Below are 67,694 nucleotides of genomic sequence, written 5' to 3'. Positions count from 1 at the left end.
GTGGGGAGCCCAGGGTTGGGACAGCAGGGGGCTGCGGGTCGGGATTGAGGAGCGTTGGCGGAGCTGTGTGTGGGGAGCCCAGGGTTGGGACAGCAGGGGGCTGCGGGTCGGGATTGAGGGGCGTTGGCGGAGCTGTGTGTGGGGAGCCCAGGGTTGGGACAGCAGGGCGCTGTGGGTCGGGACTGAGGGGCGTTGGCAGAGCTGTGTGTGGGGAGCCCAGGGTTGGGATAGCAGGGGGCTGCGGGTCGGGATTGAGGGGCGTTGGCGGAGCTGTGTGTGGGGAGCCCAGGGTTAGGACAGCAGGGGGATGCAGGTCGGGATTGAGGGGCGTTGGCGGAGCAGGTGGAGGAGCATGTTTTGCTACTCCCTGTGCTACGTCTCATACAAACCCAACCCATCAGTTCCTCGCTTTGGTGAGCACAAACCAAATTCACTTTGAAATCAGAGGGCCCGAGCAGGGCAGCAGCCCCCTGTGTCGCTGTGGGATTTGGAGTGGGGTGGAGGTACCAGGAGGGCGTGGCTGAGTCTAGACAGATTAGGGTGACCAGATGTCCCGATTTTATAGGGACAGTCCTGATTTTTGGATCTTTTTCTTATATAGGCTCCTATTACCCCCCCCCCCCCGTCCCGATTTTTCACACTTGCTGTCTGGTCACCCTAAGACAGAGCCCTAGGGTGAGGCTGTGGGGTGGGCCCTGGCTGGCGCAGAGACAGACTGGGAAGGAGTTTGTGCCCTAGGGCCATGTGGGGTTATGGGTCGGGCATTAGGTGTCACCCCGGAGCAGTGGGAAGCACGGCTGACAGCCAGATCTCTGTCTCAGGTCTGCAAGGCCTGTTTGCCTCTAGGCATTTGTGACCCAGAGCGTGAGTCCTCACCTGGGGGTCACAACGAGGTGTCGGTGGGGCGTAACCCTCGATGAGGGAGGAGGTGCCGATGTGTCATGGAAAAGCCAGGGACCTGCTAGTGCATCAAGCTAAGAGACGTGGGTTCTATCCCTGCCTTCACCCCTGGCCTTTCCCCTCTCTAGGCCTTGGTGTCCCCAAACAAGGGTCGTGACTTGTGCTTTGAGATCTGTGATGGACAAGTGTCAGATGGGACCTGTATGGGAGAGGGAGGCATCCCTCATGTTGCTATTGTCTCATTGCTGTCTTGTGCACCATTGTCCATCTGTGGTCTCCACCTGCCCCTTCTCTTTCCCTTGGTTCGCTCTTCGGAGACCGGGGCTGTCTTTTCACTCTGTGTCTGCACAGCACCTCGCACAGTGCAGCCGAGGCCTTCGTGCAGCACAAAGAGATCCCAACTGCAGCCCAGAGGCAGACGGGGCAGGCTGGGCTGACGTGCATCTTCCCCTTTGAATGGTTTTATTGGAAAAATTCAACCCTCCCCAATAAGAAATAACCGAATCCTCCAGCCCAGACAGGTGGTGCCAGCCCCCACGGCAGCAGCTAATCCCTGGCTAGGAACCTGCGAGGAGATGGTCCGGAAAGGCCTCGGGGGCTCCATCTTCCCCCTGCACCTGGAATCGCTCCTCAGAACACAGGAGCAGGGAGGGGAACCGGATAGCTGGGAATGAGTTTCTCTCCTTGCAACAAAGAAAACAATTCCCATCATTCCTTTCCCTTCCAACACCCCCAGCCCACTCTCCATGTACACACCCACCCGCCCCGCCCCCTCGCCAGGCTGTAAACTGATCCCCCCCCCCACGCCCCAAAGGCAATAGAAGTGGAAGCCAAGCGCTGCTCTTGGTGATAATTATTGAAAAGTTCAGAGCAGAGATAGACAGAGCGAGGGGCGGGGGGAAGATATTAAAATGCATGTGCACAGCTTGGCTTTGCAGCAGATGTTGGCATAATTAGAGAGGAAAAAATTATGAAATTAATTTGTGGTTGAATGTAAATTTCAGCGATGGGGGAAAGCGCTGCTCCAATCACCTCGTGCGCACGGCGAGGAGCGCGCACACACACACGCCAGCTGCCAGGGAAGTGGTAATTGTCAGGAGGTATCCAGGGGGAGAGACTGGCATGAACAACAAGGAAATGGGATGTATAATTCATCATCTTAAAGGTACAGGCCTTGGTATTTTTGTGCTTCACTTTCTTCCCTTGGTTTTGCCACCCCTGACTTAGTGCCGGGGGGCAGAAGGGGATCTGGGGGTCTCCAGGATGGGGTCAGAGATCCAAGCGGCTCCCAGGAGATGAAGTGCAGCAAGAATTGAATAAGGAGGTTGGCACCTCCCTGGCAGCTGTCCTGCCCGGCGCTGGGGTGCAGGGGAACATTGGGGAATGGCGTGCTCTGACTACCACAGGGAGGTGTCAGCTGCTGCTGGGAGCAGTCACTGTTGTGGGGAGCTCTTTAAATCAAGGAGCAGAGCTCAGCGGTGAGGTGCAGAACCGAGCTTCGTGGGCCATGGGCATCTGACTAGTGACCTGCTCCAAAGCCCACTGAAGTCAAGGGAAGTCTTTCCACTGGCTATGTGGGGATTTGATCAGGCCTTGAAGCTCCCAAAGACCTTTCCCAGGTTGCAATGGGCTCAGTGTGAATCCTGAGAAGGACTCATGGGGTCTTGTGTCATTCTGCTCCGGCCCAGGCCAGTAATCTGGAGGGGACATCCCCGGAATGTCACCGATCCCATGGATGGACCAGTCGCTCTAGGCTGCTCTCCAGTTAGATGTTCCTGCACCCACTCCAGAGCCTCTGGGGACCTCCTTTGCACAGCCCTGTTGTCTCCAGTCCAGCTCATCCCCTCGCCGAGCTGTGGTTTCCATGGGGCTTCACCATCTGGGCAAGGGGTTTTCACTGTTGGCAAGAAATAAGGAAATCACAACAGCGCCACACTTGCCCTGCAATGCACCTGGGGGCGAAATTCCAGTGTTGCTCACAGCCAGAGCACTCTGCCTGGGGGAGAGGGGGTCTGTAGGAAGCTGTGGGGTTTTCAAGAGCATACAGCATGGCCAGACTCAGCTGCCATGGGAACCGATGGGGATTTGGCCTCAATGGGAGCGGTTACGCCGAGTGCCTTTGGCATCCCCACCCCAAATCGCTTGCTGCTTGCCAGTGTGGAATTCAGGGCTGTCTCCCGTTCAGCCAGGCAGGCTCTGGCCAGAGGGAAGCTGTCAGTCTCTCTCCCGCCTTCTGTCCTGGGCTGCAGCTGGAAGGTCGGTTACGGAGAATCCCCTCAACAATCCCAGTCTCCTCCTCGGTACTAGTATTATTATTCGGATGGCAGTAGCACCGGCAGGTTCCGATCGCAGAGTGCCAGGCGCTGTCCGCACATAGCCAGCGACTACCACAGGCCCGTTCCCTTCGGTGCTCTCCCGCAATGGAAACCCAGACCCCAGAGCACAGGCATCTTTGCAAGACTTCAGACAAGGAGTCGCTGTCCAAAGTGGCCTGGTGCTGAAATGAAGAGATTCAGGCGGTGTGCATGGCACCTAGCAGATAACTCGGCTCCAGTGCTGTCCGTGACTGTGCCAGAGCCCAGAGAGGAAGTAGATTTGGGCCTGATCAGTATATGGCTGGGAGACTTCCAAGGAAAAACCGAGGATGCTGCAGGATGTGGATTTGGTAATTCAGGGATTGGCGCTTTTCTCTCTAAACCAATGCCCGGTGTGGCGTTAGGAGGGCACTGTGCCACGTAAAGTGTTGTGTCTCAGATAAGCTGTAAAGCCAAGGGTCTTGACCATTGGCAGTCCCTACAGGTCTCCTAGCACCTTACACAAGAGCAGAATGAGCCGGGGGTGGGACTAGATACCTCCTGAGGTCTCTTCCAACCCTAATCTTCTATGATTCTGTGACTGGTTGGATGGTCAAATTCCAGCTAGCGTCATTCCATTGGGCCTGCTCCAGACTCCTTCCTGCATGCTTGGGCAGCATGGCAGTGCCCTGTTCAGAGTTAATTGTGATCACTTTTCAACCCAGAGCTGGCTGCATTTTGGTTTTGGCACGTGATGGGATTGATATGTAAGGAAACCTGTGCTATCAGTCACCAGCTAACCACAGTCAGTTGTTCTAATGACAAGTAAATTCTTAGTGGCAGCAAGAGCTCTTAATAATTGCATTGCCTTGTGCATCTTCCTGTCAGAAAAAGAGCAGGCCCTTGGCCATTATTACCAGGTTTCATAGCATATCTATCTATCTCTTTGGGGTCCTTCTAGGTGAGAGGTGCTCTGTTTTACTGTTGCTTGCTGTCAGTTCAGATTGGTAGAAACTGCATGAGTAAGTGCACTGTCAGTGGCGGAATAATTTGAGGGGATTTTTCTATTTCTTTATTTATTCGTAATAGTTTTTCCGACTGGAGGCGTTAATGTGACATAAGCTGCTCTGCAGCACAATATGACAGAAGAGGTCGCAGCCTGGAAAAGCAGGACCGGAAAATACTCTGTGAACCACCGTCCTTGGCTGTCTGCATTTTCTAAGGACATGAGACCAGCCAGGCCGGGTCAGACCAATGGTCCATCTAGCCCAGTATCCTGTCTTCTGATGGTGGCCAGTATTATGCTTATAAGAAGCACATGAGATCTTTTTCAGGGGAAAAGGCAATACATCGCATTTATTGAAGATACCATAATTGGTGCTTCAGAGGGCATGAACAGAACAGGGCCATCGTCAAGTGATCCAGTCCCAACTTCTGGCAAACAGGCTAGGGGCACCATCCCTGCCCATCTTGGCTAGTAGCCATTGATGGACTCCGCACTGCATCATTCTAGCTAAGGATGTAGCCAGCCCACATGCATGCAGTGCAATTCCATTCCCCACCTGCTCTCGCTGGAGAGACCTTGAGTGACTCCCCATCCCCTGACTGTACAGATACCAGCCCCGCACCTCTCACTTGCAGAACAAGCGTTGGAGCACGTTGCTGGGTGAGCAGCTTTCTCCTCAGATTGGCTAGGGATTGAATTTGGACCGCAACACATTGCGGGCTGAATTCAAACAACTAGCGCCCCAGGGGAATTCTCACCTGCTCAGCATCTCCCCTTCCCTTGTATCCGTGTAAAAGGAAAAGCAGCGCGCACTAACAAATGACTTCAGCGGAAGAAGCAGGCGGGGCTGACTTTGTGATCAGGGCGTGGGCGGTGCTTTACAAGCCAGGACTCGTGGTCTCTGCCTCGATGATTTTATAGTCCCTGGATGGATCGTGGCCTGGTCCCCAGACAGATTCTGGGCAGGAGGGGATGAGGAAGCGACTGCGTTCTCATTGGGCACATCACGCTTGTTGCACGTGCTTGTGTTCTGGAGTGATTGGCCGTGGAGGGGGTTCAGCACTGGAGAGCTAGTTGGAAGAAGTGGGGGAGGAGGTCGTGTGGTGAACAGGATCGAGAGGACGGAGCAGAATGGCAGAAAGGGATGGGGGGACTTACAGAGTTTCATGTTCTTCTCCCAGCCTGTGTCTGTGAGCTCTTGGAGGCAGGGCCTGCTTCTCACTAGGTGTGTGTACAGCACCTACCATGGTGGGGCCCCATGCTCAGATCGGCCCCGCGAGGCGCTACTGCAAGAGAAATAAGAAGAATGTCATAAACGGTGGCTCTTCATTTCTCCCCCAAGGTCCCCATTCAGCCAGGTACTTCAGCAGGGCCCTGGAGCCGTGCACGGCCTCACTGACGTCAGCGAAATGACGTCACATGCTGGACGTTAGGCATGTGGTTCGTGCCTGGCTGAGTCAGGGCCCAAGCACTCTACGTTCGCTGGGTTCCACGCGCTCCGGCAGGACAGTCATGGCTCTAGGGTCTAGAACCAACCGAGAACCAATCACCAATCGGGGCTGGACTATCAAAGAGCCAGTAAAATCCTTTAAAACAACCGGAGAGGGACCGTCTGCCCTGATGCCAGGAAACCAGCTCCGTCTGGAAGGAAGGAGAGGCCTTGGGGTTAGAGCGGATTTGGGGGCTGCACGTCCACTCTGTTCCCCGCTGGGCTCGGATTGCTTCATGCCGACAAGGAGTTATTTTTTCCTGACTCTTTGGGTGAAGGATTTCTTGTCATCCCCATTATGCTGACAAGCGGTTTTGTTTCTAGAAGAAGAAATGAAGAGCCAGGGGAGGCCTCGGCGTCACCTGCATCCAATAGATTGGACGTGATTCTCTTGTCCGTATTGACTGGAATTTTAGGGGTATTTTGATAGCTGAGGCAAAGGCTGGGACCTTGCTAACTATCGTTTCCTTTTAATTCTTTCCCTTCACTCCTCCTCTCTTTATTTTTATTCCTGGGAGATGGAAAGGAATTAATAACTGCTACCTTCTGTACGCTTTGCATTCACCTGCGGGCTCTTGGGAGTGTTTAGCACACGTTCCCGTTAATGCACGTATTGATCGGCTGTATCAGCTGTTTACGTTTGCTCTTTGCTGGTGAGACACCATTCCTTGGGTTGTCATTTCTGCGCCAAACTTTCGAATGAAAGGCCCAGATATTGGAAGAGATCAGCACGCCTACCTGGGACAAGCTCAGCGTGTCGGGGGCATGTTGGTGCAGGGCTCTTCTGAACATTGAACCTTCAGTGTCACAATGGGAGCTGCTGGGAGCGGGAGCTGCTGGGAGCCGCTGAGCCCCACGGGATCTGGCCCCTGCGCTGGGTGCTGAGCCCCGCAGGATCCGGCCCCTGCGCTGGGTGCTGAGCCCCGCGGGATCCGGCCCCTGCGCTGGGTGCTGAGCCCCGCGGGATCCGGCCCCGGCGCTGGGTGCTGAGCCCCGCGGGATCCGGCCCCTGCGCTGGGTGCTGAGCCCCGCAGGATCTGGCCCCTGCGCTGGGTGCTGAGCCCCGCAGGATCCAGCCCTGGCGCTGGGTGCTGAGCCCCGCGGGATCCGGCCCCGGCACTGGGTGCTGAGCTCCGCGGGATCCAATCTCAACACTGGGAGCTGAGCCCAGGGCAGTCGGATCGCGGCGCTGGGCGCTGAGGCCTGTGGATTCTGGACCTGAGCTCTTTGGAAAATCTGGGCCAACATAACAGCTCAAAACAAAAAGAGGGAAAGTGGATTTGAAATTCCCAACCCAAAGGCCCCAGCCAAGCTCCCCCACTCACTGCGAGGACGTAACCTGTGCTGGAACACTGCCTCTGGGAGATCCGGCGCACCGTTAGCCCGCTGTCTGTGCCTCGTACTCTGGCGCCACTCCAGCTCGGTCTGCATTCGGCTCCGTTTGCTGGCAGCAAAGCCAAGAAACCAAAATGGCAGTTTGAGCCGAGCTGACGTCCCTCAATCCCTGGGAAGCTCCTATAGCCATGTATAAACGTTCCATGTGCCAATACCTGGAGGAGGACGGGGTGATCGTCAGCAGCCAGCGTGGATTTACTAAGAACAAATCCTGCCATACCAGCTTGATTTCCAACTGGTTTGGTGGATGAGGGAATGTGGCGGACATCATATACCTGGACTTCAGCAAGGCTTTTGACACAGTCCCACGTGACATTCTGATAGGAAAGCTGGAGAAATACTGGCTCAGTTGAACTACCATTAAGTGGATACAGAACTGGTTAAACAACCGCAAACAAAGAGTAACTATTAGTGGAATGATGTCAGAGTGGAGGCAGGTCTCAAGTGGGATTCCACAGGGATCTGTTCTGGGTCTGGTGTTTAACATCTTTAGTAATGACCTGGATGTAGGAATACAGAGCGCACTGATCAAGTTTGCATATGACACAAAGCTAGGGGGGCTGCCAACACTTTGGAGGATGGAGCTAAAATTCAGAGGGATCTTGGAGAACTGGGCTGTAGACAACAAAATGAAATTCAACAAAGACAAATATGAGGTGCTGCACGTAGGGAAGAAAAGGCAAATGCACAAATACAGAATGGGGAGAAACTGGGCTGGCAGCAGCACTGCTGAGAAGGATCTGGGAGTTGTGGTGGATCCCAACCTCAACATGAGTTAACATTGTGATGCTGTTGCAAAAAAAGCAAATGCAATTTTGGGTTGCAGGAACAGAGGCAGAGCATGCAAGTCACGGGAGGTGATAGTATCGCTCTGCTAAGCGCTGGTTACGCCTCAGCTGGAGAACGGTGTCCAATGTTGGTCATCGCTGTACAGAAGGGATATAGAGAAACTGGAAAGAACCCAGAGGCGAGCAACAAAGATGATCACAGGGATGGAACACAAGCCATATGAGCAAAGGCTGAAGGAACTGGGTATGTTTAGTTTGGAAAAGAGGAGATTAAGGGGGGATACGATAGTGGTCTTCAAATACTTGAAAGTCTCCCATAAAAAAGCTGGAGAAAAGTTGTTCTCTCTTGCCACACAGGCAGGACAAGGGGCAATGGGTTCAAACTCCAGCAGAGCAGATTTAGATTAAATCTCAGGAAGAACTTCCTCACTGTCAGAACAGTCGGTCAATGGAAGAGACGCTTCAGGAGGTCGTGGAAGCGCCTTTGCTGGAGGTTTTCCAAAGGAGGCTGGAGCCATCTGCCTTGGATGGTTTAGACACAACAAATCCTGCATCCTGGCAGGGGGGTTAGACCAGATGACCCTAGGGGTCCCTTCTAACCTATGGCTCCATGATTCTATGACTTCAGAGCTGAGTTGGGCTGGGCGACTGATGATTTCAGAGCTGAGCTGGGCTGGGCAGAAAACAACAGTTCTGTTTGAGAATTGGTTTTCGTTCCCATGTGGAATGGCCTGGAGCCCTTTCCAAATACTTTGTGAAGAAACTCGAGAGCCAGGGCTTGTCTACACTTAAAACACTGCAGCTGCGTCGCTGCAGCACTTCAGTGAAGATGCTACCTATGCTCCTAGACTCATAGACTTGAAGGCCAGCAGGGAACATCTTGATCATCTAGTCTGATCTACTGCACATCGCAGGCCACAGGACCTCACCCACCCTCTCCTGTAATTGACCCCTGACCTCTGGCTGAGTCACTGAAGTCCTCCAAGCTCGATCTAAAGACTTCAAGTCACAGAGAATTCACCATTTACACTGGTTTAAATCAGTCGGTGACCCGTGCCCCATGCTGCAGAGGAAGGCAAAGAAACCCCAGGGGAATCCTCTGCCAATCTGACCCAGGGGAAAATTTGTTCCTGACCACAAATAGGGTGATTGGTTAGACCCTGAGCATGTGGGCAAGGCCCACCAGGCAGATACCAGGGCTTCTCCCATTGGCGTCGGTATTCCGCCTCCCCGAGAGGTGGTAGCTAGATTGACGGGAGAATTCTCCCATTGCTCTTGCACTGTCTACGCTGGGGGTTAAGCGGTGGGGTTATACCGAACTAATTTCCTAGTGTAGACCAGGTCTGAGACCCACCCCTGAATAATCCAGTGGGTAGAGCTCTCCCCTGCCATATGGGAGACGAGGTTCCAGTCCCTGGTCTGACTGGCACCAGCGAGTCAGTCTCTCCTGCTGGAGCTGTTCCTGTCTAAATAAGTCGACATTCCATGAGCCACAGGGAGAGACCGGCCCTGTAGGCCCTGCTGGCCACTCACCCATTGGCGGTGCTGGGGTGGGCTTCCTCTCTGGCATTGATCTGAAATTCCCTCCTGCCCCTGAGAAACCTTCCCGACAAGCCCTGTGTGACCCAGCACGTTTCCAGCTAATGTTCTGCTTTCACAGCAGCGGCATTTTTCTACAGAGAAAGTCTAACTGAAAATGCTTCAGCTGGCTCCAGAGCTGAGCCAGGGAGCAGGAAAGCACCGTGCTCAGGGCCCATATACAGCGAGGTCTGGCCCCTGTGCCTTCCCGCGAGGTGGGATTACGCACTGATGCCAAACCTGCGGCAGGAGGGAGCGTTCAAGACGTTCCTCGCCGAGCCACCTTGCCAAGTGCCTCTCGTTCCAGACCTGGCTGTGCAATCCAGGAGTAATTATCACGTCCTAATTAACAAGCGGAATGCACAGAGATACAGTTTTATTACTTGATGGATCAACTTCGTCAATATTTAAAGGCACTGTGGTTTGTGTAATTGAAACCTTTCTCCCTGGCCCTGGGGCTGGTGGCACCCTGGCTGTCAACTCCTCGCCGTTAACAGCCACGTGGTGAGCGCTGCTGGGCTGCCGATTGCAGAGCAAAACCCCTGCACCCAGGCACTAGCTCTGCCGTTCCTGCCCGCCCCGCCCCGCCCCTCTGAGCCCCCAAGGTTCAGCAGGTTCCCAGGGATCACGGCGGTAGCTTGCTTGGGGGAGTTTGCACCCTGTTTTTCTGCTGCTCCAGGTGGTGGCAGTCCCGTGGAGGAGCTGCAAGAGCACGTGGGGCAGGGAGCAGCGAAGGGCATGTGGAGTGGGTGGCCACTGGCCTTGCAATGTTTGTAGCTGAGGATTGAGTGTCTGACTTCCGGCTCCTGAGTTAGAAGATGTTGGTCTGTGCACAGACTTGCCCAGCCGGTGACTCCAAAGCGTATCATCTTCTGGGGTAGCTGGGTTAACAATTGACGTGGACGATTCCAGCCCAACTGGAATGGCCTTGGGATTCTCGAAGGGGACGAGCATCTGGCTCTAGTGCATGGGTGAGGCGCCAGGGAGACGGCTCTGGCTCTGGCACCATCCCAGGGCCCTCAGCACAACCTCAGCGATCGCGTTCGAGACTTTCTCTTTCAGCCCTCCGGGCTGGGCCGTGGCTTCATCTGCTGCCGTGCCGGCAGGCCTGGCTCTGTGACATGGCACAAACGAAACCGAAAGAACAGCAGCAACACACACCCGTCGGTTCGAAATCCAGGTGGCAGAGGTTTCCAGTAATTTCCTGGATGAACTGTGCAAAAGCAAATCTGCTGAGACAGCGTCGCCATCCTTGAGCCGAACTGGGACTAAGAGATCTCGCCGAGGCATCAAACCGATCGCTCAGCATGCCATGTACCTGAGTCCAGCCGCACCGGATCAGCCGCAGGGCCTCGGCCCCTCGACAGCCCCTGTTTAAATATGGGTCACAGTTAACACCAGCGTCACAGCCGCAGTGTATCTGGACAGCCTCTGATCCTCCCCCCGTGGCTGCAGACTGGCTCCCCTGCGCCTCTCCACAGGACAGGATTACCCAGCTGCTATCAGAGCCGGCACAGGGGCTGTCTCCTTGGAAGGGTTCCCTTCCAGGGGATTATGGCTAATGCATCTGGAACACCACTCGCTCATCCAGGTTTGTGATTTATCTGAAAATCAAATTCCAGTAATCTCGCCTGCCATCTGGCCCTGCGTCGCCAGCCGTCAGGCGCGCTGCCGCCATCACAGACCCAGCGCCCACGGACGGGGAGGACAGACATCAGCCACGCGGCAGCAAGGTGTGGGCCCGTTCCACAGCATCCCAACCCTGCCCCAGTGCCTCTCCCCCCAAAGCTACCACAGGAGGTGTTGCTTCCCTGCACACCTGGGGAGGGGGTGGAGCTTTCTGTCTCCCCGTCTCTTCCCATGACAGCCCACCCTGGGGTGGAGGCAGGAGAACTGACTGGCTAATGACATCCCCTCCCCACCTGTTAGGCCATGAATGGAACGGCTGTGGAGCGTGACGTGGTACCATCGGGGATGCCTGCCTGTGCAGAAAAGGCAGGAGGGCTAGGAAGCGTCCCGAGGAGAGGCTGAGGGGAAATCGGAAGCTGTCGGTCCAGGGAAGGGCTGAGGGAGAAGCAGGGAGATTCCAAAGGCAAAGCCTTCATTTCAGTAAGAGCCACCAGCCGCCACTGACCTCGGAGACTGCGCCTCGTTTCAGTAAACCCATCAAAGGCCGAAGGCAAGAGTTCCCGGACAGCTCTGTAGGTTTAGAAATACTCGAGAGAGGGGGGTTGGTTCGGGTTCTAATCCCTGCTCTGTGGGACCTTGGGCAAGTGACTTAGCCTCTCTGTGCCTCAGTTTCCCATCCATACAAGGGGGATCTTAGCACTGCCCTCCACACAGCGGGTGTAAGAATCCATTACGGACCGTGCAGCGCCCAGATACTCTGGTAATGGGGCTCTTCCGACAGGTGGGGTCTGTTTCTCAGCAGTTCCCTCTTTCCATTGCTCTTGGGATTGAGGATTTCCGCAGCAGCGGGTCCGTGCAGACCACGCAGGCGCTGGAGCCATGGTGTCCGGCTTGCCTGCATGTTTGGGAAGAGGGTGGAGATTTGGGGTCTGCCGCGGCACCTAGTGCTGTGGAGAGGCCCCCTCTCAAATAGGAAGAAAAATAGAAAAGCAAACGGCAGGGAAAAGACGAGGTGATCAAGCTTTGTTGTGACATGCCCTGAGCATCTGATGCCCGCTGGCTGTGCAGGAGAGGCTGGTGTTCCCTGCCTGTCTGGGACAGGCCGCTGGTGTCTTGCCATGGGAGGACCCTGGTCAGACATCCCAGAGGCTAATTCAGATGGACTGGCCCATTGGAAGTGGGTCTCAATAGGGTTGTTCCTTGTTTCACCGCTCTCTCAGAAGCACCTAACGGGCCGCTGGTGCGTTAGTGACAGCTCCCTCTCATCCCCACCTGACTCCCCCTTCCTTCCCAGCCTTGCTCCTTGCCCAGGGTGCGGTACGTTCTGGGGGTGCCCACAGGGATGGTTCTGGAAGTCCAGGATACTCATTCCTTCATGTGGTGTATCTGTTCATGCAGTGTGCTCCTCCCACCCGTCCTCTGGCTCTACTGAGCAACATCAGGTTCCCCTGCGGAACTCTCTGCTACAGCATATTAAGGGAGGTGAGTAGGTGGGGCAGATTCAAAATAGGCATAAGAATAGCAATTGCAGGGCCACCAGCAGGGAGGAACGTTCTGAGTGTTCTCAATCTTTATGTTTCATGGCATAAGGGGTCAGGAAGAGTATTTCTCTCCATGCACAATTAGATGCACTAGGGCCTGGGGATTTCCCTGATGCATTCAGCATTGGTCATAGCAGGGCTGCCTAGAGGATTCAGGGGGTCTGGGGCAAAGCAATTTCGGGGGCCCCTTCCATAAAAAAAAGAGTTGCAAAACTATAGAATATTATATTCTTTTGGGGCCCCTGTGGGGCCCAGGGCCTGGGGCAAATTGCCCCACTTGCCCCCCCCCTCTGGGCGGCCCTGAGTCATAGTCAGAGGCGGGGCAGCAGAGTAGCAGAACGACTGACCAATTACTCCATAGTCTCATGTATTAGAGGAAAGGGAGGGGCTTTGCGAGTGAGAAGAAGGGGGCAGGGAGCAGTGTCTGCCCTGGCCCTCTTGTTCCAGTCTGTGTGTCCCAGTGCCCTTGCCTCACCCTTCCTACTGCAGTTTGCTGTCTCCCCCCTCCCCTGCCCCGGTTTGTCCTTTGTTCCGTGGTAGCCGGGCTTGTAAGTCTCTCTAATGTTCATGTAAAGGGCGGAGACTGATGCTGTAGGTGCGGAGTTGGCAGTAGGCTCCTGCCGCGGCTCTGCTGCAGGGGCTGGCAGCCCAGGAGACCCAGGGAGAGAGGTGGCTGGGGTGTCCCCCGACTGGGAGAAATACCACGCTAGTGAGAGTGGAAAGGCAGCTGGCCTGCGGGTTGACAGGGAGCTCCCTTTCCTCTTGCACTGGGCGAGGCCGAATGCTGGGGCCTGGGTGTCACGCAGGCCCAGGTACAGAGTGAGCGGCCTGCACACACTCAGGGCCCCAGGCCCCTCGCCCGGCTCGGCAGGGGATGGAGACTCTGCCCTCCCTGAGTTCCTGGGCTTTTTATTCCATTTGTTTCCATTCCTTTACACGGCGGAGGCAGGGGCGGGGGGTATTTTTCCCCCAGCAACATCCCCCCCCCTCCAGTTCCCAGCTCATTAAGGCTCGCCCATTATTCTGACATTTGTGCGCGTCACGTACCGGGAAGAAGTAATTTACTTAGAAGAAATTAAAAGTTCATTTTAATTGAGCGCACACTGCAGTATGCAAATGAGGAGCGCATTATGTACACTGATGCAGAGACAAAGGCTGTAATCAGCTGTTAACCCTCGGCGGGCTGGGCCCCTCCACGCAGTGCAGCAAGGAGCTCAGGCCTGCTCCTATGAGAGGTTCCTGGGTTCTCTGGCGGCCGCTGTTTGGTCTGTCAGGTGTCAGTGGTGCTGGCCACGGCTGGGGCCACGGAAGGCGTTGCAATGAACAGGCGAGACAGCCACGCGGGCTCCTCGTTTGCCCAACACTTTCATTTTTACTTCTGTGCAACGGGACTTATTTTCAGCTCCCTGCTACTGAAGTCTGGCCACCCGGTCTGTCCTGGCAAATCACAAGTGCCTAGACGGAGTTTCAGCAGTGCAAATGAGACCAAAGGGGATGTCCCTGGAGCATGCACTGTGCATTATATTACACCTCTAAGGCTTCCTCTGTTCACATACATCTGCCCGCCTACTTAGCAAGGTAGGAATAAAGGGTCAGTTTTCAGAATGGAGAGAGGTAAACAGTGGTGTCCCCCAGGGGTCTGTACTGGGCCCAATCCTAGTCAACATATTCATAAATGATCTGGAAAAAGGGGTAAACAGAGAGGTGGCAAAATTTGCAGATGATACAAAACTACTCAAGATAGTTAAGTCCAAAGCAGACAGTAAAGATCTACAAAAGGATCTCTCAAAACTGGGTGACGGGGCAACAAAATGGCAGAATTCAGTATTGATAAATGCAAAGTAATGCACATTGGAAAACACAATCCCAACTATACATATAAAATGATGGGGTCTAAATTAGCTGTTACCACTCAAGAAAGAGATTTTTGAGTCATTGTGGATAGTTCTCTGAAAACATCCACTCAATGTGCAGCGGCGTTCAAAAAATCAAACAGACTGTTGGGAATCATTAAGAAAGGGATAGATAATAAGACCGAAAATACCATATTGCCTCTATATAAATCTGTGGTATTCCCACTTCTTGAATACTGTGTGCAGATGTGGTCACCCAATCTCAAAAAAGATATATTGGAATTGGAAAAGGTTCAGAAAAGGACAACAAAAATGATTAGGGGTATGGAACAGCTGCCATATGAGGGGAGATTAATAAAACTGGGACTTTTCAACTTGGAAAAGAAATGACTAAGTGGGGATATGATAGAGGTCTATAAAATCATGAATGGTGTGGAGAAAGGAAGTGTTATTTACTCCTTCTCATAATGCAAGAACTAGGGGCCACCAAATGAAATTAATAGGCAGCAGGTTTAAAACAAACAAAAGGAAGTATTTCTTCACACAGCGCACAGTCAACCTGTGGAACTCTTTGCCAGAGGATGTTGTGAAGGCCAAGACTATAACAGGGTTCAAAAAAGAACTAGATAAGTTCATGGAGGATTGGTCCATCAATGGCTATTAGCCAGGATGGACAGGGATGGTGTCCCTAGCCTCTGTTTGCCAGAAGCTGGGAATGGGCGACAGGGGATGGATCACTTGATGATTCCCTGTTCTGTTCATTCCCTCTGGGGCACCTGGCATTGGCCACTGTCGGAAGACAGGATACTGGGCTAGATGGACCTTTGGTCTGACCCAGTCTGGCCGTTCTTATGCATTCCTGCAGGGGTGCGTGCAAACCTCACTTGGGCATCCCCACAGCTATGGCAACGGGGCTGCGCTGGGGTCAGTGAGAGTAGGATGGGGCCCAGTACTTCATGTCGATGGAGCAAGAGGTCACATCTGTTTTATAATATTACAATATTAGAAATATGTCCAGTTCCGTAGAATCTAACAGGATGCTCGTGTTACAATGGCTTTTGAATGGAATGACAGTGGAGCAGTTTCAGTGAGTTTTTAATAACTTCCTGTGTTTTGAAATCACATACACTTAACTGTGTAATTGTATCAAATGTACAGCTAATGTCCAAACCAGCGGTTCTCAACCTATTTGCCACTGTGGGCCGCATATGCAGCTCTGCGTGTGTTATGTGGGCCGCATCCGCACAATAGATATACTATCTGTATGGCCCTGAGGATGTCACATGGGTCGCAGCTGTGTGCTGATTGGGCCGCGGGATGAGACCCACTGGTCCAAACCATTTCTCGCCTCCCTTCACTATGGGAGGACAAGCCCAGCGTGCAGCAGGAGAGAGATCGCCTCTATTGCAGCTCAGGGAGAATTAGCTGCTCCTCACGGGCTGGTAGTGCTGGGGGCTGGACCAGACGGAGCATAGAGAGGTGCTGGGGATGAAAGCATGTCAGAAAACGCCTGTTTGTCCGCAAAGTTACCTAGCATGACATCGTGGCCAGCTCCACCATAGTCTGTGATGTCATAAAACAGAGGAGAATGACGTTTCTAATAGTAGTTTTCACACTTGTGAGTCCTGGTACTAAGTGACTCTATGTGCCACTGAGCTGGAAATCAGTGACTGTGTAGACACAATATCCGCTGTACCCATGTTCTCTGCATAGTCTGACATCCTAACCACATGCTCTATGGTCTCTGGTTTCACGCCGGGGAGCTTCATGTTCCCTTGACTTCACCCAGCCCCTTCCATGGCAAGGGGGAACACCTCCCAGTCCCTCTTTCTGTGCACCTGGAACAAGACGTCTCATGTTTTCCGCTTTGAGACCCCAAAACAAATCACTCGTGCCCTGCAGGCCATTTCTAGCTCCCGGTGCAGGCCTGGCACCTGCTAGAGAAGGGTCAGTCCCCGCATTCCTCTCTAGAGCGGCTCCGCGCTTCTCACAAATCCAGCATTTTCACACCAAAATTTCCAAAGCTTTCCCACCACCATTTGCCCACGTCCTTCGCCCTGCTGTCCTTCTGGGGCTGAGCTCTCCTCCCAGCCCAGCACTCAGCAGTCCACACAATAGCTTGTGCGCTTCCCCTCTGCTCTCTCCAGACAGTATCGGGTTGCAGCCCAGGCCGCTCACAGGCCCAGCACAACCGTGCGATATACCGTCGTATGGGACCAGCAGTGATTCTGACGTCTGTGCCCCCGTTGCCCCAACAGCGTCTCCTCTCGTCCCCCAGCACTGGAGAGCCCTCCCAGGCTCCCAGCCGCTTGCTTTGCTCAAGACAAGTGGTTTGTGGGTTACCGGTTGGGATTTTTTTTAACTACCTGTCAGACCTGGGATTTTTTAATGATAGTGAAAATGAAACTGGTGCACAGATGTGAAGTGACAGCCAGCTGCAGGAGACAGACAAATTACCCCCCAACCCGTTCAAGACACCTACAGATTCCAAACAAACTGAGTCATCTTGGCTCACTCCGATGAGCAGGAGCCAGTGGGGGGCTTTGCATCAAGCTGATCCGCTTCCTCCCCCAGTGCTGCCGAGATGCTGCTCCCTCAAACCAGCCACACGCTGTGCCGGCAGCTCTGCCTCCAGCGCCACCGGCAAGAGCCTCTCCGAGGCGTTTGGCCCCCTGCCCTACGAGGAAAACACCCCCCTCCCGTCCGCCTGCAGGCGGCTCTGGCCAAGCCCCAGGGTGCCCTGCCCCCCAGTCCGTCTGACTGCACTTCCCCGGCAGAGAGGCCTCCCCCAATGGCCTGGGATGGGAGAGAAGGAGTGTGACGAACTGGGACTGTTCTTACTGTGGTCTGTGAGTGCTGACAGGGGAGTGTGGCTAGGATAGTCTGCATTGGGTGATGGGAGACTGGCCGAGGGAGAATACCTGAGCATGTAACATGAGAACCCAGGAAGGGGTTAGAGGCCAGGTGACACCTTTGCCCGGGAAACTGAACAAAGGCTAAAGAGAGAGTTCAGAGCTGGCTGGTGACCTGACTGGGAGGCAGACGGGGCTCTGACCTCCCAAGGGGGCTGGGATGCCCTGGGACCCCGAGATGGACCTAACTGAGGGGGTCCTGTTGTCTGTGCCTGCAAGACCTGTCTTGGACTGTGTTCCTGTCGTCTAAATAAACCTTCTGCTTTACTGGCTGGCTGAGAGTCATGGTGAATCGCAGGAAGCCGGGGGTGCAGGGCCTTGTGTCCCCCCACACTCCGTGACAAGGAGAACTGAGGTTTCTCATCTGAATCAGCTGGGGATGAGCCCAGGGTCTGGAGCCGACCTGCACCAAGATGTGGAGCTGTTCAGGATCAGGCCTTGAGCGAGAGTGAGGGGAGACTGGAGAGCCACTGGGAGGACTTCATCTTGCAGCCCCTCCTTCAACAGACCTTCCAGCCCATCCTATTAGCCCTCCAGGAGCACTGAGCGCTCTGGCCTGCCCCCTCACCAGCACAGCCCTGGAGCTACTTGTCAATGCACCCTGCCTCCTGCAGGTCAGGGGCACGCACCCCCCCGGCTTCTCCTCACCCCGCACCAGCGCCCTTCCACCTGCACGCCCGGGACTCCCTGCCACTCGCTCAGGAGAGCAGCAGCCCTGAACACGGAACGGAGAGAGCCTGTCCTCTCGTACCGGAGGAGTACGGGCAGGAAATTTCTCCCCCATCCTTCTTGTGCGGCTCAGTTACATTCACAGCAGCCTTTCTGCCTTTTAAATGTGCTAAATGGAAACAAATGTAAATGTGGAGACACTTGGAACCTGTTAAAACAACATCCACCCTGACATCGTCAGGGTCTGTCCCCACTCCTCTAGGGGAAACCGTAAGGAGAAGGGGCAGACAGGGGGGCGTAGGGGCTTGGCACAGGGTACAGAGCCTTTCCTCACTGGACTGCCAGTTTGGACCCCGTCCATGCTGGTGGTTCTGGGGTTGGGGTGGGGGTGGGGGCGTCTTCTCCTTCACTGCTGTTCTCCAGCTCCCGAGGAGACCCCTGCCAAGCAGCCAGAGCAGGGTCGGTGGATCTGAACGTCAGAACAGTCACAGTGGGTCAGAGCAATGGTCCACCCAGCCCGGTGTCCTGTCTTCCAACAGCGGCCGGCGCCAGACGCTTCAGAGGGAACGACCAGAACAGGGCAATTATTGAGTGATCCATCCTCTGTCGTCCAGTCCCGACTTCTGGCAGGTAGCGTTTTAGGAACACCCAGAGCATGGGGTTGCGTCCCTGACCGCCTTGGCCAATAGCCATCGATGGATCTGTCCTCCATGCACTCAGCTAGTTCTTGTTTGAACCCAGTTATACTTTTGGCCTTCACAACACAATCTGGCCCCCTATTTGCACAGTAGCTGGCACTGCTGGAGGAGCCCACGCGTTTTCTCTGCTGCTCCCCTTAACTCCCGCTCTCCGGTCCCAGGCCACGTGCTGCACACCGCACTTCATTCACTTTGGGGTCATTCCGTCGGGAGGCGCTCGTTTATCAGTGATGAGCGTGGGATGAATGGAGGGATGGTTAGATAGATAGATCTGCATCTTCATCTCCTGGCCTCCTCTCGGTATTGGATACCAATAGGTAGCAGGATCCCTGGGAGTTGGAGGTTAGCTTAAGCCCTGAAGCAGGAGATTTTATATTCCTTCCCAACCTCTTTTGGTTGACATACGTACGATGATAACTCTGGTGGGTCAGGGCCGGCTCCAACTTTTTTGCTGCCCCAAGCGGTGAAGAAAAACAACAACACCCGATTGAGCTGCCGCCGAAGTGCCGCCGAAGAGGAAGAGAGGGTAGTGAGGGACCCGCCGCCAAATTGCCGCCAAAGACCCGGACGTGCCGCCCCAATAACGGACGGAGTGCCACCCCTTTCTATTGGCCATCCCAGGCATCTGCTTCCTTCGCTAGTGCCGGCCCTGTGGAGAGTCTTGTTATCTGTATAAATGTCCAGTCCCTCTAATACTTGTGAAGTTCTTGGCTTCACCGACATCCAGTGGCAGTGAGTTCCACAAGCTAATTAAACATGGGGCAAAAAGACTTTTGTTTTGCTCAGTTTGGACTTTCCACCCTTCGTGCTGATCATCTGTCCTTGTGCCAGGAAACGAGCAGAACACCTGTGCTCAGCCCAGGAATCTCCAGTGCAGCTAGACTCTGGTCTCCTGGAGCTGCAGCCTTTCCTACAAATGCCCCTCTGTTGGGACTGGCCAGGAGGCAGCTCAGGCCTTCGGTTCCTACACCCCATTTCCCCCCTCCCCCAAATACAGCTGGGCCTGAGCTCCTGGTAGGGACTGACTCTGCTGCCCTCTGTGCCTCCCCAAGTCACACCAGTTTGCTCGCAGTGTGTCACGTAGCTGACACCACCTTGGCCAGGCCTTGGTAACGAAGGAGTCACCGCATGCCGGGTGATTGCAGATACCATGTTGGGCTGCAGGGTAGATTTAATTGATACCACGTAACCTTTGCATCCTGTCCCTCGTGCCGTTCGGAGCGCCTCGCCCGCTGCTCCAGATGGCACCTGCGAAAGAGTTAAGTCCGCTGTGATCAACAGCAAGAAGCAAGTGGTAAACAATTTTCCTCTCCCTCTGCTAAATTAATATGCAAATTCCAACCCTCTCCCCCCCCCCCCCCTCTCTCTTCCCCTGCTTCGAAATTAGCGAGGTAGAATGCTTGGACTAATTATGCATTCAAACGAGCAGGCTTCGTTAATGTGGCACTAAGAGGAGGCTGAAAATGATTGTGAGACGATGAAATTGAAATTCGAGCACGGCACTTCTAGTGCATCTGGAATCGCTCTTGCATGCCCCAGCAGATGTAACCTGACAGTGACCGCCAGCTCCTACATACATACCTTTGCTCCGTGGGGTTTAGAGGGAAGGAAAGTAAATCCCGCGCTCCCCTGCCCCCCGCGACACACACTCTCTGTTTCGCTCTCTCTCACCTTCCTCTCCAAAAATAAAAACACATTGTTCAAAAAAGCCCCTAACCCCGTGTTTGGGCTTTGGAAGATTAGCCAAGGTTGGCAGGGCGCCGTAAGCCCATGGAAAGCGTTTCCATGGAAATGGATGCGATAGCGAACGAAAGCCCGGGAGGTCACTTGATTTGGGCATAGATTTGGGGTGTCTGTCGGTCTGTCTGTCCCGGCTACTGCTGTGTTTGGAGGAGCCCTGCTCTGTCTGACGTGTCTCAGAGCCGGGGCTGATGGGGGGTGCAGCAGAGGGCTGAGAACTGAAAGCACAGGGGTATCTGCATGGCCACCGCAGTGCTGTGGACGGTGGAATTGGATCTGGCAACATGGGGTGGAGGTGGGAGCAGCTCTTTGTATGCATGGCTCAGGAATCGGAGTTGAGTCTGTGGGAGGCAGCGTGGTCTAGTGGATAGGGCTTTGGACTGGGGCTCAGGAGATGTGGGTTCTCTGCCACTGACCTGCTGTGTCACCTAGGGTGCCTGTGCCTCAGTGTCCCCTCTCCTTTATCTGTCTTATGTAAGCTCTTAGAGACCGGGACTGGAACTGAGACTTGCTGTGCAGCCCCTAGCACGACGGGGCCCCAATCTCAGTTTGGGGTCTCCAGACATTATTGAGATGCAAATAACAAAGGATGATGATCGTCCCGGGTTCTGTGACCCTCCTTTCAGATCCCAGCTGTGAGCCCACTTCTCCTCATGGCTGGCCATCCCCGCCCGGCGTGCTGTCAGTCCGACTGTGAGTGCCTTGCGGGCAGGCCCTTGTGGTGTCGGGGTTTTGTAAAGCTCCGTGTATACGTATGGTGCCATATAAATAACGAATCACCATTGCTTTCCCCTTCCCTGGACGCGCCCTGACTTATTCTCACCAGTTGCCTGTGCCGGCCTGAGCCATGACCCACTGCCAAAGGAGCCGTTTGTGAAATTCCAGGAGGCCTTCATGCTCATTCCCACATCCCAGCAGGCTGTCCGAAGTGTCCCGGGCAATAGCTGAGCAACGATGGGTGTATCCCTGCAAGCCATAACCCGCCCTTCTCCCAGCACACTGCTAACTCCCTGGCCCGGTGCCGTGTGCTCACCACGTGTGCACCGTTGCACCCAGCTGGTGATGTGCGGAGAGAGACACTGCGCACTGCCGACTGGCTGTTGTAAGACATCCTCTGCTGGGGCCTCGGAGGTTCCTCCTACACCTCCCAGTGGGAGAGCCGAAATCCAGGAATATTCCTACGAGGAGGGGACGGCGCCTGGCCTGGCCTCTCAAGGGCAGTGTTTGCGAGCTCCCAAAGCCAGCGGATGCTGATGCAGTTCAGCGTGCGCAGTGGGAGTGGGCGCACGGGGAGGAGGGCGGAGGCTCCCACCGGACTGCTGCGTGGCTATCCTACAAGCAGAGCGCTGTACTCTCTCGGCGGGAGAAATGGAATCCTCAGTGTGATGGACCCAGTGAGAGCCAGCGATGAACAGGGATCCCTTTGGGGCCAGACTGCGGGCTGCATCTGCAGGGGATACCAAAACCATAGAGAACAATCAGTAACGAGAGCCGGGGGCTGAGAGACATAAGACACAAGTTGTTACCGGTGAGGATAATTAACCATCCGGCAACTTACCAAGGGCTGCGGGGGGTTCCCCGCCACGGGAAAGGTCTAAAGCAAGGTCGGATGCTTTTCTAAAAGATCTGCTCTTATTCAAACAGGAAGGAATTCAGAGATGTCCCTGGCCTGAGTTATGCGGGAAGTCAGCCTAGAAGATGATCACAATGATCCCTTCTTGGCCGTATAATTGATGACTCAGTGAGCTTGTTTGGTCTTAAATAACTTAGGCATTGATGGACTTTAGCCCATTACCTCCCATTTTCACCCCTAGAGTGCTTTACAAACTTTATAGACAAAGAAATAATCCAATACCACCAAAATGCAGCAGCCTCTGGGGTGGGACACATCAGCAGTTCAACCGCTCATGACAATGTTACTTAACACCCTAGGACAGGAAGCAAAGAAGACTCCGGTAGCCATTTGGAAATGACAGGATCACGACCCCGCTCTACCCCGAGCTCCAGTGCAGGGCAGGATGTAAGAAAGGGTGAAAGAAGGAAAGGGAAAACCAAGCTGAAAACACACATCCGCCATCAGAGACTGATGGGCTGTGTTAAATATTCATCAGACGCGAGGCTTTTACTGGAATCGTCCATTAAGATGTAATGTACACTTTGCAGCATGCTCCTAGCACCCAGGGCCTGGTGGTGTCAGACAGACAGACGGAAGCCAAGGGTGGAAGATGGATGGCCTAGAAGAGGCTGGAGATCCGTAAGCCGGCTGCATTGTTAGTAATCAATGAGGATCTACAGACTTTAGGTGGCTCAAGAGTCAGTAATAAATAGAGGAATAAATAGACAGGCAGATTAATAGCCCCCCAATACAGAGAGCCAGCGAGGTGACCAGGCAAGGACGTGAGCCCCAGAGGAGGGAGAAATGGACCTGGGAAGAGCACTGTTCGGTCAGGCCGTGGGCAATCAGAGAGGGGCAGGGTGACTAGCTGTGTGCCATTAGAGCACTGGGCAGGCTCACTTCTCCTGGGACGTGGTGGGAGCAGCAGGAAAGCCTCCCGGGAGGCGCTCACCCCCAGACAGACAGATAGGCACTTGGATACATGTGGGGCTGTGGACAGACACACGACATGCGGACACAAGCCCCCTGCGGGATCCAGCCCCAGAAGGGCAGTCTCCTCCTGCTCTGGCCCTGCCCCGCCCGACTGTCAGGGTTGGTAGTGGTGGTTCGTTTCCCCCTCTCGCTGGTATTTTTCCCCCTCTGACTATGATGCATGGCAGTGCTAATTCGGCATGCTGCCATGAATTCCAGCACAGCTGCTGCTCTCTCCCTCAAGGCATTTCGCTAATACTCAGCTTCAGAGCCTCTCAGCAAATTAACATCATTTGTTCTGCAGAACATGTTTTATTTCTACACTACATGCATAGCTTATTACTCCACCAGCAACTCAGGGAGGGCACCGGGGGCGGCAGCACCATGGGGCTGCAGCCCTTAGAGGCAAATCCCATGCCTGGGACATAAACCCCCCTCCCCTACTCCATCCTCCTGCTCCCCAGTCTGGAGTGTGCAAGAGGAAATGAGTGAGATGCACAGGCATGGTCCCCATTGGGCTGTCTCTCATTTGCATACCTCTTCAAAGCTGGAAGCTGCAGGTATTTTCTCTATGCACTGGGATGCTCCTTTGCGATTGGTAGAGCCCAGGACAGGACTGCAAGGAGCGGAGGCGCGGTGTGATCCAGATGCTATCTGAGGCGAGGCTGGGGGTCAGTGCAGAAGACAGGCTGGTGTGACGGAGATGACTCTCCCCCTGGTGTTTGGACTGGACCAGATCTGGGGCCCAACTGCTCTTGACCCTGGCGTAGGCCTGGGGTGGGAGGAAAGCCTATGACAGAGCAAGAAGAGCAGATGAAGTTAAATGAGCCCTTGACTTCCTGCCTTGCCAGCAGCACTAAGGCGGGTTTTGGTGTGTGCTGTTTTGCAGACCTGCTGGCATCTAATTTCCTTTTCATGCTACCAGCGGATTGGAAAAAAAATCCCCGCTCTGTGGCATATGTTTTGATTAGCCGGCCGTTCCTTGCAATCCCCCACGGCCCCGGCCAGGCACGGCTATTTATTCATGTACAGGGTGGGATTCCAGACAGCCACTGTCCCGCAGAGCGCCGCAGCGGGGCCCAGCACCGTCTCTTCTGGGACTCAGCCGCAGGGGGTGGATTCCAGCCCCCGCCGGCCACTTGGGGGAGGTGGGCTTAGGAATCTGATGGGAGCCAGCGCTGTTGCCACGGACCTAGATGAGGAGCATGAAAACTGAGTTCTCTGCGAGGGGAAGAACCAGGGAGCTCAGGACAGTCCCTGCAGGAGGGGGCTGTGGCTCTGAACTGGGGCAGGAGGGGGCTGGGTTACATAGAATGGGGCAGGAGGGGGCCGGGAGCTATGGAACCTGAGGCAGGGGGTGGAACAAGTGGGACTGGAGAGAAATGGTGGGCCACAAAGAACCAGAACTAGCAGGGGCCCAGTCCAGGGGCAGGGGAAGCCCCCTTCCCTTCTGTCCTGCCCTCTCGCCGGGTGTATAAAGCACGTCTCTTGTCCTGAGGGGGACCGTGCACCCCTTCACTGGAGACCCGATCACCCTGAAGAGTGCCCTGTCCCATCTTGGCTTGGCTGGAGCTTGCAGAACGGACGACTCTAGTGGCTACAGCAGCGGTCTGGGAATTAGGAGATCTGGATTGTTCTGTTCGCAGTCCTGCCTGAGTAAGGACCGTGGCGTCCGGCTCTACATCTGTGAGAACATGACCCAGTCTCTCTGCTCCTGTCCGCGCCATAGGCTACAGCCCACGTGCTGCCCCGCCAGCGGGTGTCTGTAGTCCACACCGCGACGCTGAGGACTGTCAGGCAGAGGGATGCGTGGGCAGAGCACTCTGCCTGGCTCTAGCTATCCCGGTGTTCCTAGCCAGCCAGCCAGCCAGTTAGTCCTGTGGCCGGACAGCAGCGCGGTCTCTGCAGCGTGGGGAGAGTCTGTGGGGAATTCAGGAGCATTGCAAAGGAGATGGGATTTTAGATTTCGAGTAGAGTCCTGGGGCCTGATCCTGATCTGACCCGGTGTAAATCTGGAGTAACTCGGCTGGGATCAGAGGAGGAACCCAGCGTGAAGCCAGGGCTGGTGAGATCCAAATCAGGGCTATGGCAAAGACCCCCAGGATTAGGGGATCTGCATCTACGCAGAGCTGCGTGAATAATAGATATCTCGGTTCACTGGCCAAACCAAAACACTGGGGAAAAATTGCTTCAGCTCAACCCAAAACAAAGACAAACGGGGCATTGTCAGAGGAACAAGACGCCTCCTCCGCGCCCCTGGTTTGATTGACTCCTCTTGTCAATCTAGCCTGAAAAAACCAGGGGCTTTGGCTGAAACTATTCAGCCATTTTATGTCGACTTCGCAGATCATTGTGGTCGATTCAAAATGGCATTTCTGGGTGAATAAACCATTGATCCAAAGGCGTTAGCCCAGCAGCATGTCTGAGCCCTGTTGGACCTGCCTGGGCAGGTTTGCTCCCTACTGCCCGTTCGCTGGGGCTGGGGTTTGAACTGTGCTGGGAGAGCTGGCTGCCCCCACGGGCCGGGAGATTTGCCAGGTGGATTTTGCTGACAATCAGCCCCTAGTTTCGCTCCCAGCTTCATCCCATGATTCCTGGGCACCCCCCCCCCGCCCCCGCCCATTGGGTTGGGCTGGTGATGCCTCTCGGTGCAGACACTGATCCCATTGCCCGCTCGGCCGTCACGCAGCAGCCAGGGACGGAGCTCACTCTTCAGCCAGCCCTCCAGCCTCGGGGTCCTTCTCCTTGTCCTCTCTGAACCCCCTTCTGGATGCCAGGAGCTTTCCAGGGGAAAGCAGGTGTCCAGAACCAAGCACAGTGTTTCTGGGGGGGCAGATGCTGGGGCTCCACCCCAGAACTGCCTGGTGCCCGCTGGGATTGGCGGAGGAGCCTGCCCACTGCCCTACCTCTGAGATGGGAGGAGGAGCACCAGTGATGGGGACTGACTTCCTTGGGGGTGGGGTGGGGAGCAGGGCTCGGGGTGTGGGGAGGCCATAGCTGCGCTGGAATGAAGAGCCTGGGGAGACCCAGGGTCTTGTCTCAAAGGGGTCACTAACGACGCTGCCCTGCATGGTGCCGCAGTGGCTGCAGCAGAATTAGTGCCGGGTCATTGTCTAGCTAATCAATGTCATCGCATGTGTTTTTAATGTGCCCATCACCATAGGATCTAGCCCCCGTTTAGGTTTCACGCTCCCCCTCGCTCTCCGCACCTGCCAAAGCACTGCAGCGCTGTCCCATCAGCCCCCAAGTTCCTCTCCCGATCGCTCTCCCAGGGGCGTGCCCCGGTGCTGGGCCTGATCCTGCGACGTGCTGAGTGCCCTCGGCTGCAGTTGGCTGCAGTGGGCGAGGAGGGCGCTCAACACCTCGGGGCTCGTTGTGGGCAGGGTGGAGCTCTAGTGGGTGAGGAGCTCTGGATCTGCTGGGCACAGGGGCAGCCCAGTTCCCCACCGCCTCTGCCAGGCCTGGCTCCCTCGCTGCCCCCAAGTCCTTTCCTTCCCCTGATCTAATTATTATTCCTGGCCTATGAGACCGGGAGATTGGCGCAGCAATTACAGGGCCATTAACAGCCATCTCTCCGTGGTGACAGGTATGAGGGAGAGCTTCAGAGCTGAGCTCTGGTGCTGCCGTCACCTGATCAGAGGCTGATTAATGCCTTCTGAATTGAAGTTAATTATCTCCGAGCATGGAGAGCGGCAGAGGCACCAAGCCTTGGCCAGCCCGCCCGCTACTCAGTCACTAGCAGAGAGCAGGCCGGCCGCTAACCCCTCGTCCCTAGCACAAGGGGCCCTGCCTGCCGCCCTGGGCCATAGAAAAGCCACGATGCTCGAAAGCAACTTTCAGAGTAGAAGCCGTGTTAGTCTGTATCCGCAAAAAGAACAGGAGTACTTGTGGCACCTTAGAGACTAACAGCTCTCTCTGTACTCCTGTTCTTTTTGCGAAAGCAACTTTGTGATTTTGGGGCCTACATTTCTGAGGTGCCCAATTGAGACTGTGCTGGGGTGTCTACCCCACCCAGGACTGGAAGGGGTTAAGGTGGCCAGCGAGGCCCATGAACGCCACAGGCTGCACCTGGAGGGAGTGTCAGGGAACAGGGAATTGACTACAAGCAGGTTCAGCTGGGCAGGAACAGGCGAGGCCTGTAACAGAACCACAGACAGGGCTGCTGCAGTGGGAAAGGGCAGCCACACCCCGGGAAGAAGGAGTAGGAGCTGGTACTCCCAGAGAAAGAGGGGAACCAGGAGAGTAGGCAGCAGTCCAGGGAAGGAACAGTGAGGGCTGGGAGAGTAAAAGCCCAGAGCTGCTGGGTTGAGGGTCCCGGCACTGGAACCCGGAGTAGAGGGCAGGCCCGGGTTCCCCGACCCCTCACTGGGGAAGTGGCACCAGCAGGGCAGTGAACTGTGGGAGTGACAGAGACTGTGAAGGACAGTACCCCAGAAGGGGGGGGATGCTGAGCGACCGGGCCCCAGGGCAGAGTCACAAAGAGGACGCTGCATTCCCTGGCGTGAGAGGGGGCTGCAGACCAGGGAGAGGGACGGAATGACGGCGTGCAAACCGCGGATGGGGACGTCAGCCTCAAGAGCTAATCCCCACAGTGACCAGCAGGAGGCGCCAGGGCACCGGTGAGTGGAGGGGTCTGATTTACAGCCAGGGCTGAGTCCCCACCCTGCCAAAGCAGGGCCCTGGAAGGTCTCACCTCTGAAAACTTGGGCAATCAAATGTAAAGTTCTACAGAAACATTCCCTTGGCCAGCAGCCAGGGTCCTTCCGGGGGTCTTCATCCAGCCTGTCATGCAGACACTGCTAGGTCCTGTCTAGCAACCTGGGCTGTGTTAGAGCCGGACTCTAAGACCTTCGCTCGCGTAGCCTGAACTATCCAGGTGTCCCCGCTGACTGCGGGGGGCTACTCCTGGAGGAAAGGACTCTTCCGTGTGAGTCCGTGTGTCACAGCCTGGCCCTTGTGCCAGTGTGACAAACACCCGGTGTAATAACTGGACCCATGTGCTTTGGAGAGAGTCTGGTGGGATGAGCAGAGGGCAGTGTGCCAGCCTGGGTGGGTACGGACACACTTTACATCTCCCCCAACTCGTCCAACCAAACCACGTAGGTTTGTGTTAAAAAAATAAGATGCAAGACTGGGTAGAAATACAAGGGGGCTGTTGTCATTTCCGTAGAACAAGCCGGCGCTGCTCACGGGAGTTACCTTCCCAGCAGGCACTGGGGAGAATTCTGGGACGTTTACCTGGAACTATCCACATTTCTCTGAATCGTTGTGTGGACTTGCCATAGCCCATTGTCCTGCGCCGGGGAGCAGATAAAGCAGCCAGCCACTGACACCCACAGCCCAGTTTCAGACTCTCTGTGTTCGGGTGGGTCAAAGCAAAGACAGGAAATCGCTGCAGTGGGAGGAAAAAGGCACCACAGTGAACTTCTGGGAAAGTACGTCTGGTTCCCAGCCACTGCTCTGTGGTTCTCCCACTGGTACGCCCGGCTCCTAGGATGCCCTTTGCTCAGTATCTACCCAGGGTGTAAGGACTGTAGGGTTTGGTCTGCGGTGCAGGTGAGGGAACCAAGTGAGGTCAGGCAGGGGACTGCCAGGAGCCAGGAGAGGCCCAGCGGAAGTGGACGAAAGTAGCGGGTGATGTTGGGAGCCGGACGAGAAGGGGACTCCCTCGCACAGGGCAGAGCTGTGGGGCAGTGAGGGGACAATCACTGGCGTTTTGTGCCTCGCACCTTGGCCGGCCTCTCTCTGTTTAATGAGAAGCTGCTGCGCTGGGGCCCGGTGTGCCGCTGACCATCGTGTTCTGCGTGAGCTGACCCACTGGAGCACTTCTGAGGCTGCAGGTGGTTCTGAGGGTTGGGAGCCGGCGGAGAGGGCATGTCCAGCCTTGGTAGCTGCCAGGCTCAGGTGCACACAGCTGGCGAGGACATGGGCACTCGCAGCTGGTGTCACTGAGATCTTAGCCTGGTAAGCTGGGGAAGTACTGGCTGGGGAAATGGGGAGGGGGAGGCAGGCGAGCGCACAGAGCATTGTATAGCTGCGTGGCCATCTAGCTTCCAGCCGCAGGTAAACCCAGCCACCAGAGAAGGCCTTGACAGCAATGCAGTCTGGGTCTGACAATCACCGGGCGTGGCTTTGAAATAACGGAAACTGCAGGTGGGAATACACCGTCTCCCTGTGCTAATCAGTCAGACTCTACCTGTTCTGGCAAGGGTCAGAAATAGTTTGTAATCCAGATCCATGAAGACACCTGGTACCAATCCCATGAAGAATCTAATGGAAAGGAGAGTGGCTCCCCCTGTGCCTCAGTTTCCCCGCCCACTCTTTGTTCTGTTTTGTCTATTTAGATGATAAGACTCCCTCTAGGTGTTTGGCATCCCCATGCACGAGGTGCTGTACAATCTCAGGGCACCGCTGTACTACAAATAATAACCAAAAGACGTTCACTTTAGAAGAACTTTTCTCCAAAACCCCTAAAATCAGCTCAGGCCAGTAAAGTTCCGCCCATGGGGCGATCCAAGCCGTTGCTCTCCTCCAGCGAAAGAGACGGGCCCCTAAGAACGGTCTCCCCCGCCGCCCCAGTTCTGGCTGTCGTTTTGTCTGACCCAGTGGGCGGTTCTGCCCGGCTCCTGGCCGGCCGGGTGAAAGCCTGTTCGGTCGGGCGCTGCGTTACAGCCATATGGCCATTTTGCAGCCATGCTGATTTCACCTGGTGAAAGCATCAGAAACGGAAACTGTCTTTTGGGGGCTTTGGAAGTTGAGCCCAAGGCCTCGGTTACCCTGCCAGTGGAGGTGCTGACGGAGGTAGCTCTGACATTTGCTCGACCAGCTCGTGGGAGGAGGGCAGAGCTTCCCGGCCCTCCTTCCTGCCCATTTTGGATGGTCAGTGTCCACAGACAGCTGCTGTAGTATCCCTGGTTGCAGAGAAAAAGCTGCAACTCTTGAACAGCCGGGAAGCTATGTAACACAGCCTAGGTCTGACAGTCAGACATTGCCCAGGTGCCAGGCTTACGTGCGGAAGCCGATATTCCAGTTTGGTTTCAGATTGTCTTGTATTTTTGGTCCAGACATTGGAGACTAAGGCAGAAATAGGCGTCCTCCCTCGAACCCCAGCTTCCAGCTGGGAAACCTTGGCCCTGCCAGATCTGGTAGGCGCATCAGATGCTTGCAACAGCAGTGGCTGAGGCGATGGGGGCACGGCTGCAGGAACCCGCCGCGTAGTACACACTGAGCACCAGCCACATTCATTCTGTGGCCCCCACTGCTAAGCGCTGGTCCCATGAACAGCATCTCCCTGCCTCCGTGGCATTCGATACAGGTGCTGCCGCTGCCGGAGACAGAAACTGCACTAGATGGACCAATGGTGTGATGACACCGGGCAGATCCTGCGTAACTACAGCGTGTCCATGGCCATGAGGCAGGTACCATGTATTGCCAGCCTTGGCAAGCTGACTGGCAGGCTGGCACAGACATTCCCTGCCCCACTCACTGAGCGGCCACTTTCCCTCTGGCCCGTCTCTGCTAAGGCAGCCATTGGATGTCTGATGTGTTGGTTCAAACGCTCCCTCGGGTGGCAGAAAAGGAAGAGGAGGGCTGTCAGACAGCTGACCGCCCTCGCCAGGAGGAGATGAGCATCCGTGTCCTAGCACAGAGGGCGGGAGCATTGGCGAAGGGCAGCAGCGTGCTGCCAGTTTGCCTGAGCCCAGGAGAAAGGCGACCGCTCCCTGCTGGTTTGGGAGCCGGCTCGCACCGTGGGGCTGGTGGCTTTGTGGGAATGCGGTGCCCACGGGGCTGCGCTCCACGGGGTGGGAAGCTGCAGAAGGCTTTCATGTCAAAAGGCAGAGAGTCGCTCTGAATATTTCATTAGCAGAGCAATGTGGTGTGCTGCAGAGAACATCTGGCTGGAGTCTCTGGAGAGTGCAGGAAGCAGGAACTGTGAAATATGGAAGGAAAAAGGAGAGAGAAGGAGGAGGGGGAGGGGGAAGGGGGAAAGACCCTGGGGCCCCCTCAGCGCTGCTGCCGGGATCCCCTTCCATTCCTTTTACCTAGTGCAGCTCTGCTCCCCAGGTACTTCCCATGGAGATCTGCGGGAAGGAGCTGCAGCTTGTTGTGGTTTTCCCTGAAAAATGGATGACTCTGGAAGCCCCCCGCGTGATCGCTGCATGAGGGCAACCGCTGTCTGACACCTCCGCAGCGGGGCTCAGACCATGGGGGGTGCGGCCTCCCCCAGGGGATCAGCTCATTAGTCCAGCGTGGGGGGTGCAAGAAGAGGACAGGAGGGAGATGTGGCAGCTCTCCGTGTTTGGGGCGTCGTAGGTGCTCCCAGCTGGAGTGAAGACTTTTCTCAGCCAGCTCCAGGGGACCTGGTCCGGGGCAGGGGTCCCTGTCAGACCATCCGCCTGTTCTGAGGTGCTCATTGCTCATCTAGGAAATGCCTGAAAGGGGGCACTGGAGACACCAGCCGTGTGTGCGCGCGGGGGTCAGGCACTGCCCTGGGTGGGAAGCCGACACGTATGGGAGTCCTGCGGGGCCAGCAGTGGGAGGGGGCAGGTGAGGAGAGGCCAAGGAAAGTGTGTGTGGGGGTATAATGGGATCCTGGCTGGCCACGGGGCTGGCCAGTTCAGCACGGCCCCTGAGCTGGACGTTGGACTCCAGGGGGACAGAGTCTGATGGGCCTGGTCTCACCAGAGACTTGTCTCTGGGAGATTGCTGGGGGAACGGGTAGGGCAGAGAAGGGGGAGGGGACGCATTCCTGCTTCGCAGGGTGCCTGCTCTCTGTACGTGGCTCCCACCCAGACCTGAGCGCAGGCTGGAGCATGGTTCCCTGGCTCTCTGTGCTGGGACGCCCCAGGGGCTGAGCGCTGGGAGCTGTATGGCCTCTGGCCCTGAGCACTGGAAGGCTCTGTCCCCACTGAGTGCGGGGGACGGCGACGTGCCTGTCTCCCCACAGCATCGCTGGGCGCATGTGAACACCCCAGGGAACCTCTTCCCGCTCCACTGCCTCCCTCTGGAGCGCTCCCATGCCCGAGCGCTGCACTTGGCCCAGGGCAGCGCGGGGAGGGCCGTGGATGCCACACAGCTTTCTCCCACCAGACGTAAGCCCGCAACAGGAAGGGTCGCTCCTATTAGCTACACTTCTCTGCCTACCCGGGGGGGGGGCTTTTAAATAGTCCCCCGTCAGCCCTCATGTCTCTTCCTGTGTCTTGCTCCTTGTGGCGTCTTGTCCTTGTATTAGCAAGAGTGCTCGTCGGGCCTGTCTCTGGTGGTGCGTACGTACAGCGCCTGGCGCAACGGGGCCTCGCCTCCGACGGGGCATTTAAGCCAGATCCTCCACTGTGTTTAGGCACCAACCACCCACTGAAATCAATGGGACCCGGCCTGCTGCTTGAAAGCAATGGGAGTTTGAGGAGCTGGCCCTTAGATGCTAGCACAACCCCAGGATTAAATAAGAGAAATAGATTTGTATGATGCATCGACGCTCGCTGGGCCTGGGAGAGGCTGTGCTTAGCAGCGTGTCCCTCTCCCTTCCCCGCAGAACTGGGGATGCCCCCGGGGGCTGCGTCTCTCTTCCCCCAGAATAAGCGCTTAGCATCCTAGGTCTGGGCCCGTGTTTCGAACCGGTCTCTCTGCAAAGCTCCGAGTCCCCGGCTGGTCCTGGACCATTCTGGCTGGTGGGGGTGGCGCCCGAAGACGGTTGGCTCTGGGAGACTGGTCGTGTAGGAAAAGTGAATGAATCCTTAGGCACAAAGAAAGACAAAAGTGTGGACCATGCACACATAATCACTATTCCCCTAGCAGGTGTCCAACACGTGCTACATCAGACAGGCGTTTGCTGTCCCACCGGGGAGAACAGAGTCATTGAAATCTCTTCGGTGAGCAGGTCAGGTTTTGTTACTCGGTTCTCCCGTTAGTTGCCCTTGAAGCTTATTCTCACAGGACCTGATCCCAAGTCCCTGGAAGTCAAACCAAGCCTTTTCCATGGCTGTGAGTGGGCTTTGGACAGGGCTATTTCGGTATCCGGCATTTGACTCTACAGTATCCTTGGCTTGTTACTGGCCCACGATGCCGTACTGAAGAAGACCCCACCACTGCTGCAAACCCACTAAACAATGCGCTCCATTAGGGACTCTCCTTCCCACTGAGAACAATGGGAGCTGCTCGGACGACTGGTTGCCCCCGCCCCCCCTCAGATTCCATGTCAAGAAAGAAACCCACTCCTGGTATGTTCAGTGGTGGGGAGAACATTTATTTGACACCCTGGTTAGTTGTCGTCAATGTCTCCGTAATCCCCTCTCTGCTTCCCACAAGTCCGCTCGGCCAGAGCAGAGCTAGAGAATTGGCCAAAACTAATCACCTGGCACATGAACCAATTTCCTTTACAAAAACCTTATCAAATCAGCAACCCCCTGGGGCGTGGTTTTAGCCCCTGCTCAGCAACACCAGAAATGTGTCTTTGGCCCGAGAAGTCGTATGCTGTCGTTGAGTCAAAGACTCGAGGGAGTAGTGTGGATGGACTGGTGTAATACTGGAGTCGCTCCGGTGATGTGACTCCGGATGTACATGGGCACTGCTAGCAGCAGAACTTGGCTCAGTGCCTCCCATCGTTTAACAGATTTCCCTGCAATTCAGCTCCAGTTTTTCCCTATCCTCTGAAAACCCAAGTGCTCAGATGGGCCGAATGGGTTTCTCTTCTGCCCGACTCCCCGCTTGTGAACAGCCCAGAGCCCAGTCTCCCTCCAGCTTCCGGGACACTGCGTTTTTCCTGTGGAGCGGGATCACTACAGCCAACCCAGGCCAGGCTGGGGGCCGTGTGCCCTCCCCACACCCAGCGTTAGTTGTGCGGGACTTGGCACCTGGCGCTTGCCTCAGCCTCACGCGGGGTGTAAAGCCGACCTCCATGGAATAGGTTCCAAGCATTTTATTGACAGAGTCCTGTTTCCATGCCCTCCGCACTTGGCTGCGGGTCTGATTTTACGAATGCAGGGAAAGTCTTGTAACCGAGAGGGGGGTGGTTTTCCTCTTGCCCCCAGCGCCCCCTCACTCTGCCTGCCCCGCCAGTTAGAGCCGTCGCGCGCCAAGGCAAGGAAAAAGAAACTGTTCTCCCCCAAAAACCTTGGGAGTGTTTCTGAGCCACACAAGAAGCAGAGGAAGAAAACCCCGGTTGGAGCTGTTCACGCGGTGATCAGCTGGGCTGGCACTTCCAGGCCAGCGTGTTGTGCTGCATATGAAACAGCTCTCCTTAACGTGAACAGGGCACCACTATCTCTGTAACCCCACCACCACCACCACCTGCTGCAAAGCCGGGCGAGAACCCCACCCCAGGCTGTAGTTTAAAACAAATGCCTTGGCCCCCCAATACCAGGCTGGCCTGTGCAGTGAGGCACCTGCCTTCCAAGCCCCTCAGACAGACAATGCCTGTTTCTAGACCCCCGCCCGCTCAGCGCAAAGCGGCTGTGAAATGCATCTCCCCGAGAAACCCCGGCCGGAGAAGCAGGCCCCACACCGGCAAGTTCTCCAAGGGCTCATCGCACAACCCAGGCTTCGTCAAAGCCAGAGCAGGGCAGCAAACACCAGCGTGGGGTGAGGGGCATCACGGGGCTAGAGCCCAATCTAGTGAGATGAGACACACCGCTGTGTGAGCGCACACCCCGACATGCCCACACACACGGACGCAGGCTAACATACCGTCGCATGCTCAGAGACACGCTACACACACACCAACTCGGGTGTGCCCGCACACAAATATTCATGCAGCACACACCGACACACCCGGAGATTTCGTCGCTTTAAAATGAAGACAAGTACCTTTTTCCTCTCCCGATTCGCCGTCCGCTACCTGTCCTGCCTCTGCCTCTGCCAATTTGTCTGTCTGTTTTTCTCTCTCTCTCCCGCATTGCCTGCTCTCTGCAGCCCGTCCTCCATGGCACCTCTGCCAACTCAGCCACCGCCTGCTTCGAGAGGGGCTGCCAGCTTCTTTTCCGCTCCGTGTGGCGGTTTTTTTTTTTTTGGCCCCATGCTGCCTGCTGGCATTCTGGCAGCCTCGCCGCTCCGTCGATGGCATGTGTCCATTTTTTCCCCTTCACGATCTATCCTCCCCAGCCTCTCTTCGTTGCCTCCGGAGCGCCTGTAGTGCCAGCTCTCAGGGAAATTGGCAGGGAACGAGCCGGAGTAGTGAGCCTCTCAGCAGACGATTGTAGCCACACTTAAAACAAAAAACAGGAGCCCACACAACACACAAACAGCCCTTCTGCTAGGAACAAACGCTGGCAAAGGGGCTGGGGGGCCGCAGGGGGCTGCATCGGGGTTGGCAGCCGCTCTCCAGAAAGGAGCAACTCCATCACTTCCTCCTGCGCGTGCCAAAAAAAAAATTCATAACAGAGGGTTTGGGATTTGTTTCACACATCTGAGCCTCCTGAGTGGGGGGGGATCGGTAGGGCCCCCCCGTTTCTTCGCCAGGTCCTGCTTCACATCCTCTCCCTGCTGCCTCTCGGTCCTTCCCCCCAGCATAGGGGCCACAGGAACCTGCTGCCTCCCCGAGATGTCACAGAGTTCGCTCTCGTCCCCCCACCTCCGCAAGGAGAAAAAGGCTCCAGGAATCACAGCCTGATCCCAGGCTATTTGCACAAACAAGCCTCGGTCTTGATGCATTTCAACAGGAACTCCCCAAGACACACCCCCTTACCCAGCATCCCCCTCTGCCTCAGGTTTAGAAGGACCTTGGCAAATTGGGAAGGGGAAAGTGGAGGAGGGACATCCTATTTAAGGGTTTGGGTGGCTCACAAATGTTTCACCAGCCCGGCCCCCGAAGGTCCTCTCGGAACATGGGATGAGTCCTGCTGGAACAGACCTTTGTGCCCTCAGGCCAGCCTTCGGCAGTGGCCAATAATTGTTGCTTCAAAGAAAAGTGAAAAGCACCTGTTACGCACCTGCCGTTGTGCAGTGCTGCCCGTGGGATGGAGATTCTCCCCTTAGCCCTTGGAGGAGGGACGAGCTTGCGCCCGGACGCGCGAGGTTTGGCTCCTATTGTCTCCGAGCCCTGGGGGAGGAGTTGAAAGTGGCGAACGGTATGAGAGGGGATGTCCCGAGAGGTCTAGTGAGCACTTGTCCATCTGCCAAAATCTCTTCTACGCTTGGTGCAGACACGTCCCCCAGCTCTGAACCAAAGACCCTGACTCCAATCTCATAAATCCAGAGCAATTGCTGGGAACTCAGCAAAGGCACCCTAGGGGAACATCCAGGTGTGTAACATCAAGTCTCGAGTGCTCCAGATGTGGCTGGCTGGTGGGACTGGAGGAGTTCTGCCCCTGGCAGCAGGGTCCCGGCAGAAGAGATCATGGACTCCAGATGTGGCTGGCTGGTGGGACTGGAGGAGTTCTGCCCCTGGCAGCAGGGTCCCGGCAGAAGAGATCATGGACTACTCTTTGCCGCTGTCATGGTGTATCGTTTCTGCCACAGCAGTACCCAGAGGCCCCGATCAGGATTGGGGCTCCACTGTGCAAGGCGCTGTACACACCGAGAGCTAGACAGGGCCCAGGCCCCAAAAGGAAATAGCCAATGAAATGATAGGAGGGAGCAAGGAGGGCTGCGGAGAAGGGCACTGAGGGGTCAGTGGGAAGAGGTTGGAGAAGGCAGAGAAGAAGGTCCAAACTGCAGAATGCTGTTTGCTTCTGTCCCATCTATCCAGGGAATCTGACTGTCTGGGGCAGCCCGGCATCTCCTAAGTCACTAGGTGCACTTGGCCATTTTACCCACAGTGCCCAGCACCGTGCTGATGGCAGAGCCTGGGCCCCATTTCCGGGGGAGTGCACTTACCGAGGGGGGCACTCTGCACAGGGCTGGGTTTGCTCTCCTAAGGCATCGAGCGGTGGCTGCCATGGGGGCAGGCTACTGAGGACTTGACCCAGCAGGGCAGCTCCCGTGTTCTGGTGATTGAGGACAAATCCAGCCTTTTCATCAGGCTTTCTGTGACATGCAGGAGTGAGTGCTTCACAGTAAGGTTAGCAAGCAGGGCCCTGATTCGGCAGAGGATGTTTCCAGCTGGGCAAGGCAAACCCTGAGTTGGGGCCTTGCAGTGCAAGAGACCCTGACGAGCTGAATTGTGAATCAGAGTGAAATCCCACCGCTGAGCCATTATCGCCTGGGACGACCCCGTTGGCCTTTCCAGCTGCCACCCCATCTTCCTTTTATCTCGACGCCCATTGAATGCACTGTTCACAATCCCTGTTTGGACGTCCTCTCCTCCAACTCCATCCTAGCCCCTCTCCAATCCAGCTTCCACCCCTGACACGCCACTGAACCTGCTCTTGCCGAAGTCTCTAAGGACCTCTTGTGACGAACTGGGACTGTTCTTAATGTGGTCTTTGAATGCTGAGTGGGGAGTGTTGGCTGGGAAGGCAGGGGAGTGTGGCTAGGATGGTCTGCATTGGGGGATGGGAGACTGGCCTTGAGGGAAGACACCGGAGCATGTAAGGTGAGAACCCAGGAAGGGGTTAGAGGCCAGGTGACACCTTTGCCTGGGAAACTGAACAAAGGCTGTGGGAGGGGTCGCTGAAGGTAGAGTTGCAGGAGCTGGCTGGTGGAATGGCTGGGAGGCAGACAGGGCTCTGACCTCCCAAGGGGGCTGTGGGGTCCTGGGACCCCAAGATGGACCTAACTGGGGGGGGGGTCCTGTTGTCTGTGCCTGCAAGACCTGTCTTGGACTGTGTTCCTGTCGTCTAAAAAAACCTTCTGCTTTACTGGCTGGCTGAGAGTCATGGTGAATCGCAGGAAGCCGGGGGTGCAGGGCCTTGTGTCCCCCCACACTCCGTGACACCTCTTCATAACCAAAGCACAGAACCAGCACTCCATCCTCATCCTCCTTCACCTGTCAGTGGCCCTCAACACAGTTAACCAGGTGCTTCTTCTTAAAATCCTGTCCTCCCTTGGCTTCCGCGACTCTGTCCTCTCCTGGTTCTTCTCCTGCCTCTCTAATCGCTCCTGCAGTGTGTCCTTCAGAAGATCCACCTCATCCCCCTTCCAACTTTCCACAGAGCTCTGTCCTTAGTCCCCTTCTCTTCTCCCTCAGCACCTTATCTCTGGATAATCTCATCTGCAAACACAAATTCAACTACCACCCCTTTGCTGACACAGCTATACCTGTCTACTCCAGGCCCGTCTCCTTCCATCCCAACTAGAATCTCATCCAGTCTTTCTGATAGCTCCTCGTGGATGTCTAGCATCAGCTCACATTCAACATGGCTAAAACAGAGCTCCCAGTCACCCCCGCTTCCACGTCTTCCCCTCTATCTCCTTTCTTGATCACTGTGGACAACAGCACCATCCTACCTGTCACTCAATCCTGGGCATCATCTTCAACTAGGACCTCGCTCGGTCCTCACATCCAGGCTTTTTTCGGGTCATCCCATCACGCCACCAGGGCTCTCCCGACACAGGCCCCTTCCTCTCCTTGGAGTTCACACCCATCAGAAAGCTCAAGGCCCAAAGCACCTCTAAGCTAGACAGATTTAGCTCATCTGGGCGCTGGAGCTAGCTCAGGGGTGTGAGGCGTACCGGGCGCAGGGTGCAGCAGGACAGCGTGGATCTCGTAGCTGTGTGCATACTGGTGGGGTATGAGGGTGGGCAGCAGGGGTGGTCTAAGAGTAAATGAGACCAGGAGCCTCCAGAATTCCAGTGCCCACCTCACTCAGAAAAACACAGTGCCACCCATGAGAGACTTTATCCACGCTCCCTCAGCCAGGCTCCTCCACCCTGAGGGTTTCCCTCCCTCACAAAAGCCTCCAGAGGAGATCCTGGCAATTACAGGCTGGCGCGCCGAACTTCAGTACCAGGAAAACTGGTTGAAACTAGAGTAAAGAACAGAAGTATTAGAAACAGAGATGAACAGGTCATGTTGGGGAAGAGACAACATGGCTTTTGTAAAGGGAAATCACTCCTCACTGATCTATTAGAATTCTTTGAGGGGCTCAACAAATGATGGACCATTAGTCTGGCCCCGTCTGGTCATTCTTATGTTCTCTCTCCAAATGGCCAAGGCCTAGGTGCCTCTACAGAAGGGGGAGCTGTTCATGGGGCCTCCCAGTTGGGTAGGAAAAAGCTTGGTGGTTCCAGAACACCGTCAGGCCTTTGTGATGAGCTGAGCTTTCTGAACCTACGGCTGGGCAGAGACATGAGCACAGAGCAGCCTGTTCATCCGCCTGAGGCAACCTCCTGCTCCCACCCCACAAGGGGCTCATCCCTACAGTCCAGGTGTTCACGGTTGGAGGGCCCTTCCCCTGAGTGGGAGAAACAGAGACGCTGACTAATGCCACAGTGGAGTTGCTCAGGCCTCCAGGCTCCTCTCCAGCAGCCCCATCCCCAGTGCAGGGCAAGCAGAAACCAGTACGGCCAGAGAACAAGTCGGCACAGTGCATTCAGAACCTACTACCAAAGGGGGAGAGATGGTGCAGCACACCCTCCGGGGACCTCGCCTCGCTCTTCTGTGCCCTGCAGATGTTCCATATGGCGAAGCAATGGCCTGGATGGCATTCGAGAGCTGTATATACAGAGCTATTGGAGTCGTAATGTGGCGTAGCACTTTCCGAAGGCTCCGGATGGTCCCGCATGCTTTGCCACCGGTAACTAATCAATATGGCCGGGTGATATTTTTCAGCTGAAATAAAAAATCTAGATTTGGCGACACTGAAATGTTTTGCAAATTTGTGTTGAATTCACCGAATTGTTTTGGTTGAAAAACAAACAAAATTCTGAAACATTTCGATTTTGCAGCTCAAAACTATTTTGTTTCTAAATTTCCATCAATTTTATTTAAAAAACACGCTTAGAATCAAAATAAAAACATTTCCTTCAACCCCCAAAAAATTTTTTTTGTCAGTTTGATTCACTGAAAATTTTGAAACAAAAGCTGTTTCAGGTTGCCCGGAAACCATTCTTTTTTCAGAATTGCCAGAAAACTGGAAAATCCATTATTAGCAAATTATTCATATTTGAATAAAACATAAAATCACCACTGATTAAGTCTGCAAATTACCCCAGAATTGGGGAATGGTAGATAATGAAGCAGACAGGTCACTGATGCCGTGCAATTTGGATCGCTTGGTAAACTGGGAAAAAGCAAACAGCATGTGTTTAATACAGAGAAATGGAAAGGCACACATCTAGGAACAAAGAATGTAGGCCATACCTACACCCTGTGGCGGGGAGGGACCGCTATAAGCAGTGACTGTGAAAAAGATTTAGGGGTCGTGGTGGATAATCAGCTGAACATGTGCACTCAAATCGACAGTGTGGCCAAGAGAGCTAATGTGATCTTGGGATGTATAAACAGGGGAATCTCAGGTAGGAGCAGAGAGGTTATTTTACCCCTGTATTTGGCACTGGTGCAAGCACTGCTGAACTCCTGTGTCCAGTTCTGGGGTCCACAATTCAAGAAGGACGTTGATAAGCTGGAGAGGGGTCAAAGAAGAGCCACAAGGATGATTTAAAGGTTAGAAAACCTGCCTTAGAGTGATGGACTCAGGAAGCTCGACCTATTTCGCATGACAAAGAGAAGGTGAAGGGGTGACTGGATCACAATCTGAAAGTATCTACTTGGGGAACAGTCTAGCGGAGAAAGGTGTAACACGATCCAGGGGCTGGAAGCTGAAGCCAGACCAATTCAGACTGGAAATAAGGGGACCATTTTTAACCGTGAGGGTAATTAACCATTGGAACGACTTACCCAGGGTCACGGTGGATTCCCCGTCACTGACTGGGCGGTTTTTCTGAAAGCTCTGCTCTGGGAATTATCGTGGGGCAGGTCTCTGGCCTCTGCTGTACAGGAGGTCAGACTAGATGATCACAATAGTCCTGTCTGGCTTTGGAGTTTGTGAATCTGTGGATAGGGATGGACCCGGACTAAGACCCTTTCTTTACTCTCTGTCGGCTAGATCAGTTCACAGAACAGAAGTCAGGCCCTTGCCACCCTGAAGCAGCATTGAAAGCGTTGGTAAGACACTGCAGACACGGTCACAGGGCTAGCTGCCTGGCCCTTCCTGGTCTCAAGTGTCAGACCTTGTGCCTCTACCTGTCCCGGGTGCTGAAACTCTCCCACTCAGACCAGCCCTAGGCTACAGCCCCAGGCTACAGCCCCCTGCGTCTCTCCCATGCTTACCCAGCAGCCCTGATTAGGTTCGGTACTTGGGGAGTCAGTCGCCAACCAGCCTGCCTAAACCAAAGCACGGCTGATTTTAACAGTAGGAACAAAGCATTTAGAGAGAGAGGATTTTAAAACAACAGCCTGTCTCCATGTCGGTCTGTCTGCCCTGACTAATGACATCCCCCGTGTCTCAGCCTAGCTCCCCTCTCTAGAGACAGGGTCCGTGTTTAGACCAGACAGAGTTCTTCTGACAGCCTGTGTTCGTGGGCCTTTTCCTGCCCTGGCATCCTCTCTTAGCCGCTCTAACATTTGCTGAGAAGTGGCCTATCTTTTGCCATTCTTTTCCCTTCCTGCTCCTTTCTCCTGACAACCCCCCATTAAACTAACCTCGATATTCCTCCAGTAGCATCCCAATAACCAGGTCGCTGTACGGTATTCGTCCCGTTCTACAGCTCAGCTCCAGACCCAGCGCTGCCGTATCTATTACATTCACCTCGTTCCCTTCATCCGGGTGTTCCGTTGTGCCCTCAAAAAGAGAACCAGCTTTTTCTGGCAAGTTCTGTCCTTTATCAGCTCATGCTGCTAATTGCTCGTGGTTCCATTGTCCTCTCCAAGTTTAACAGGAGGTTTTCCCCCATTAATATTTGTTCTGCTGCTCTACAAAGAACAGTTGCTAGCATCGCAGATTATTGCGGTCACTGCCGGCATCGCTCCGCTTTGTGTTTTTGAAGATCAAAGCTAGATTTGCTTGTCTCTGATCTCCTGCTACGTCCCCCGGTTTCCGCGTCTTTCCAAAAATTGTCATTGGTACAGTAAGTTTTTTCACTAATTCCCTTATTGCCTAGCATGCATCTTGGCCAGAGCAGCTGATTTGCACATGGTTCTGTTTTTCCGGGTAGACCCTACCCTGCTCTTTATCAACAGACATTTGTAGGAAGTTTTCTCACTGTCCTAATTTTCCAAATGTCTTTTGTTTCATGTTCTGAGTGGGAACAGATCTGAAAAGAAGCTCGGCATTGCAGCCCTTTTGGAGTGCATATTAATTCCCCCCCCCGCTTGTCATTTCATTCAGAGACCTACTGTCTCCCTGGTGGTTCCTTTCCATTGACATATTTATAATAAATACCTTCATACTCATCAGGGTCCCTTCAGGCAGCATTCACTCCTGCTGCTTTTCCGCTGGCCTTCCCTGTCCCCTGCAAGCTGTCCCTGGCTGTGCATTCTTGCTGGGTTATCTCCCGCACATTTTCCACTTATTGCAAAGGATTGCGGTTTTTTCCTCTTCTCTCTCATCGAGCCATATTTGCCACTTCTAGCTCCTTGTGCTGTTCCTGTTCCTTACAGTCTTTTGTGCCTAAAATATATTGTCTCTTAGAATTTCCCAGTTGCCTTCTACACTGTTGGATTTCAACATTTCCTCTAATCAGATGCATTCACTAGATGTTTTAAATTCCCCATGCTCCTGTGCTGCCGAGATCCCATTCCTTACGCTGCTAAATTCAACATTCCCTGCTATTCTCAACCACTTCCTGCTCAGTAAAATCAGGTCCAGGGTGGTTGTGCCCTGCGGGAAGCCCCCCACGTTCTGGCTCACCAACGCATGTTCTCTGGAAGTTGGGGGGCTCTTTGATCAGGAGCGGATAGCTGTGTTTGCTACCGGACACATGTCCAGGCAGCTAAGCTCTTCCATGAATATGGACTCCCGTGGGTTGGAGGATGTTCTCCCTCCCCTCGTCTCCAGGCAGGGTGGCTTTTAGCAGATGCCCACTGTCATTTCTCCTTTGTTCTTCATGCCTCAGTTCCTCGCCCAAAGTATTTCATCACCTCCCTTGTCACTGTCTAATTGTTCTTCGCTGTCTTCTTTCTCCTTGCTGGGTCCTCATGCTACCTGCTGCCTTACAGACATCTCAGCATGGCAACGCTCTTCTTATTCATCCCCCTTGTCTTCCCAAGCACTTCCGCCTACTGTCATGCTTCAGGTGCTGGAGTTACTGGGCCGGCCTCACTACCTAAATTAAGCAAAAGCTCCCGTTCTCTCCCGTTCCTGCCTTACAAACCCTGGCAAATTTAGATAATGAGAGTGGGATCCCTTTCTGCCTACATGGAGATCCCCACTCGCAGGAGCTATTCCAATAATCCACCAACCCCAGACCCCTCTCTCTGCATCACCAGCGCACTTGGATGAGTGCCTAGGACTTCTTTCCTCCGAGTGTGGAGAGACCCGCCGGGAGCAATCTCTGCTCAGGTCTGACACCGGAGGCATTCCTGGAAAGGTCACGCGCATGCCCCTCCCGCTCCGGTTCTCTTCCTGGGTCCCCAGGCTGGTTTGTGTGCAGACAGGAACGTCCTTGGATGAGCCGGGTACCTTCCTGTGATGTCCCTGAAACAAGTGTCAGTATCGCCCCATGGACTGGCCCAGGGGTGCAGGGAGGCAACGTAGCTGGCACCACCCCTACAGAGTGTGGGGCAGGTGTGACTGGCCCCAGTGGCCTGATCCCTATGTGGGGGGGGGGGAGGGAGAGGCCAGTGAGAATGGGCGAGAGGCTCTCGCTGCCCACTTCAAATGTGTGCCCGGTGTTTGGCCGTCACTTTAAAACAGTTCCAGTGAAATGGGCGAAAATAGAGAGCGGCTGGGGCTGATCTGAGTGTCTCTGGGCATCTCTGTTCCTCCCCGGCCCTGCTCCAGCATCCCCTGCCATGGCTGACAAATAGAGTGAGCCAGAGGACCTGCCCCAGGTCACCTCCCTGCAGGGCCGGCTCCAGGGTTTTTGCCACCCCAAGCAGCGGGGGACAAAAAAAAAAAAAAAAAAGACGTGATCGCGATCGGCAGCAGCTCCACCGTGCTGCTTTCTTCTTGGGCAGCAATTCGGCGGCGGGTCCTTCCCTCCGAGAGGGACCGAGGGACCCGCCGCCGAAGAGCTGGACGTGCCGCCCCTTCCCCTTGGCCGCCCCAAGCACCTGCTTCCTGAGCTAGTGCCTGGAGCTGGCCCTGCCTCCCTGCTACCTTAGGGGGATGCATGCAGGGACCCGAGACAAGGTCGGCCAGCTGCTCCCCCAGAGCCGCACTGTCACATACCTGCAGAGGGGCTGGAAGGGAGGGAGCAGTGCTGGCTGCAGGGAAACCGGGCCCCCAGCGGCAGAGGGGCTGGAAGGGAAGGAGCAGTGCAGACTTCAGGAAAATGGGACCCCCAACTGCAGAGGGGCTGCCCCTCGCAGACACACTGTGCCCTTAAGAAGGATTGTCGTAAAGCTCCCCACGGGCACTGGAACAATTTGTAATGTGGGAATGCTGAGAGCCGTTGAACCGAACTCTAAACCCTGGATATGATGGAAACCACTTCAAGCCAAGGGGTGCGGCAGCCCCCTAGTTCCAGCGCCTGTGTGCTGGGGCACCAGCCGACGCAGCCTTCTAATAGGTTTACCCCTTAATCAGGTTTTCATTTAATGGAGTTTCATGCTAAACCCAGGCCCCAGGCAGGCGGGAGGGAGGCAGAGAATAGTCATCAAAACTGACCTTGCCAGTGAGAATCTCCGGAGCGGCCATGCCCTGAGATCCCTCTGTGGCATTCGTCCTTAGTAGAACTGTTAGCTATCATCCGGGCAGCTCCAAGAGCCCCATCAGGAGCGTGGCCGCCATGGCGCTAGGCGCTGTACACACCCACATGAAATTGCGCTCCCTGCCCCACATGGCTTTGGAAACTGGGGCACAGGGGGGTTAAAGGCAAACTATCAGGGCCAATTTGGCCAAAAATGGTAGGTTTTGTAAAAAGAAGCTTTTTGAAAACCTCGTCTCCATCTAAAAAAATAATTTGAGAGGCACCAGTTTTAACCCAACGTAAGAGCCACCCACCCCGTGTTTGCAGCCACTCAGGGCAGCATTATGTACGGCGCTCGGCTCTCCTGAGCCGAGGTGAGAGACGAAGTCAGCAGCCCCCGCACCGTGTGAGGGGAACTGGAGCCCGGAACAGCTCTGTCTCAATGATGGCAGCTGGGGTTCGTGGGGCGGGTGAAAGCAGATCCCGCGCTATGACCGTCAGCCTGATCCAGTTGCTTCAAGGAACCTTCGCCCGTCATTTTACTGAGCCTTTGTCACCTTAAAAACATCTGGTTCCAAAGCAAATGCCAGCTCTGAACTACCCGGGTCAGGCTCAGGGGGTCGTATTTGATTCCTACAGCGTCAGCTGGCCAAATTCCTCCCTGGTGTGACTTCCTTGATTGTGATGGGCTCACACTTGGGATAAATTTGGTCCCGTGTCATTATTCTCTGTGCCACCTGCCCCCCAGCACGCACACTCCTACAGGCACGTCTGCTGGCAGCTATTGTGAGAACACCTCACACTGGGGGCTGCGGGGTAGCAGATCACTTCCCCGGGAACCCTCAGCAGCACATCGGGGGGCAGAACCAAAGGCAGCCTCCTCCCCAACGTCCTCCCTCTCCAATGGCCTTAGAGCCATAGCGCCTACCCTCTGGCCCCCGGCTTCTCCTCTCTGGCACGGCTCCACGGCCAGGAGCGGGGCATTTCAGATGTGTGCGTGTCAGTGACTTGAATACGCAGCCATCTCCATCAATCATCATTTTATACAATTATCGTAATAGGGCCATTTTGCACTTAACCCTCTTCATGTGATGCAGGAGGCACTTGGCACGACACTTCAAACCAAGTGTCTCTGCGTTTGCTCTGATCCCTGGGGAGTCTTGTTAACATCTCTGGGTTTCCAGGCCCCAGGAGGGCGAGACATCTGTGGGGCCAGGCTCCCACCTCCACACTACCCACAGGCTTCAGTGCAGGATGACCACATGGGCGACCTTTGCCCATCTAGTGGGTGTTATCTCGGCTGACGGTCTGCTCCCCCTGAAACGCCTTGGGGACGGAATTCCTTAGAAAGCATTGGTTCCACCTGAGCCCCCCTAGAATTATCCCCACCGTGCTGCATGCTGGGTGGGCATGGGGCAGGAGGAGTGATGTCACCAATCAGCCTTCCCTGTGGTCACGGCTGACCCTTTGGGTACAGCAGACCCCCCTACCTCCCCGATGGCATTCTGAGAAACATGGGTGAGACAGGACACCCCGTAGATAACCAGCCAAACAGTTCCATGTGTACCCTCTGCAGCTGGAGCGTCCATGGGCAGGGCCGGTTCCAGGCACCAGCCGACCAAGCGTGTGCTTGGGGCGGCACCTTGTAAGGGGCGGCCAATCTTGGGGTGGCGGGGCGGCACTCGGGATTTTTTTTTTTTTGGTTCGGCGGGGCAGCACTCGAGGGGGATTGGTTTTGGTTCGGTGAGGCGGCGCTGGGGTTTTTTTGTTTGTTTTTGGTTCAGCGGGGCGGGCGGCGCTGGGGGGGTTGTTTTTGGTTCGGCGGGGCGGCGCTCAGGGTTTTGTTGTTGTTGTTGTTTTTGGTTCAGCGGGGTGGCGCTCAGGGGGGCTGTTTTTGGTTCGGTGGGGTTTTTTGTTTGTTCGTTTTTGGTTCGGTGGGGCGGCGCTGGGGGGTTGGTTTTGGTTCGGTGGGGCAGGGCGGCGCTGGGTTTTTTTGTTTGTTTGGTTTTGGTTTGGCGGGATGGCGTTGGGGGGAGTTGTTTTTGGTTCGGCGAGGCGGTGCTGGGGGGGGTTGTTTTTGGTTTGGTGGAGCAGCGCTGGGGGTTTTTTGTTTTGTTTTTGGTTCGAGGGGGCTGTTTTTGTTTTTGTTTCTGCAGGGCGGAGCTGGGGGAGGGTTGTTACAGTGGGGTGTTTTTTGTTTTTGTTTTTTGCTTGGGGCGGCAAAAAGTTAGAGCCGGCCCTGTCCATGGGGTAGCCGTCTGTCTCCATTTGGGCCGGTCAAACGTTGCAATCCAAACTTCTTTGTTGATGGAAAAGGGGGGGGGGGGGTGAGGTTGAACTAAACTCAACATTTCTCACACAGCATCTGCTTCCCTCCAAAAGATTTGAGTTTTTCATCCGAAAACTGAAAAAATGTCAACCAAACTCAGCAGGTTGGGTTTGATGGGGGGGGGGGAGGATTTGCACAAAAAGACTAAATTTTCCATGGAAAACCCTTTCCGTTTCCAACCCGCCCTCGTCACCAGGCCGGCCCGGAGACCTGCCTGCATTCTGTGCCTCGATACCTGGCTGGGTTTCTGAGGAGCTCAGGGCTTTATCGCGGGGACCAAAATACGAAATAAATAACCCACCTCCTGGGAGCGGAAAGGAACCCAGGGTAAAGTGCTGGAGCTGGGATTGCTGGGCTGAATTGCCCTGCGCTGCCCGGCCCCAGCCCAGCTCTGCAAGCCACTTCCCTAACACAATGCTGGGCTTGTTGCACGTCTCTTGAGGGATGTTCTGAAGTCCCTCCCGAGCCCTGGCTCCAGCCACGCGCTCATTAGATTGTTTCGCGGCCGAGTACAGACCTCAGGACTTGGCCAGGTAGATGCACCCGCAGTAGGTGTGGAATCGATGCACAGAGCGGACATGTTGCTACGTCAGCACAGAGATGCCTATGTTGGCGGGCGGGCTGTTTACATTCCAAGCTCTTTGATGTAGGGCCTGTCTTGGTGGGTGGTGGGTGCTCTACAAGGCAGGTAATCTCTGCTTTAACAAGGAATCGCTAAGGAACCAGAGACACAGCTACATTTCCTCTGGCCCACAGCGACGCCCGGTGCACACTAGCCCTGGGAGAACCAGTCGCGTTTCGCTGTGATGGCTCTCACGGGTAGGGAATGATTCCTAGTGCAAACGGACAAAGGTCAAAATGTCACCAGCAAATGCGGCTTTAAAACCCCCGGTGAAACCCTGGCCCTTGGGACGACGCCCAGCGCTCAGGCATTTGCCTCGGGCGAGGAATTCAGAGTAACGTGGCTGCTGTGTACCCGGCACAAATACATCCGCTCTCCATTCTGCTGGGACAAGGAACCCATCCTATTCCCAGGGCAGGAAAGGCTGTTTCCCTCCTGAAAGTGTGGATTTCTTTCACCCTCCTGCAGCCTGGACACAGACCCTCCTGGCAGCATTAGTGAAATACGGCCCCTGCGTCTGACAGACGTGCCCCTTCCCGCTCCATCCCTGGGCAAACGGAGCAGGAGCGTGGCCTGGCAGCGGCTCAAGGGTTAAATCCCACCAGCGAGAGAAATATGAAACACGGCTGGGAGGCAGGCGGATGGCCCCGTTCAGCCTGAGACGATCAATTAATGGGGTTTCTCCTGACTCACACCATATGGCCGGCCCCGCCGGCTCCCGCATTTAATTTACTCCCGGCCTCGCCTGCTCGACCACGGGCTCCAATTTATTCTGATTAAATCAGTCCTCTGCACCGTGGCAACTGCTGCTCACAAGAGGCAGGAGCGCCGGGCCGAGCCCCAGATGCTGGCGCGGGCCCCTCACTGGAACAGACTGGGAGAAGATTAGAGCCGGGGGGTGGGGGGGCGGTGGATAAAGACCCCTGGCTTCAGGGCAGAGGGGGAGAGATTAGCCCCCCCCCAGCAGATGGACAGAGATCAAATGTTTCGCTTCACCTTGTTTATTGCAAACGTCCCCTGGTCGGGTCTGCTCCCCGCTGGCACGGCCCTGGGGGCTGCGGGCAGTGGGGGCAGGCCGTGCCCCCACCCCTGCCAGGCAGCTCCGTTGTGCTGAGTTTGTGGGTGTGTGCAGGGGGGGGGGGCTGTCATGGGGTGCTAGTAGGAAGTGGGGGGGGGCAGGGAGCTGGGCTGGTCGCACTTTGGCGTTTCCCTTCTCCCCGACAGCACATTCCCCATCACAGCCACCTCCAGCTGGCAGCATGCCCCCCCCCAGGCTGTATGCCCCCCAGGGGGCTGGGAGAGGCTGCAGCCAGGCCTCCTCCCAGGCGACGACAGAGGGCTCACCCAGGGGCTGCAGGGCTCTGCCCACATGCCACCCAGAGGCAGGCCGTGCGGGCCAGCAAGCAGGGCCCCGCGCTCAGAGCTGGGGCCGGGGGCTCTGTCCCGGCCTCTCCCCCAGCTGGCAGTGTGGGCGGGGGCTAGTGGCCCAGCCTCGCCTGGCGCGGCTCCATGGGGCTCCGGCACCGAGCACATAGCTCTGAGCCCGGGGCAGAGCCGACGGCCGGGTCAGTTCCAGCTGCGGGGCGGGCAAGATGACTGGGCTGACCACCAGTGGAATGGGATGAGGTCGGAGCTGCACCCTCCCCAGCCCTCCTGCGGGGCCAGGGGCTAGGGTGACCAGATGTCCCGATATTATAGGGACAGTCCTGATTTTTGGGTCTTTTTCTTATATAGGCTCCTATTACCCCCCACCCCCATCCCGATTTTTCACATTTGCTGTCTGGTCACCCTACCAGGGGCTTTTCTCACGGGGCCTCGTGCGCTTCTCAGCTGGCTGGGAGGCTGCTGACCCCCTTCTCTTGGGCTCTGCTCCCATTCGGCTCCCAGGAGCTCCTGCCAGGGTCCCAGGAGGCCCCGCAACCGGCCCCTAACCCCTGGCTGTGATTGCTGGGCGCCAGGAGAGCAGGTCAGGGCTGCTTGTACCTGAGCCCCGGTTCGCACCCAGTGCAGCTGCCCCCTCAGCTCAGCCTCCAGACATCAGGGCCCGTCCCTGGGCCAGCCTGGAGGCAGGAGAAAGGGCAGGTCGGGTTATCCCCAGAACATCGGGGCTGGGAGTGTCCCCCCAAATCAGCCCTGCTAGGGGGCAGATCTGTGCCCCCAGCCAAGCCAGCGTGCTCGGCGCTGGACAGAACAGAGACACAGGTCCTGCCCTGAACAGCGTCCTGGTGTGGCCCTGGCATGTCCTTGGGTGCTGCCGGTGTCTTAACCCAGCCGTCTGTATTTCATGCTTTCTCCTCCCAGCTCCCAGGAAAGGCCACATGCAGGCTGGGGCTGGGGCAGCCGGCAGTAGGGGAGCCTTCTCCGGTGGGGGCCCCAGCCCCTTCCGCATCAGGCCTGGCGTCACACGGCCCCTTTCTCCCCTTCGCCCCCTCGCGGGCCACTGTCTCCCTCCGGCTGCCCTTTGTGCTCGGTGCTTTCACTGCAGGGTGCGGGCAGCCTCTTCCCCCTGTGCCTTCCTGCCCAGCCGGGGAGGGAGAGCCCCTGCTTATCTGTCGGAAACAGAGAGGCACCTGCCCTGCTCTGCGACTGGGGAGGGGAGCCCCGGCCGGGGCTGCCCATGGCGTGGGCTAGCTCTGCGGCTGGGCGAGTGCCGACGTGGGGAGGCATGCGGACGGAAAGGGCGCTGGCGGGGAATTTATGGGCCCAGACTCAGAGCATTTGGGGCCAGCTCAGCGTGGAGCACAGCAAAGGTCCGGTCCCTGCGGGCCAGCCCACTGATAGCACAGAGCCAGCGCTGGCAGTGCCAAGCACTCAGCTGCAGGCCTTGCAAAATCGCCAGTCAGGAGATCTTTAATGCAATACTAACCGTGCTTCTGTTGTACTTAAAGTACTGCACAGGATCTTTTCAGGGGGAATAAGACAAAACGCCACATTTATTAGTAATACATGTATTCATTAACACTGTATTATATGCATATAATATATTACACTTACACTCACACACACACACAAACACACTCCGTCTTGTTGTTACCAATTAGTTGCTCCCCTTAACTTCACTGGCCAGGTGAGTTAGATGGGGGAGGGGGTGGAGCCGGGCTTCTGCCGATCCGGATCGATGCTCCCATGTTGACAAGACGAGACCCGGGGTTCTCTGCAAGACACCTCACTTTTATAGTAGCTTTCCTCTTATGCAAATCTATACCAGATTCAAACTCTGTATCTGTGTCCATTGGTCCTTTGTGCTGCTTTCTTTTGAGTGTTGTCCCAATGCTGCAAAGACGGTGTTTCCAAAAGAAGGTGCTTGCTTCTAACCCCCGAGGCCGTCAGTATGTCTGCTTGTCTTTAATGAGCCCACTTGACACGTTTTATTGTCCTTGAGTCTGGCTCCCAGCCCCTCTCCAACAGTTGAGGCTGTCTGAAGGTGCTGCCTTCCATGCCTTGCTCATCCACACCTCATTCATTCAACATGGCAATTAATTAAGGGGTGGGGGGGGAGAGCTCTTGTTCTACTGCTAGCAAAAAGAATTTTTCTTCTATCTTATTCTATCCTGAGGGGCTATAATATTATACCAAGGGCAATGCAAAGTTTCTAAATGAGGTTTTGATACAAAGTCCCATGAAAACAGAGGTCACACATGGGTAGACCCACCACAAGGTTATATGAAGAGGCACAATGTAAAGTCATATGAAAATTATCAGAGATTGATCTACACTTCCCGGGTCGGGTTTCGCTGCCTCTGGGCGGGCCAGGAAGCGACTTTTCAATGCCTGGCCAAGTCTCCCGGGACTCCAAGAGCTGGGCGCTCAGGAAACCACGAGAGCAGGTGCCACAGGGGGCGGAGCTTGTGCTTGGTGCCCCTCAGACAGGGATGCCCCAAGCTGCTCCTGTGCCAGGCTGGGAGTCAGGACTCCTGGGTTCTGCTCCAGGCTGTAGGGGAGCGTGCGGTGTCCCGGAGAGCGCAGGGAGATCTGGGTTCTGGGCCAGTTCCTTGTCTGTACCGGAAGGACAATGCCAGGGCCTGTCCTGTTCCTCCCGATGTCGGTCATGTGCTTTGAGATCCTCAGTGGCAAGTCTAGAGCAGGGGGATGTCGTATTTGTCATTCTCCTGCCTGATGCCACCGTAATGCTAATGATGCCCACCTGTTGCTACAGAAGCTTGTGATGTCACAAATGCAGCCTTATGACATCACTGCAAGATGAAGAGAAGAGGAGAGGGGAGGGGACGGGAGGAGGGAGCGGAGCCCGGTGTAGAACCCCCAGGGGACCCTGCTCATTGACGTACATTCTGAACAGAACCCATGTCAGGCCATGGCGTCCGGGGCCCTGGCATCCCGCTGCGTCCGGGGCCCTGGCATCCCGCTGCATCCGGGGCCCTGGCATCCCGCGGCACGGCTACCCTGGCATCCCGCGGCGTCCGGGGCCCTGGCATCCAGTGGCACGGCTACCCTGGCATCCCGCTGCGTCCGGGGACCTGGCATCCCGTGGCACAGCTGCCCTGGCTCTCCTGCCCCTTCAATACAGCACTCCTGGGTTGCTGGTTTATGCAGCGAATTCCCGTTGCCTGCTGCCCCGTCACCCGGCATCTCCAGCATGCTGCAGATTGTGGGGCTGAAAGATGGGGCCAGGGGAAGACGTGGGGTTGGGGAGTAGCGGTTCCTGGAGGATCCTTCCCAGTAAACCCCCACACTTGCCATGGCATTCCCAGCCCCCCACCAGTCCCTGAATCTCACCTGGTCAGAGGGGTCGCAGGACAGGGGGGCCGGGAGAGAGCTCACAAGCCAGGTGAGCTGCAAGGTCTTTTCCTTTCCACCTGCTTGGTGAGAAATCATTGGTCAGTCTGCATCCTCGCACACCCACCCCCCTCCCAGCATTCACGTGCATGCTCACGCTCAGCCATTCGTACACTCAGACACACCCACCCACCAGTGTGCGCACACACGCGCACAGACACAGACCTGCATGCACACTCAGAGATACACACAGACACCCACACCAGTATGCCCAATCATACACACTCACCAGCACATGCATGCACAATCATACACACCCACGTGCAGCGTGCACATGCACACTCATCGATACACAGACGCACACCTTCCTACGTGCACTCACGCACGCAGCGGCAAGGGCAGCCCCGCTCATAGGTCCTGTCCCGTCTGCCAGCCAACGTACCCCACCAGACAGTCTCCTCTTCAACACCACGTCCCCGCCTCTGCCCCTGGGCCCACGCAACAGGCTAGCTGTGCCCAGGGAGAGCAGCATGGTGCCAGGGGGATGGCGCCAGGCCTTCCCGCGGTGCTGTGGGGCTGAGCCGTGGCTGGAAGCTGCAGACCTGGAAACTAGCCGCGTTTACACCACATTAGTAAGGACGTTGTTTTAATAAATCCCGACGTTGCCACAAGTAAACGCTAATGTCAGAAAAGCTTTTTGTTCAATCTAAAATTACTCAGCAAGCTGCTTCCTGCGGGAGAGAGCGGCCCACGGGTCGGCTGCAGGGGGCTGGGGTCCGCAGGGGGCTCGGTCCTGTGCCAGCTTGGAAGGGGACGTGGATTTAGCTGGGGGCTGCCTGGGAGGTGGGGGTCTTTGGCCCATGACGTCCCTTGACAAGGGGAGGGGCCGTTCTGGGCTTGCAGCTGCTCGGTGCCCGTCGCCCATCCTTCGCTCTCCAGATCGCCCTGATCCCAGGTGTTGCCAGCTAAGGGCCACTCCAGAGAAGGGGTAAAAGCGCCCGAGTGGGCAGACGTGGCGTCACCTGCCCGGGGGAAGCTTCCTCCCACCCCTCCCACCATGCGTCCACTCATGCCCCCAAGAGGAGGGGTTCGGCCCAGGAGTGAGGCCCAGAGCAAGGCCCCCGAGCGAGCACCGGACAGCCTGGGGCGATGGGGAAGGGGCAGGCGCTGGGCCGAGGGGAGAACTGGCTTGCTCAGAGACAGGAGAAGCGGCAGCACCATCGCCTGGGACGGCTGGATAGTGTCCTCGCACGCTCAGCTCCGCAGGGCCCTGGGGATGGCTGCGATCTGCTTGGCTGCCTGGCACGGTGCCCGCACAGGCTCTGACCCGGCAGCGCCACGGGCACCCCAGGGTTAACACCTCCCTTTTCAAGGTGCCTTTTCCAGCGCGCTTGGCGGGCAGGCGAGCGGCACCATATGCCATGCAATCGCCTCGCTCCCTCGGAGCGCTTTGTTCCCAGCCTTTCCCGCGCATTCCCCTGCGGGTGGCTGGTGCTTTGCGGTGGGTGGGGGGCGCGGCCCCTCCGGGGGAGCTGACCCAGGTTGAAACAGCCGCCCTGGCCCCCGAAAAAAGTGATCAGGGTCTCGGCATGAGGCCAGCTCCAGGCAGCCCCCCGGCAGCGAAATGCTGACGCAGAAGAAGCCTGCGCTGAGGCTGCTGAATAAATGATAAACCCCCCTCTCCCCGAGCAACTTTGCAGGCTGGTAATGGCTGTTCCTGGGTGGAAGCAGGTCCGCACCATCTGGAGAGGCAGCTTCCTTCCCAGCCAGCCCAGAGACGAGGAACAAAGGCTGCGAATCGCTCCGGCAGGGGACGCGCCGGCCTAGGGGGACCAGATGTCCCGATTTTATAGGGACAGTCCTGATTTTTGGATCTTTTTCTTATATAGGCTCCTATTACCCCATCCCGATTTTTCATACTTGCTGTCTGGTCACCCTACGCCAGCCTCTGAGGCTGTGTCTGTCGGCACCACTTACCAGGGCTGTCCCGCTGGACCCTGCAGCCTGACGGTCCCTCTCCCCAGCCCCACGCCAGCTCCAGCCCCACCCCTCCCTGCCCGGCGGAAGACTCCGGGGCAGTGCGGCGGGGGGAGGTGGCGATGCTCTGGGTCATCGCGCTGGCTCGTCACCTCTGCCGGTTACGGGTGAAATGGGCTCGGTGATGCTCTGTCACCCGGCGCCTGGGACCGTTCGCGCCAGTGCCCAACGGGCACAAAATGCTGCCATTGCGACTGGTGCATTTTACCACCTGGCGCCAGCATCTGTCAGCCCGAAGTGCAGGCGATGGAAAACCAGGGTCCTCGTCCCCACCAACCAGGGGTTTAAATGACAAAGCAGCCACCCAATGGGGCAAAATTGGCAACCTTTGTTCAGGGGGAGCCCAGGGCTGGGGTAGCAGGAGGCTGCAGATCGGGAGTGAGGGGCACCGGCAGAGCTGTGTGCAGGGAGCTCAGGGCTGGGCTGGCAGGGGCTGCGAGTCGGGAGTGAAGGGCACTGGCAGAGCTGCGGGGGGCAGCACTGGGCTAGCAGGGGCTGCGGGTCGGGAGTGAGGGGCACCGACAGAGCTGGGGGGGGGGCAGCACTGGGCTAGCAGGGGCTGCGGGTCGGGAGTGAGGGGCACTGGCAGAGCTGTGTGCAGGGAGCCCAGGGCTGGGGTAGCAGGGGGCTGTGGGTCGGGAATGAGGGGCACTGGCAGAGCTGTGTGCAGGGAGCCCAGGGCTGGGCTAGCAGGGGGCTGTGGGTCAGAGGTGTGGGGCACTGGCAAGGAGCTTGCACAGCACCTGGTTCTGGTTACTACATTCAGCCCCTCTGCTTTGCAACCCACTGCAAAATCCACCCCCCATGGCCAGCTCTGAAAAGGCACCGGGATGCAGCAGCCCCGTTCTCCCCCAGGCCGGGGGTGAGGCTGGAGGGGTGGAACCGGGACAGCGTTTGTCTAGAGGGAAGCAGCAGACCACAGATGGCCCATGTCCAACAGGTGCAGCTGGAACGGAGGTAGGAGAGGGGCGGGGAAGGGATTGCCTGAGCTGGACATCTGCTGTGCACGCGGCCAGCTGTCTGTCAGCCAACTAGCCACGGGGCCAGAAATGGGCCCTGCGCCTTTAACAAAGTGGTGGGGTCTCCCCATGTGAGCCAGAGGGACCGTGTGCCTCAGGTCAAAGCCGGGCTGTAGCCCCTGGGGAGCTAAACACATGGGCGGGGGCAGCCGGGTGCCCCATGACAGGTACCGTGCAGAGGGGAGGAGCTTGTTCAGCGCAGCAGGAAGATGCAGAGAGAATGACGCCCGCAGCCCAGCACAGGGAGAACCCCTGAGTCTGTTGTACTGCCAGCAGGCCCATCCCCGTGGAGTCTGGGCCTTTTCTCTTCTCAACGGCCCTTTCCTCCTCCCCCTGGGTATTGGCTCCCCCCTCCGGTCCACTCTCGCCGCCCGGCCAGCCAGCAGCACAAGCCACCCAGATGGGACCTGCCCGAAACGCACCTGCGGCTCCGGTGCATCCCAGTTAACCCCAGGGCATTGCCAGGAGGGGCACTGGGGATCAGGTCCGGCAGAGCAGCCTGGCAGAATGAACAGGGCTGGGCATCCCTGAGCCCTGGGCCGTCCTCTCCCGGGGACCCCCCAGAGCATGGAGCGGCACCTGGCTGACACCCGGGGCCTGGAGCGGCCTCTGCTGCTCCCACAGAAGCTGGGCTCTTGGGACTCCATTGCAGACACAGGTGGGAGTTGGGTGGGGCGCAGCACTGGGAGAGGTCATGGCTCCCTGCACCGCCTGGGCGCTCTGGCCGTGCCCATGCTAGCCAGGCTGATCCCTGGGGACCTGCCTGGCATGGGGGCCTGAGCCCAACCCGGGGCAGCTCAGCTCCAGAGCACCTGGGGGGTTAAATAGCCGGGGGCACCTCGCTGGCAGATCCCGCAGCGAGAACCCAGTACAGCCCCAGCCCAGCACTGGTTAATCCCCCCACCCCCCCGGCTGGCCTGCTCCAGGAGGGGAATGACAGATGGCAGGTGCAAAGCGGGGGATTAAAGCCACACGGCGGGGTTGGGGCTGCTGTTTGCCGGAGCAGAGGGCCGGGTGGAGGTTAACACGTGGGCTGTTAACCACTGAACTCTCTTCCCCCAGGAGCTCCCCATGCCCACGCCAGGGCCGGAGAGCCCGCAGCGACAGGCCGGCTGGGACAGGAGCAGCCGAGAGCAGCCCGGGGTGGGACGTGAGCACCCCGTCAGCCTCACCAGGCTGCAGCAGGTGGGCCGACCCCGGGGCATTGGGAGTCACCGGGGCCCAGCTTTGGCAGAACTAGGACGTGAGGGGAAGCTGTGAGCTGGGGTCTAAGCACAGGGCTGGGCACCAGGACTCCTGGGTTCTATCCCCAGCTCCAGCACTGGCTCGCTGTGTGACCTGGCCTGGCACCCTTCTCTGTGCCTTGTGCGCCATGGGGATAGACTCAGTCCCCGCCTGGGCTCCCTCGCTGGCCCAGCTAGTCCTGCCTGGCAGGAGGCCAGCGAAGGCCAAGCAGAGAGCCAGGCCTGGGGGGCGCATGCTGTTGTGCCAGCCTCAGAGCGAGCTGAGCCCCAAGGCCCCTGCCCTCTTCCGCTGCGGCTAGCGGGCAGCGCTGCTTCCTCATTCGGATGGCAGGGAGCGGCGCCGCGCCGACGCGCTTGCTAATGGAAACACACCTGATGGGAGGTGGGTGGGGAGTTGCCCACAGGTTCCCCGCTTCATGCACCACTGGGCACTGGTGGAAAAAGCTTCTCTTGGGGAGGGTAAACAGCCCTGGCCGAAAGAGGGCTGCGCCGGGGGCTGGCAGCGCCTAGCAACTGCGCAACAGGTTAGCAGCGCCGGCTCTGGTCTCTCCACTGAGGCTGGTGGCAAGGCCTCATTCGTGCCCGCTGGGCTGGTGACCACTGCGACGAGGACACTGGCTTGCCACCGCTCTGGGGCCAGGGGGGTTCACGAGCAGCCCTGGCCACCAGCAGCTGAGTCCTACCTCCCCTCCCCCAGGCCCTTGCTGGATGGTTGCTTGTGCAGGGCGTCGCCGTCTCTAAGAGCTCCATAAAAGCCTGGCGTCTGCCCTGCACCTGCTAGCCGCCCACACGCGTCTGCCAAGCCCTGGCCCCTCTCCTCAGCCCCATCGCCTCCGCTGCCCACTGGGCTGGCACGCAGGAGCCCCAACAGCTGACAAGAGCCAGGCTGGGCCCTTGCCTGGGAAGGGCCGATCCTGTGCCAGTGACCGAGGCCATCCTGCCCCCCCCGGAGAAGCAATCAGCTCCCCCTTCCTGGGCGAGGCGAGGTCCGGCCTGTCCGGGAGCAGCAGCTGGGTGTGCGTGGAGGTGCCAGCGGAGATCACCCCCCGCCCAGGGCTCTCCAAGCCGCGTGCCCAGCAGCAGAGCTGACACAGTTCCAGCAAGCGCCCCTGAGCCCCGTTTCTCTGCCAAGCGGCGCAGCCCGGAGAAGCCCTTTTGTGTGTGATCAGCGGCGAGAGCGGCTCCCCCTGCCTGCCCGGTGAGCCGCGTGGCTCAACACCGGGGGGGCCCTTTGCAGCAGCACTGCACCGTCCTGCCCACTCCAGCACCACCGGGCACTGCAGGACTGGCACCCTCCTCCGAGCAGGACCCGGGTGCTGCTCCGGACACTGCCCAGCAGAGGGGGCCGTTGGCCACCTTTCCCTCCCCAGTCACCCAAATTGTTCCCACGTTGCATTTGCTCCCCTCCAGGCAACCTGGCGGCCACCCACCTCCCCAGCTGCAGGGCTCCCCGCACCACTGGCACCTCGTCCTGTGCCCCTTCTGCAGGCGATGTCTGCCCAGGCGCACCCACCCTCTCAGCGACACCTGCTGGCCGGCGCCGGGACAGGGCAGGCCCGTCTCCTCTGGCTGGCACTGGCCTCAGCGGAACTGCTCCTGTGGACGGGCGAGCGAGAGGAGGAGCAGCCCCAGGGCAGGAGTGGGGGGCTCCGTCCGGGCACTGCCTCCTCCATCCCCTCCCAGGGCAGAGTGCTGGCAGCTGGGTGCCCAGGGTGGCTCAGTCTCTCTCATGCCCTGCAAGCTGTTCTCCAGCTGGTCAGCACCCGGCCAGCCTTCCGGGTGGTCTCACCCCTCTGGGCCCTACAGACCACCCAGGGCCTTGATTGCCCTTCCCAGCGTGCGGACTCTGAGCAGAGGGCTGACCCCAGCCGCTCCCCTACCCCTGAACTCGGGGCCGGTCAGACTCAGCCTCCCAGTTCCCCATTCCAGCGCCCACCCAGGTGGCTCTGGGCGGCAGGGCCCAGCTTGCCCATGATGATACCATGACGTGCGTGCGGTGGGGAGTTCCCCTGGCTACGATCTGAACCACCAGAGGCCTGCTTTCCGGCGCAGCAGCTGCAGCGCAGGGCGCGGCTCTGCCTTTGCCAGGCTTCCCGCCCGCGGGGGGCCGGGGGCTGGTTGGAGCAGGCGCTCTGGGGCAAGGCCGGGTCTGGGACAGGGGCATGCTGGGAGGACGAGCAGCATTTGGGCCACTGCTATCAGCTAGGGACACGATGGATGCTGACGAGTCCTGTCCCAACATGTCCCAACACCACTGCGCGTCGGCCTTTGCAGTCTCCATAGCCAGGCCCACAGGGGACTCCCAACAGCCCAGGGCTCAGAGAAGGCCAATTAGAGGCTAATGCTAGCCAAGAGGCTCGGGGGCGATATGCTGCTGGCTGCAGGGAAGGTGGGGTCAATTAGCCAAACCCTTTGATTGGAGGCAACAAGATTAGCACCCGCCAGCCGGCGCTGTGCCCGGGGCCGGCTCCAGCGCTTTTGCCGCCCCAAGCGGCGAAGGGAAAAAAAAAAGCCGCGAGCGGCAGCACTTCATTCTTCGGCGGCAATTCGGCAACGGGGCCATCACTCCCTCTCAGCGCGAAGGACCTGCCGCCGAATTGCCGCCGTAGAATGTGGCGGTAGAGCTGCCGCCGATCGCGATCCCGGCTTTTTGTTATTATTATTATTATTTATTTTATTTTATTTTTTTGGTGCTTGGGGCGGCAAAAACGCTAGAACCGGCCCTGGCCGCCCCAAGCACCTGCTTGTTGCGCTGGTGCCTGGAGCCGGCCCTGGCTGTGGCCTGGGATGCGGGTTCTCCTGCAGCAAGATGGAGCAAGAGCTCCCTTAACGCCCCCTCCCCGCCCCTCCCAGCAGAGTGAAGCCAGGTAATGCAGCTGTTAACGGGGGGCAGGTGGGGGCAGCCGCAGGAATTAGCAAGGGATCGTGTTCCAATGGAGCTGTCTGAAGCAACTGGCTTTCCACAGACCCGGGCCGGTGCAGGAGATCAGCCGCGCAGGCAGGTTCATTTAATGACCAGCACCGTCTGCCTGGGCACAATGAAATGCAGCCCTTTACCCCCCGTGTTGGGGAGGGCTGCCCTTCTGCTCACTGCCTGCTCTGTGAGGGGGGACTTGGCATGAGGCTGGCATGCGGCAGTGCCAGGTGAGGGCTAGTCCTGCAGCTAAAGGAGAGTCATAGGGGACAGGAACTCTGGGTTCCGTTCCTGGCATTGTGGCAACTCACTCAGTCTCCCTGGGCCTTGGTTTCCCCACCCGTCCAATGCGGGACCTAATCCTTGCTGACCCCCTGGGGTGGGGGGTCGCAGGCTCTAGCCCAGCAGGCCCCGTGCTGAGGACTGCAGCAGCAGGGCTGCCTCGGCGCCAGCAAAGCCTGCTTCATCCTCTCGGGGCCTCCCTCGTGCCGGGAAAATCCCCTGCAGGGGAACCGGGACCAGATGCCAGCCCCTGGTGCTGCCAGCGCAATGCAGAGGGGTGGATCAGGGCGGAGAATTGAGCCCAGCAGCCCCCAGTGAACACGGCCCATGGGTGTGACGCACAAACGGCGACGTGGTGGATGGAGGTCAGGGGAGCCCATTGGTGGCTTTTGGGTGGGTTGTCAGAAGGGGCCTGGAGTGGGGTACCACAGGGGTCTGTTTTGGGACCGGCTCTGTTCAATATCTTCAGCAACGACTTAGATATTGGCATAGAAAGTACGCTTATTAAGTTTGCGGATGATACCAAACTGGGAGGGATTGCAACTACTTTGGAGGACAGGGTCATAATTCAAAATGATCTGGACAAATTGGAGAAATGGTCTGAGTTAAACAGGATGAAGTTTAACAAAGACAAATGCAAAGTGCTCCACTTAGGAAGGAACAATCAGTTTCACACATACAGAATGGGAAGAGACTGTCTAGGAAGGAGGATGGCAGAAAGGGATCTAGGGGTTATAGTGGACCACAAGCTAAATATGAGTCAACAGTGTGATGCTGTTGCAAAAAAAGTAAACATGATCCTGGGATGTATTAACAGGTGTGTTGTGAGCAAGACACGAGAAGTCATTCTTCTGCTCTACTCTGCTCTGGTTAGGCCTCAGCTGGAGTATTGTGTCCAGTTCTGGGCACCGCATTTCAAAAAAGATGTGGAGAAATTGGAAAGGGTCCAGAGAAGAGCAACAAGAATGATTAAAGGTCTAGAGAACATGACCTATGAAGGAAGGCTGAAAGAATTGGGTTTGTTTAGTTTGGAAAAGAGAAGACTGAGAGGGGACATGATAGCAGTTTTCAGGTATTTAAAAGGGTGTCATAAGGAAGTGGGAGAAAACTTGTTCACCTTAGCCTCTAAGGATAGAACAAGAAGCAATGGGTTTAAACTGCAGCAAGGGAGGTCTAGGTTGGACATTAGGAAAAAGTTCCTAACTGTCAGGGTGGTTAAACACTGGAATAAATTGCCTAGGGAGGTTGTGGAATCTCCATCTCTGGAGATATTTAAGAGTAGGTTAGATAAATGTCTATCAGGGATGGTCTAGACAGTATTTGGTCCTGCCATGCGGGCAGGGGACTGGATTCGATGACCTCTCGAGGTCCCTTCCAGTCCTAGAATCTATGAATCTATGAATCTATGTTTTAATGGCCACCCCGCGCTCAGCTCCATGGCCTAGCGGCTGAGGGCACTGATTTCCGAGAGAGCCCAGTAGGCCTGACACCCGCACGCCAGGTCACTATACAGATGGCGTGACTCCCACAATGCACGCTGAGGGCAGAGGGCAGATAATGCAATGGGGGGCGTGTGCCGGGTGTACCAACCCCGCACTGGGCCGCCAGGGCCGACCAATCATTGTGGGCCCAGGCGGCCTCGCCCCCCTGCCCCTGCTGCACATGCTCCAGGTGGAGAAGCCGGATAAAAGGAGGCAGCGCCGCTCAGTTGGGGGCGGGCGACAGAGGAGGAAGGACGTACCCGGCCGGTTCCTGCAACACTCCTGGTGGTAGAGCCCGAAGACCCGGCTACGCTCCAGCGACTCGCCAACGGCGGACACAGCCGGGGAAGCTCGGGAGGCTGGTGCCTGCTCTGTCCCAGCCAGGGCCGCCTCCAGGGTTTTGGCCGCCTCAAGCAGCCAAACAAAAAAGCCGCGATCGCGATCTGCAGCGGCAATTCGGCGGAAGGTCCTTCGCTCCGAGCAGGAGTGAGGGACCGTCCGCTGAATTGGCGCCAAACAGCTGGACGTGTCGCCCCTCTCCGAAGTGGCCGCCCCAAGCACCTGCTTGGTAAGCTGGTGCCTGGAGCCGGCCCTGGTCCCAGCCCAGAGGGAAGTAAGACCCACAGACTTTGCTTTGCCCCACCCAGGGGCCACAGACTGATTGAGGTTTTGCCCTGCCCAGGGGGCTAATTGCCTGCCCCAGCCAGCAGGCTGCAGGGCTCCAGACTGCTTGTTTGCTGTGCCTGCCCCAGGGCCCACTTGACTCGAATCACCCGCTTAACAGGGAATGACTACGTGGCGGGGTGTACCAACCCCACACTGGCCCGATGGGGGCACCCCAACTCGACACATAGGGCCCCCCTCACAGGGAGAAGCAGCTCTGGGAAACGTTTCAGGTTTGTTTCCTCTTCATTTGTTGGGGGAAGGAGGGAGTTTCTTCCATGCTACCGCTGACTTTCCAGCCCAGTGGCCCTGACCCTTCATAGGTGTTTTTTCAAGATGCTGGAGCCGGGAATTCCCTGGGGGAATCGTCCATGTGAGGAGCTTGGTGCTGCACAAGTCTGTGCGTAAGTCGTCTCTGCCCAGCGTGCGCCATCCCCTGGGAGTCAGGCGCCGTTCTCGCTCCCAGTGCGGGGCTGCTGACACACATACATACACGCTGGGAAAGGCCTTCGGGCCCCCTCAGGCGAGGGTGCTGCCCACAGAGCACGGTGCCAGCGGGGGGACGCTCCCAAACGGGATGCCACAGCCCTGCTGGGGCTGCACTCTGAGGACAGGGGAGCCAGTGAAGCTGCATCCTTGTATCTGGCACGTTCCCAGTATTTGAGCCGGGTGTCTCTGTGCCGCGTGGTCCCAGCCGTGTGCCCGCCGAGCCGGCCGTTCCCGGTTCCGTTCATACGGGGCCCCTGCCACTGCTCAGGCTGATTGTCTGTCATCGTATTTCCTGCTGCCGCCTGCCCCCCCATCACCTCCTTCCCCCTCTCTTTGCTCCACACAGATCCTAGGGACAGGCTAGACTCTCCGGGGGCTGTGTGGGCTTGAATAGCCTGATCAACATGCCAGCCAAGGTGACACACGGCTGCCTCCAGGGGATGTTGGGAGCTGTCTCCCCATCCGGCCAGGAGAGGCCAACGGCACGAACTGGCCTTGGGCTCATTTCCCCTGCCCAGCCAGGCGCGTGTTGCAGGCTCTGTCTAGGACCCGCTCACCATCCCTGCTGCAGGTCTCTGCCGACGTGGCCGGGGTAGGTCCTCACGCCCTCACTCGGCTCCATGGGGAAAGGCTCACCCGGCCCGCTCAGAGATCACTGCTCCTGGGGAGACCTGGGAGCTGGCAGGGCTTGCTCCCACCTGGTGTCCATCCCAAGGGGCGTGGCCCCATCTGGCCCCAGCACACCTCCAGCCCCCCTAGCCGCCGTGCGATTTGCTTGGCTCCTGGGCATGCTGTGAATCTTTGGGTTCCCAGCCGACAGCGGGAGCTGGGCCCGACACACCGCACGGTCTTGCCAGCCTGTATCGCTTCGTATCGAGTGCAGCTGGCACCCGGCTCTTTGCCTGCCTGCTGGGCATGAGGAAGAGAGGCCTGCACCAACAGGGCTGGCTCTTGCGGTGAGACGGCTTTTCCACACTCAACTGATGCCCCGCTGCCGTGACCCCCTTAGACAGCCTGGGATTTTTCAGCACAGTCCTGTTCCCGAGGCTACCGGCTCTGGGTAGAGCTGTCCCGGGCTCAGACCCATCTCCATCTCACTCCAGGGTGAGAGCCCCTGGCTGACGCTAGCATGCCAGCTGAGCACCCAACGCTTGTAGCCTTGTCTATTCCTAACCCACCCCTCACCAGGGTGTCTGGTCTCCCAGTGCCCCCGCTACATGTCCCATCAGGACAAAAGCTGACAATGCGGGAGTGGAATGAAGCTGGGAATAGGCCTGAAGGAAGCTATGCCATGGAGGTGAACCCCACAGCCACAGGAACCTGCAAACCACAGCCGATCCCTGTGGGAAAGGACAGGCCAAGGGCTGGGAACCTCTGTGGGAAATGCAGCCTCTGCTGAATGAAGACAACCAAGAAGTGTGTGGCAGGGAATTGCTGAGCTGTCGCCCGGATTACCCCAGAGGCAGCATCCCCGACTGCCGCTTCCACTGTAGCTGCACGGAAAACTCCAGGGTAGTCGTTCATCTTGAACAAATTGTATCCTGCAGTGTAAGTAACGGAGGAGCCAGGAGGCTGGGGCAGCTCCTGGGAAACTGGACTCGGGTTGGCTCGCGTCCGTGGGCATGGAACGCTAGGCCTGGGCGGTGTGATCTGCAAGCCTCCGCTCGCAACAGAGGAGCCTGCGTTTCTAAAGCGGAGACCTTGAGTTCCCGTCGCCCAGAGCAGCCTGTTGGGCACAGCAGTGTTGCCACGGCGGTCTCTGTGCCACATGGAGCTGCTGGCATCACGGGGGTGCAGCGTGAGTCTATTCCAGCCAAGGCTATTCCAGGCTTCCCGAGGGATCCTTGACCAGAGAAACTCACAACCACGAAGCGCCTCTCTGCCCCAGGACACCTGCTCGTTAGTGTAAACGGCATTGTGATCAATTTTCAGGCTGGAGGAGGAGCAAACCTGGGAGGGGACGCAGCAGCGCTACAGGCCCGGAGGACAGAGTCTGAACGTGTTATCCCATACACGAAAGCACCCTAGTCAAGTGGGGAAATTAACCAAGGCGCCCCCTCTGTCCTGTAACAGTGACTCGCTTAATGCTGTTCTAGCATGAACTGGCATGCAGTCAAGCATCTCTTTTCTGCAGAGATGGTCTGGACTGGGACTGGGACACGGAGCGGTGACGCTCTGCCGGGAGAAGGGAAGCACACAGCGAAAGGGTCTGAGAGCGTCTGTGTTGCAGCAGCTCCTGCTGATGGGGTGCAGAGGGCAGACGCTGGTGAGGCCGGGAGCCCAGCAAAGCCGTTCTCCTGTCTATTAATGGCAGAGATTCAATGACCTTGAAACACAGCAGTGGAGAGTCACAGCAACGGGATCAGTGGTTTTCTGCAACAAGCCCTTTTTCCCCAGCCTGGTTCAACTTGAAGCAAGCCTGGTCCTACGGCCCGGCGTGCTAATCGCGGTCGGAATGCAGTACTGAACGACATGGGTGCAAAATGCACAATGACCCCCTATGGAGAGTAAAGGGAGAATATCCATTCGATGTAGCCAGGGCCGGCTCCGGGCAGCAGCGCAGCAAGCAGGTGCTTGGGGCGGCCAGCAGAGAGGGGCAGCACGTCCAGCTCTTTGGCGGCAATTCGATGGAGGGTCCCTCAGTCCGTCTCGGAGGGAAGGACCTGCCTGCTGCCCAAGTGCCGCTGATCGTGGCTTTTTTTTTTTCCCCGCTTGGGGCGGCACAAACGCTGGAGCCGGCCCTGGATGTAGCGCCTGGGATGGTGAGTCAGGACTCCTGGGTCTTGTCCCAGCTCTGCCACTGACTCACTGGGCAACCTTGGGCAAGTCACAGCACGGCTCTGTGTCTCAGTTTCCCCATTTTGAAAATGGAGACGATGTCTCCCGACCTCACAAGGGGCAGCGGTGGGGCTAAAACCCAGGAATGTGCTTTGAGATCGTCCGGTGGGCGGTGCTAGAGCCAGACAAAGCACTGTCTTCGGGTTTGTCTTGTAGGCGTGTGTGGAGCGCGTCAGAACCCGGCCCCAGGCCAGGGACAGCCTATGGCCTCTCAGAGCCTCCTTCCAACTGCAGCCATGTTCCATGTGGTGTTCTCCGTACGCCAGGCTGCGCGTGCTGGAGGTGCAGATGGTGACACGGCGCTGAATTAAGGGCCGCGCACGTGATATCTGCCAAGGGATCACCACCAAGAGAGGGGGATTTGGGGAAAAAAGACAGGCTTTAAAGCGTCTGCAATATTTGGAAACAAATCAGATTTCCAGCTGCGCGGAGCTGCCTTCGTAGCCACAGGTAGTTGATAAAGTAGCACTGCCTGGCATCCCAACTGGCACTCGGAGAGAGAAAACCCGCGCGCAGCTGCTTGCAGAGCTGGCAGATGCGCCCGACGTGCCATGTGTGTGAAAACAGAGGCTGAGTCTCGAAAGCACAGGGCCTTGCCAAGTCCGCTCTCATCTGCCGTGCGACACATGTTCTGGCACTCGAGCAATTTCCCCTATTAGGTTTCCTCTCGTCACACAGCAGAAGAAGGTTCTCCCTGAGTGGGCGGGCAGGGGAAGCCGCTGTTTGCACTGAGTGGACCCACTCAGTTGGGACACACCCTGCCATCAGCAGGAGCAACCCCCCGCTCACACTTCCTCTGCCTGTAACCCACTGCTGATTTAGCTACCTACCTCCTGTCCGGGTAGGGGGGCTCCACTCACCTTGCCCTCCCCCCTCACAGGAACACTCACCCCCATTCCTTCCCGCTCTGGGCCCCCCAGCTGCCACTAATCAGCCAGCTCCCGGATTTGCAGCCTGGCTCCCTTAGTGCTTTTTGCCTTTGCCGCCCTCTGCTTGTTCTCCGGTGGCATCTCCCCTCCCGCCTGCGTATGCCTCCCCACCCCGCTGCAAAGGCGCTCTCCCTCTTCCCCCAACAGCCCTCCCCCACGTAAAGCGACTTTCAGCGTTCGCCCAAAGGACCCTGTAAAAATACACCTTCCTCTAACAACGGTGCTTTCTATGGTGATAGGGGCTAGTAGCTCGGGTCCTGTATAAGCCCAGTCCCTGCCCTGGAGAGCTTCCAATCTAAACAGGCAAACGTCCCAGTAACACACAAGCAAAGCGCCAAGGGGCTCCTGATTTACCTACTTTCTGTTGTTGTTGCCCCATTCCTCTGCCCCGGCCCATCAGCCAGCTGGCTCCCCCAGTGCTGCCCCAGGAGTCGCTCTTTGCAGCCTTTTCACGTAGAGACTTTTGTTATTTCTTCACATTGTATTTTCATTCGAATCAGGTGGGGCGGACTTTCCTCGTCCTCGGGGCTCAGCCCCTCGCAGCTCCTGTTGAGAACTGGTCAATTCTCACCTCTCCCAAGCACAGCGCTCTAGGCGCTTGCCCCTCGGCACCGCTGGGCCTTAGTGTACTAATCACGCCGGAAGCGGGGTGATGACAAATTGCCCAGGTGGTGGGGATTTCCCAGGGGGTCACGCTGTCTCCATGGCAGCCTGGGTCAGACTTGTTTATTCCCTTCAGCTCCAGAATTCTTTTAATTCCTAGGCAGAAAGAGCCCGTCTCGTCTCTCGCTCTTGGTGCTAGTGATCCCAAGGACGTGGGCTCTTGCTAAAGGTGCTGGCTGGCCTGGACAGCTGGATGGGATTTGCATGAATCCTACCAACTGGAGCCTGTGTGTCTACCACTGGGCACAGCTCTCTTGTCCCTCATTGGCTCTGGAAGGCATCAAGTGTCCTTGGTAGATGATTCCTGCCAAGTGTAGCAGCTACAAACCCAGAGCCTGATTTGGCTTTGACTTGCAGAGTTGCCTGTTTCTCACGGGGGGGGGGGGGGGGGGGGCATGAGGCTACTTTGGCAGAGCTGTGATGGAGTTCTCGAGGTGGTTTGGTAGCTGGGAAAGGGAATTAGGATGCACAAGGAGAGCTGGGCAAACAGGGCAGGGGGCGAATGGGATCTTGAGTGGGAGAGGAGGGTCCCTGCTTGGATGTTGCATACAGGCTCAACCTCCGCACCCTGAGGGTTAGACATGGAAGAAGTTGTGTTTGGCGCAGTCACGGAGGAGCCAATTTGCTTTTCTTTCCAAAAAGGCTTGGTCTGAAGACAGCCAGAGATGGCAAATGCTCCATTCCCCTCGCAGGTTTGTTCCAGTG

General features: G+C 56.9%; 1 long non-coding RNA gene across 2 annotated transcripts; it reads right to left on the bottom strand.

The window, feature by feature from the left end:
* Positions 1-19,755: 19,755 nt before the first annotated feature.
* Positions 19,756-35,050, bottom strand: LOC117886653. 2 transcript variants are annotated; one of them, XR_004648013.1, is made up of 4 exons: positions 34,882-35,050; positions 23,617-23,869; positions 21,316-21,939; positions 19,756-20,000 (listed from the first exon to the last, which is right to left on the bottom strand). It is a non-coding gene; the product is annotated as an uncharacterized LOC117886653 (long non-coding RNA). The 2 variants fall into 2 exon arrangements; XR_004648012.1 differs by lacking the exon at positions 19,756-20,000 and having other exon boundaries at positions 20,192-21,939.
* Positions 35,051-67,694: the final 32,644 nt, after the last annotated feature.

The sequence above is a fragment of the Trachemys scripta genome, chromosome 13 (assembly GCF_013100865.1).
Source record: "Trachemys scripta elegans isolate TJP31775 chromosome 13, CAS_Tse_1.0, whole genome shotgun sequence".
NCBI classification, from domain to species: domain Eukaryota; kingdom Metazoa; phylum Chordata; order Testudines; family Emydidae; genus Trachemys; species Trachemys scripta.
This window is presented reverse-complemented; position numbering and strand designations above follow the sequence as displayed.